This window comes from Nothobranchius furzeri, chromosome 14 (genome assembly GCF_043380555.1).
Source record: "Nothobranchius furzeri strain GRZ-AD chromosome 14, NfurGRZ-RIMD1, whole genome shotgun sequence".
NCBI classification, from domain to species: domain Eukaryota; kingdom Metazoa; phylum Chordata; class Actinopteri; order Cyprinodontiformes; family Nothobranchiidae; genus Nothobranchius; species Nothobranchius furzeri.
The window spans coordinates 46,019,873-46,091,961 of NC_091754.1; the positions used below are offsets into that span (position 1 = coordinate 46,019,873).

General features: G+C 45.1%; 2 protein-coding genes and 1 long non-coding RNA gene across 11 annotated transcripts in view; all 3 read right to left on the reverse strand.

Moving 5' to 3' along the window:
• Window positions 1–17,531, reverse strand: part of dmd (dystrophin) — a 306,195-nt gene extending 288,664 nt beyond the window's left edge. For 8 of the 9 annotated variants that reach the window (XM_054743058.2, XM_054743055.2, XM_054743052.2 and 5 more), the window contains exon 1: window positions 17,301–17,531. In XM_054743058.2, the coding sequence (XP_054599033.1) occupies window positions 17,301–17,385 (85 nt within the window). In that variant the 5' untranslated portion in view covers window positions 17,386–17,531. Of the gene's footprint in view, window positions 1–2,350; window positions 2,371–17,300 lie in introns of those variants that run through there. The other variant, XM_054743060.2, reaches the window with a different exon arrangement.
• A 9,904-nt stretch (window positions 17,532–27,435) lies between these two features.
• Window positions 27,436–50,239, reverse strand: LOC107380847 (transmembrane protein 47). Its single transcript, XM_015952217.3, has 3 exons — window positions 49,867–50,239; window positions 32,660–32,800; window positions 27,436–27,817 (listed from the first exon to the last, which is right to left on the reverse strand). The coding sequence occupies exons 1-3, from the start codon at window positions 50,093–50,095 to the stop codon at window positions 27,639–27,641; spliced, it is 549 nt and encodes a 182-aa protein (XP_015807703.1). The 5' UTR covers window positions 50,096–50,239; the 3' UTR covers window positions 27,436–27,638.
• Window positions 50,240–59,407: 9,168 nt separating this feature from the next.
• LOC139062657 (uncharacterized) overlaps window positions 59,408–72,089 on the reverse strand; it is a 19,772-nt gene continuing 7,090 nt past the window's right edge. Inside the window, exons 2-3 of the long non-coding RNA XR_011516230.1 lie at window positions 63,322–63,427; window positions 59,408–59,482 (exon numbers count right to left, since the gene is read on the reverse strand). This is a non-coding gene — a long non-coding RNA (uncharacterized lncRNA). The remainder of the gene's footprint in view (window positions 59,483–63,321; window positions 63,428–72,089) is intronic.

Consider the following 72,089-nt stretch of genomic DNA (forward strand, 5'->3'; position numbering starts at 1 on the left):
TGCTTAGCATTAGCCAAACATGACGTTACGAAGAGAGGAATGACACTCGGAATAATAAATGAGTTGACTTGAAAAGATCAAGTCATCCAAATATTTGTATGCACTTTGTTGTTATTTGTCATCAAAACAAAAATGTCCGATGTCTCAAAAAGTCTATCGATAATAAATAAAGCCAAGTCATTTCTTGATTGCAACACACTTCGAGTATTGTTTTGCTCCTTAGTTCTCCCTTATTTTGCTTATGGTGCTGAGGTATGGGGGAATAATTATCAATGCTCCTTACAGCCTCTTTATATATTGCAAAAAAGAGCGGTCCGAATCATAAATAAGGCTGGATTCTTGGAACACACAAAACAACTTTTTTTACAATCAAAATTATTAAAATTACAGGATATAATTAAATATCAAACAGTTCAAATTCTTTTCTAAGCATTTAATAAACTTCTACCAAATAATTTACAAAAGCTAGTTATAATTAAAGAGCTGTCACATAGTCTAAGGAGGGATAAAATATTGAAATTACCACTGGTGCGAACAACACGTAAAAGCTTTTGTGTGTCTGTGTGTGGGATTAAAATATGGAATAACTTAAAGACTGATCACAATGTCAAAATATTCAGATTATTAAAGCACACTACAGAAGAACAGTTTGGTTAAAATACATTACAAATGAGCGATGATGTGAGTAAAGGTGTATGGGAATATATAATTAATGATATTGACAAGAATTGTTAAATAGTCTAGACTACCATTATTATTATTGTTATGATTTTCTTTGGTCAAAAGGTTGTTGAATTTGAGCTTTTTCTACTTACTAACAGTTAAATTATTAGTGAAAAATAGGGGTGGGCTTGAATAAGGTTGGCTTCTGCCCACTCCCTGTCGAACATGCCTACAACAAAGTCAACTTGATTTATTATTGATTTATCTTGTGAGGTTTATTATTGATTTATATCCTGTTGTTAATAGTGATGTTATTGGCATGTTGAAAATAAATAAATGATGATGATGATGATTAACTTTTTATTACATGTAAACAAATAAACTTCCAGCCTGGACCTTAAACATCAATGTTTACTTAGATTTAGACCCAGTTCACAACTACAGTGGTCTAAAAGCACAAAGCTGGCTTCCCTACAGATAAATGCATGGTGACACCATAACGCTGGTGCTCCAAGTCGTCAGAACATCAGGATGCCTACAACACTTCGGCTTTGCAGACGTCCCTCTCACACATGCTGTCGGACTGGATGACTGTACAGGAGGGAGATGGAAAGGCCTTTACTTTCCCTTTCATCACAACACACTTGATTTTTCAACATCAGGCGGAGATGTTATCGTCAGAGTGTGAAATGGATCTTCCATCTCTCATCCCTCAGCAGCCTTACTTAAAAGGCCCGCCTCAGGTGGAGCAGCAGCCGGCGGGCGGCACTGGACCCTCCACCGGCCCACACATGGACAGCTCAGGGGAAAGGGACACGGACGTTTGTCTGCTGCTCACGTTGGGTCTGTGGCCTCTGGGGCTGGCGTCGGAGAGCCTCGGCTGACCCCATGCACACACTCAAAGGGCCAGAGCGAGTCTGTGCTGACACACAGATAACACCCGGTATGGTGGAACCACTGGTCAGCTGAAGCGTGGGCTCTGTTGGGCCCCACGGTTGTTTCTGGGACCTAGCAGACCTTCAGCTTCTGCAGGTGCTGCATCCCTGTTCTAGTGGTTCCAGAACATATTCCACCAGAACCTGTTCCACCAGTTCCAGATCCTGTTCTACTGGTTCCAGAACCTGTTCCACCAGTTCCAGATCCTACTCTTCTGGCTCCAGAACCGGTTCCACCAGTTCCAGATCCTGCTCTACTGGTTCCAGAACTGGTTCCACCAGTTCCAGATCCTACTCTACTGGCTCCAGAACCTGTTCCACCAGTTCCAGATCCTGCTCTACTGGATCCAGAAGATGCTCCACCAAAACCTGTTCCACCAGTTCCAGAACCTGTTCCGGGTCCAGACACAGATCACAGCTCCTTCTGCAGGGGCTTTTAGTTTTATTGAAGTTGACTCAGAACCTCTGAACTCCATCTGGGAGGGGGAGGGGCCTCTAAACTCAGGTAGACTTCACAGGTGAGCTGCTCCTGTCACACATTACCTACAGTCTTCTGAAGACACGCACACGCAGTGCTCGCGCACGCACCCCCGTGTCACTAGCATGTCTCGTGTAGCATCATTAGCCGAGTTCCTGTCCTCAACATCAAAGTCCGCGCGACACTCATCACCTTCCACCAACAGGCGCGTGCAGCGAGTGGCTGGAGCGCGCGCCTCACCTCAACTTGTCTAATTGTGAAAACGCTCTCCTACCTGGAAACGTGCCGTTCCGTTCTACAGGCTCGCTTCGGTTCCCCCGAGCCGAGCCGAGCCGCTCTCCTCCTGAACAGGTGAACAGTGGAGGTAAATCTCCTAAATCCTCCTAAAGCCGCGGGTAACGGAGCAGCTCCTCCTGCCGCCGCACGGATCTGACGCTGCCGGTGAGGTGTTCCAGGGTCCGAGGTTCTCCGGTCCCGGTGCCGGTGACACACCGCTCCAGACTCCTCCCCCTCCGGTTCCTAAAGGCTTCCGTGGTCCAGAGAACAGGAGTCTGCATCCATCCAGCCGCTCCTCCTCCTCCTCCTCCTCCTCCTTTAGCTCCGTCAGAGGAGCAGAGAACCTCAGAGTTGATTCACTCATTCATAAAGACTCATTTTTTCATGAAAAACAAGGTGTTGACTTTATAAACACTGTTGGGTTGTTTTATTGTAGCTATGGAATTACACTCATGTAATCCAGAAGGTTCAAATGGAGGCAGCTGGACTTCTTTAGTTTCTTGGAGACGTTCTCTTCTCCTCCGAGGAGCGTTGTCAGTTCTGACTGGAATATGGGAGTCAGGCTTATAGGCTGTAGCTGTCTGTTGTTGCTTAATGAGCAGAAACTACTCCGAGTGCCCCTCTTTGTCATCTTCAAAGATTTGAAGCTAGATCATAAAACGAGCAAGAAACACATCCATTCATCCAAAACTGGACCACCATGCCCTGGATGACTGTGAACCTTCACCAGCATAACTCCATTCACGTGGCCATCTAAACAGAGTGCATTAAATAATAATGACAGTTATTATTATCACAAAGTGCTAGTCTGAGTTCAGTTGGAGCTGTAAAGATCCAGATGGCTTTTATCAATGGTTCTGAGTAAAATGTGTGACTACACTTAAATCATGAATCCTGCAAAAGACATGGAGATGTTCCCACCAGCCAGCTGCTGGAGTCGGCTGTAAGGCAGGGTGCACAAGAGGAAAGTGTCTTTTTGACTTTCTTAGACTAAAGTCAGTCACAAGTGTTCTGTAAAGTAAAGTCAACCACCTGATCTGAAGCAACATTAAATCAGCTGTGGGGAACAAAGAAAAGAACCTCAGTGTTACCTTTGACATGTCGGTCAAATCCCACGTTAAACAGGTTTGTAGGATTTCCTTCTTCCACCGCGCACCACAGGCGCAAAGGCACCATCATCCCATGTGTGGCAGGAGTCTCAGAAAACTTAGAAGAATCTTCTTTGAGCATCCCAGTAATCTAAAGCCCAGCAACACCCTCAGACATAAACGGGTCCACCCACACAGAAGCCCAGTGGTGTTGTTTGTGCAGTCTAACGTAGAGGACTGTCCAAATCTTCACATCGGGGAAACTAAACAGCGTATCTCACAGGGGCGTGTCCAGGGAGTGGCCTGGGGTAGCACATGCCACCCTTAGAATCTGATTGGCCACCCCAGGTGCCACCCCACTAAGTTCCCGTTTAAATTGACTGTACATTGTCGACAAAAGGCTTGAGTTGTAAACTCCAAAATAGTGTGTGGTTGCATGCACATTTCACCTTGTTTTCTAGCCCAGGTGTGTAGTATTAATATTACTATTAATATTTTTTCATACTCACATACATAGTATTTAGAATCCCACTCAACTCCAGTTGGTGGCAGTAATGCAACAAGAAGTGACTTGCTAACCACCACAAAAGTAGAAGATGAAGAGGAAAAAAAATATGGTGATTGTGTAATGTGAAACTCAAAAATTCACTAGAAAGCAAATAAATAAATAAACGATTTGTGTAAATAAATAAATAAGCATATCCATTGGTGCCACCCATAAATAAACAAGTGCCCCACATGGGCCACCCCATTTTAATAGTCCTGGACACGGCTCTGGTATCTCATTGAAGACTGTAGTCTGTCCACCTTTCCACTGCGACCTAGGTCCTGTACTGGCACAACTCTATCACACAGCATGACACAGATGTTGTGATGGGTTAGGGAAAAACCAAACCCACACCCGTGTGCACAAAATGGATACACAACCACAGCTCTTAACCCAGGACCCTGATTAACTACTATCATGATGAAAAACACAAGTGTTTCATGAGAAGCTTTGGTGCTCGATGGTGAAGAGCAAGGGGAGCTAACTGTGGACTTTCTACACCAGAAAGACCTGACCAGGCCAGGCAAAGCCCAGCTAGATGCTCCATCCAGTTAACACCTAATCAGTCACCTTTGTGGTTTCATCTCAACAGAATAGGATCTGAAGTGGCAGAAGCAGAGCAGCCTCATGGTTTATGACGGATAAACTTCAATAAAGGAAATTCTTCCCACTCGTGTTTCAGCTAGCTGGATGCTTGCTAGGCTGTTGGGTGTCATGATGGATGGGGTTCATTTCAATATGGTTCCAAATTAGTATAGATGACTGCATGATGAAAGGTGGTGTTGTGGAAATAAACCCTCTTCCACAGATTCGGGCTTTGGAAATCAGCAGCAATCATCTCAGAGTTTCTTCTGTTTGGAAAATATGTCAAATTTTCTTTTTCCTTCTTTCTTGGAAGGAAATCCTCGTTTATCTTCTCAGCATCACATCTTCTGAACTATGTGCTGTCTTTAACACACACACACACACACACACACGCATGCGCATACACACACACACACACACTCACTACACACACACATTCACTAAACACACAAACACACACTCTCACTACACACACACACACACTCACTACACACACACACATTCACTACACACACACATACACACACTCTCACTACACACTCACACACACACGCACACACGTGCACACACACACACACACACACACACACACACACATTCACTACACACACACACATACACTCTCACTACACACTCGTACACACACACACATACACACACACCCTAAATACTTAATTATATGTAATAATTAACTTGACATCAAGCAGAAAGGCATCACAAGCCTCCAGCACCAGTTTGTTTACGGAAAGCCTGAACATGATGAAATCTAAAGGAAGGACAATCATCTGGTGGGAGGATCTTCACCGGGGTGATCAGGGCCACCAGATCTCCACTCAGATCTGCTAAATGTTACTTCTCATAAATGCAGCTCATTTCCTGGGTCTGCTCCAGCTAAAGCTATGGTTTCCAGTCTGGGGTTCATGTCGGTGCTGAGGTTGTCAGGTATTTGTCAAAATGACATTTCTAAAATCCTGCACTCGCGTGGTTTAACCCCTGAGCTGCAGAAACCACTGAAGCACACTACCTACATCCCATCACCTACCTTCAATAATTCATGGTGATCAATAGTTTCTGATTAGTGTTCCTGTTACATATGAGAACAATGTCTTTATATCTGACTGTTATTTTATCTTCTTACCTGTTGTTCTTTGGTGTAAAGCTAACTACGTGCTGCTGCCTCTGGGCCAGATCATCGTTGGAGATCAGAATGAGTTCTCCATCCACTCATCTGGTCAAATAAGGCGGGCTTGCCCAAGGACACAACAGCAGCATTCTCTGGAGGTAGCTGGGATTGAACCTACAACTTTCTGATTACTGGACAACCCCTCTACCTGCCGAGCTCCTCCCGCCCAGAGAGAAGGGGAAACAGCCGGCTGCTACCACGTCTACTTGAGGACAAACTACCAGAGTCCCAAAAAGAAAATCACCCTCTGAAGTCAGCATTAATGCTGCTGCAGATACGGATTCAGACGATGTTAACGACTTCAGATGACACCAGAAGGATGAAGCTATTTGTCTGCAGCAGCAGGAAACCCATCTGTCAGGAGAAAAGAGCAGTAGTGTGTAGTTCCAGCTTATCAGCTGTGCTGACAGGATAATGCACTAAGTGGTGTGGAAGAAGCAGGCTGTGTGATAACAAACATCCCTGGGGAGTCAAAAGGTCATGAGAAACACCTGAAAAGTGTTAAGAACAGATTGTTGTTTACAGCAGGGAACGTGGAGAAAAGGTGACTCACAGAAGAACCCACTCCTCCTCCACGGGGCACAAGTGGCTTTCTGGTTATGGACCAGATTTCAGGAGCGCTGTAGTTTCTCCTACTGTTACCAGCGACTCTCATTCAGTGACTGGACAGAATCCAAACTGCAAACAGGTCTGGCGATTAGCTGGTTAGAGGAAACACGTCCAGCTCATGTTAGGCTGGTACAAACTTCCAGAACACCACTCGTACCAGACGTTCGTACGCGAGTATTGGACGCCATGACCCGTTCTCCCATCAGAACTAAGACCATCAGTCCTGTTCCAGCACCATCACACCTGCCAAACCTGACCAGCTCAACTAATTCCTACAACACACTTCCTGATCCCCAGCAGCCGGGAACGCCTGCCAACATGGTGCATACAGCGTGGGACTGGCACATGGTCCGCTAGCTAGCATATGCTTTCATTTACAGCAGACACCGCGTGTCGTTAAACACCACCGTGTCTCACAGCCTCTCTCATTGGCTGGCAGAGCAGCTGGGGAGCCAGGGTGTGTGTGTGTGTGTGTGTGTGTGTGTGTGTGTGTGTGTGTGTGTGTGTGTGTGTGTGTGTGTGTGTGAGAGAGAGAGAGAGAGAGAGAGAGAGAGAGAGAGAGAGAGAGAGAGAGAGAGAGAGAGAGAGAGAGAGAAAGAGAGAGAGAACCAGCTGGCTGAAAATCACCACAATCTGCTGCCCAGTTTTGTTGGCACAAGTCTCTCTCTCTCTCTTTCTCACACACACACACACACACACACACACACACACACACACACACACACACACTAAATACATAACCATATGTAATTATTTACTTCAAATCAAACATAAAGACAATTAACTGTTGAATTTGGTCACAGATACAGAAACTGAGGAGAAAACCAAACATTGAGAGAGCTGCTGATGGGGGAGACGGCTACGGGATGAGACAAGGTTCAAACGTGACAATAAGGATTATCACACTAACAGGAGAAATGGACTGATCTGTGGAATGTCTTCACACACACACACACACACACACTCACACACACACACACACACACACACACACACACACACACACACACTTCTCTGGTCACCAGTGAAGCCGCTGTAGCTTGTCCTCCCTCTTCATGGAGAAGCAAAACCATTTTCAGGTCATTACCTTAATTTATTACAATATTTAATATTCTCTCAATTAAAATTCACTTATCGCCTTTTGGGACTTGAGAAGCAGGCCATTAAGGGGCTGCTCTGGTATGTGTGTGTTTTCTTTGTGAGGAAGCCCATTCCGTCTCCTCCTAAGAAACCTCCACCAGCTCCTCCCAGGCCCTCCCTCCACAGCAAGTTTCCAGGGCTTCCAGCCTAGTTTTTAACACTTATTATTGTGTTGAACCAAAGGGCAACGTCTGATTTTAATAAGCACAATGTCAGTATTTTAAAAGGCTAACATTTGTCATTTTTAGGTTGTTCCTGTGCGTCTCCCTCTTTAAGAGGAGGGGACCGACGGATACATGAACGTTTTTGTATGCTGAACCAACTTGAACCACGGAGATGAGATTTAACATGCCAAGCCCTAGAGATCCAAGGGTCTACCTGCACCGCAGGAACCCCAGGGAGACAGCCGCCAGAGAAGCCCAATTCCCAATGATGAACAGGTACCCAGTACCCAGCAGGTCTCGCCCAACACAGAGCAAAGTGACACACCACCTCAGACCCCACCCAGATGACCAGCTCCCACTCCTAACCTCTGGCCCCGGAGAGCTAACTGAGAACAGAGGTGTGATAAGACCCCTGGTCTTCCTCCATCAGCTCCAACGTGGTGTTGATGTTTAAGTTCATTCTGTGGTGGGGGGGACAGGATTGTCTGGCCTACACCAGCTGACGCCCCCACACAACCCTGCATACCCCCAGAACCCTCAGTGACTAAGTGCAGCTTAAAAATGGAAGTGGGCACCGGCACTTGGGGTGAGGCTGAGAGATCCCTCCCCACCACCACCAGGTGCCGCTGAGTGTGCTCACCTCCAAGGCACTAAGTGTGTATTTGTATGGAGTCATTGGCGGAAGTGTTTAATGTGCAAATTTAAATTGGGGTGCAAGCCGCCATGGGACTGTGGACATGGGAACCATACCCGCACCCCCTGACTTACCCATACCCCAAGGCCCTATGTACATGTTTGTGTGGCGATGTCAAGGAGCAGGATGTCACGTTCCAGCAGGAAAAGCCCGGCTCAACTGGCTCGCCAATGAAGCTAAAAGTGTTGCCATGACCAGTGTGTTCATATAGGTCCATCCTTGTTCACAACACTGATCTGTAACTACTGTAATTTCACTGCTGATTTAAACGCGATGCAGCTAAAAGGAATAATACAAGAAGATAATGGGAGGACATTTCCACACAGTGACGGAGACAGACTATTTATTCAGAAGGTTAGATCTGTCCTTCAGCGTTATTCTGAGGCCCTTCGGCTCCAGGCCTTCATTTATTTATTTATGTAGAAGACTGGATGCTTCGGCTGTGTGACGGGAATGAAAATGCAGCACTGGAGCGGGTAAACTGTAACTGTGTCCGATCCCAGGTGTTTGTCTTGTTTCTTCACGTTGGTACGATGTGAAGAAGAGGAGGGTAATGAGAGAGGTCAATTCAGAAAAGGTACTTAGCAACTCAATTCCCTTGATGTTTGATCAAAGGACAAAACTGGAGTTAAGATCCTCGAAGGCTCTAAAAACTAAAAATCCCTGCATCAATCAGGCGAAAACCTGAAAGGGTTTTTGTCTGGGGGTGAACTCCTCATTCAGGTCAGCACATGGACAGGAAGTCTCAGGGACGATGTCCTCTGCTTTAGTTTTTTAATGTTTTCTCTGTCTGGGTCAACAAGCAACAGCTAATATTTACCTGAAGCCATGGAAATAATATTAATGATACAGAAAAAACTTTAAGTTGATAAATGATTGAGAAATGATCGATTCCCTGAATCCAATTAGGATTATTCTGACTGAACCTCTAAAGAAGATAAAATATTTTAATTAGTCCAGTTAGATTATAAGTTCTTTTTCTGTGTCCTCTCACATCAATCCGGTTTGAGCGTCTGAAGATGTTCAGTATAGTTATGTTTATCATTTTCACAGCATTGCACCTAACAAGCTAATTTGACACCTGAAACACTGAAACTGTCTGAGTCTCCCAGCAAAGCTGTCCTATAGGTGGAGGGTGAGCCGAAGAGGATTCACAAGACCAGGTGGGTTACTGGCACCTGAGGCATCACCCTGAGATTGTGTAGCCTGTGGAGTATTTTGTGGGGGGTGGGGGTGGGGGGCTGACCGTTTCAGTCCCTCGCTGTCAGTCTAGTCGGGGTTCAAAACTCAAGATCCAAGAGGTCAAAGGTCAGAAAGTCACTTGTCCACGAGGGGTAGCCTCTGTGTGTGTGTGTGTGTGTGTGTGCGTGCGTGCGTGCGTGTGTGTGTGTGTGTGTGTGTGTGTGTGATGTAAAAGGCTGTTTAGGACCAAAATGGGATTAAAATAATCTGAAGAAAGAGCAGGAAGAGTGAACGGCAGCAGGAAGTAGAAGTGAGGATTAGCAAGGGGGCCAGTAGATCATACGAGATGGATTCCCAGTGTTGTAACTGCCTGCTGTAATCTATTACATGTCTGTAACTGGAACATGTAACTGTAACTTCTGCTGCCTCTGGGCCAAGACTCTGCGGAAATGAGCTTTCTAATCTCAACGGGACCTTCCTGGTTAAATCAAGAATAAATAACAGAAGGAAGAGGCTCACTGAGCCGATGCTAATACGTCACACGCTTCCTGTTCACAGGAGCTGAATCATGAAGAGAAGATACCTGATACCGGGCTTTTTAAACAGCTTAAAGATTATTGTGACAATCAGAAAAGCTCAGAGAAATGAAGATGTCCTAGTGTGACCCGGTGGATGTTAACTCGTGCATACTGCAGGTGAATCATTTAACACAGGGGTGTCAAATATACGGCCCGCGGGCCGTATCCGGCCCGCAAGCGGGTTAAATCCGGCCCACGAGATGGTTGTGTAAACTTTATTTTCATACTTTTCAATGTAGAGTGAAAATAAACTTATCTTTGTGAGCAAGCGTTCTCTGTAATGAGTATAAATAAAACAAAGCTGTGGTCAAGGCTCACACAAGAACTTGAATCCCATCCTGAAGTTGGCTGCTACTCAGGATGTGACTTCTGATATTGATGTGCTGGTGAAAGCTAAAAGATGTAAAGTAAAATGAGTCAAATATACTTTAAGTGCTGCATGAAAGTGATCTAGCCATGTGATCTGTAAGCTCTTTGAATCAATAAGGAATGTTTATTTATTTATTGATTTTTCTTTCTTTTTTTTCAAATTTTCAAGTACACTTCAGGTGTTGTACTATTTTGGATACACTGTCCTCAGGCTCCAGCCTTGTTTTATATTGATTGTATTAAAACAAAGAAAACAATCTGAAGTTGTTTTAAATTTACCGGTCTGGCCCACTTGAGACTAGATTTCCTTCAATGTGGCCCCTGAGCTAAAATGAGTTTGACACCCCTGATTTAACACCTTTTGTTGCTGACATCCCAACCAGTACAAGACATCACCTTGGTCTCCTAGAGACCAGCATGAGGAGTTCTGCCTGATGCTGAAACCATCTCCTCTCCATGTGAGGAGCAGATCAGGGCGGGTCTAGGACCTCCGTTTTATTCTTACACACCTAAAACACAAACGACTCAGAAACGTTAAAAACTGAATGAAAGCCTGAAAGGAGAGAGCTTCTCTAAGTGCTCACTCCTCCCCTTTTCTTGTGCAGGGCCAGTCTCTTACAAAGAGCAGGCTCTGAGATGTTTCTGTCCATCTGGAGTCAGACCTTTGGCGGAGACACAAGGGAGGTGACATCAAACATGTTGGAGAAGAAGATCTGAACTTTCCTGGACTGGGATGTGTGATGGTTTTCCTGGGATCCTCCTCCATCTCCTTCTTGATCACCATTTGGACCCATTGGTGCTTCTTTCATTCGGAGCCAGACGCGCCCACCCCAGGAGGAGGTGGATCTGTTCCCACACTCATCATCATCACTAGCGCCTCACACATCTGAGGACAGAGGTAAGCCCAGCTAGCTGCTGCCACCTGGTGTCTGTGACGGGTACTACACCAACACAAGGCCAGGTTCTGTGAGGAGCTGTTCCTGTGGACGTTCTGCTGACCAGTCCTGTTCATGTAAACTCCAGAACCTGTTCATCATGCCTGTCCTAAATCTAAACCAATAAGCAACGGAGAACCCACAAAGGTTCCATTCCATTTCTGCAGCAGTGCATGCGGGTTATCCCCTCTGCCATAGATCTATAACATGTAGATAACCATTACGCTGATGAACCTGTGTAGGATCAACAGAACTTCTAGCTCCTACAAATGACTCTCACGCTGGAGCGGGTTTCCTCTAAGAGTCCGAATGGGAGAACGAGGATTTCCAGTGATGGATGATGGGAATCAACTGGAATGCTCAAACAAAAACTCTTAACAGAATCAACTTAAACAGGAAGTGCCTTAAAACCAGAGGTTCTTCCTCGTGTAGAAGATGAGTTATCTGGCTTCAGTGTGTCCTGGGGCCCTTTGTGGCCTTCAGAGTCCTTTTGTTTGGCCCCCCCACTGCAGTTGTGCTCCGGTGGAGTTTGTGAGGTCAGCAGGCTGTCAGTGCTGAGGTCCGTTTAAGAGCACGACGACAATCACAGTTTGGTAGTTTTTTACATTTAAACAACAAAACCACTTTGTCGGCCCACTGGGGTTTTAACGTGATGATTTTCTCCTTCATCTTGGAAAGTTTGGACACCCTTGCCCAAAAATGGCGTACTGGGTTTGTATTTACCCCCAAACCCTAACCCTAAAAACACAAAGGTTTCCATGGCAACACAAAATACCAAACCTAACAGAGTAAGCCGCAGGAGGACAGCAGCGGAACCAGACTGATAGCTGCTGATGAGGAGCAGGTGATGAAGGTAGGGAGCGACTGGAGAGCTGAGAGGAACCTCGGACACATCCTGGCGCTCTTTCTGCTGAGGAGGCTCTCTAAGCGTTAGAATCACACTGGTTTGGGTTCAAGTAGCTTTACCTACAGAGCCCTGCTCTAGTGCCCAAGCATCATGGTTACCCTAACCTCTTAAACCAACTCGCTATGGCCGAGCTCAGGCACAACCAGCACACGTAACCATGGTGCCAGGTCTTACCTGTTCCCAACACTCATCAGACAAGGAGCAAAGTATACTTCCTGAACTGGTCGGGTTAAGGTTAGGGTTAGGGTGGCCCAACATCTCCAGGTATGCCATCATGTGTGTTTCTGGATCATTGAGAAAACCTGAACGTCTACCTTCAGAGGTCTAACGAGGACCTGGTTGGTGTTAGGCAACAGCAGACCATAAAGCAGCCTCGGAGGTTTGGTTCGTTCTTGGTGCTAACCTCTTTATCTTATTCCCGTCTGGCCACTGTTGCTGCGGCAGGCCTGGAAATGACTCCTAGCATGGTTTGATCCCAGCTTCCCTCTGAGTTCTCCTCACAGCAGGAATGCTCATCTGCTTCCCTGGCAGCTCCAACAGCAACACCATCAGTCTCTGTTTACTTTTCACTTGGTTAACTGTCCTATTACCTGGACTGTGGAGGATTTTATTTCTGCTCCTATCCCAATTTTATTTATAACAAGTCTTCTCTGTCTCCACAGCTCTACTCTGGTAATGCTGGTGGAGGTTGAAGAGTTGATCTCATGACGGAAACTCAGCCCCTGACAGAAACGTTCCACCTTTTATGTAAAAGGATACATTTTGATGCCTTTTCTGAACAAATCCAAACTCATCCTCTCTAAGTTTTAGTTTTACCTGATCAAACTAAAAAACTATGAAATCGTAGTTCACCATGAATGTTTCTGTGTGATTTCATACAATCATCATCATCATCATCATCATCATCATCATCATCATCAGGGTTAGTTCCAGCAGCTTGGGTTGTTCTGGAGCATACAGGCGTGTTAACACAACTACACCTGCTAAGACCTTAGAAATGACCATCCACCTGGGAGGGGTTGAAGCTCATTTCTATAGCGACACTATAGACCTACAATCACAGATGATACACAGCGTTTTCTGCAGGTCTAGCTGCAACACAAAGAATAAAGGTGATCATTTTACTCCTCCATGTAAAACAGAAGGCCTCTGATGAGATGTATAAACCTTTTATTGTCTCAGTTATGGTTCAGTTCTGCAATGGTCTCCTAACTGGTCTTCCCAAAACAGCTGTGAAGCAACTGCAGCTTGTTCAGAATGCTGCTGCTAGAGTCTTAACAAGAACCAAGAGAACGGAACACATTACTCCTGTTCTTAGATCCCTACACTGGTTACCAGTAAACTACAGAATAGACTTCAAAGTGCTCCTACTGGTTTATAAATCACTCAATGGCATGGGACCAAAACACATGTCTGATCTCATTCCTGTATCTACACCCAGTAGGGCTCTGACATCCCTTGGAAACATCAGCTGGTAGAACCTCGGGTCAGAAGCAAACATGGTGGAGATGCATTTAGTTACTATGCTGCTCACATATGGAGTCAGCTTCCCCATGACCTCAGATCTGCCCAACCCTAGCGTTGTTTAAAACTGAAACCCTAAAGTACTCATCAGCCTTTACATGGATTGTTTCTTATGCTGCATCGTCTCCTCTGTAATCTGTGATGTAACTTTGTCTTCTCCTTTAGCTCTAAACTGTAATTCTATCTGTGTGTGTTTTAATTTGTGTTTTGTCCTGATAATTGTACATTGAATTGCCTCTGTGTGTAAAATGTGCTCTAGAAGTAAAGCTGCCTTGCCCAACAACAGAAACAAGCAGTCATTAAGGATGGTCTAGTGAAGGTTTTTTATTAGAAATCCTGAGATTAAGATTGTGTTTCCAATAAACCAAAAAACCCGAAATCTGCGGTAATCTGATGCAAGTTTATTCTATCAGATAAACATGAGGTCAAGTGATCTATCTTACACCAAACAATGGCTTCACCTTCAGCCCTGGGAGCCTGCTGGGACCTCGTTACAGTCTGGGTCCCTCAGACTCTGAGCTAGTGGCACCTCCCACCTTCTCCAGACCCATGAATCTGTGTGGACCTGGTGAAGGTCCCTTTGCTGAGTCATGCTAACCCTCTGGAGGCAGGCGTTGCAGATGTGCAACGTTAAAACCTACCTGGTTACTCCACATACGTGTTTCATGAGCATTTCTAAACTCAGAAGTACCCCTGAAGGACTTAGTTGTCTGTCCTTTTATCAAACTTGTTTTGAGCCTGAGAGGGTTAAAGCCTGAGGCATCAGTTCCTCTGGCGCTGCCTGCTGGGTCTACAGAGGAACTAACACCTGGTGTCTGTCAACTTTCAGTTAAAACTGTTTTCTTGCCAAGTTTTGCAAAAGAGATGTTGTCTAGGCAGGTCTTCAGAGTCTGTGTCCAGTTTTACTTTCTGGTTTTATTTACGATCTCCTGCTCGGCCGATGCCAGTAAGTGTCTGAGCATCTCCTGCATGGCTGGATTTAGCCGCCGATGGGAGGAAGTGTTACCCAGTTAGACGGGGGCGTGGCACAAAGAAATACAAGATGTAGATGAGGCGATGAGTGAAAGCAGTCTATCTATGGGGAGAAGTCAAAGAAACTAAGAGATGTAGAAGACATGCAGCCCTCTAAAGTAGGCCATCTGACACCACTCAGGCCAGCTGAGAGCTATTTTCAGAAGGAGACGACCCACCAGCTGCACCGTGGGCTACTGGGCAGCACAAGTGAGGAAGGGAGAGAGACACGCCTTTATTTATTCATTCAGGCTTTTAAGGAGTACACATTTCTTTACTCCAGCTGACAGAAACAGCCAAGAGGAGATTCACCTCTCATGGAGGACTAACCGTCCCTCCTGTCTCTCTTGGTTTGACCTCCTTGTTCCCTCCTAAACAGACTGTTCTGGACCGACCCACGGAAAACACCAAAGGACAAAACCCTGTTAACCAAATGGTGCTGGTGTTGTTTGGTAAACCATCTACAAACATGTTATTCCATAAGACGGAAGGCTGGGAAGGGTCAGGGCTGAAGAGACAAACAGCAGCCTGGAGCCATCCTTCAGGTCAAAGGTAACAAAAATAAATCAGTAATGGAAGGATGGAGACTATCCTTCACACAAAGACTTCTTAGACTTTCTGAAGGTATTTTTCAAGTTTGAGTTGATTTTCTAAGCTTCTGTTTCTTATTTGAAGCTGGAGATCCACCTCTGGTCCAAATCTAGACTTCTTTACAAAGAAGTTGAGATCTAGAGAATTAGCAGCCCACAGCAGGTCCAAAATGTCCATGAAGTTCTGCCAACCTACATGATTCTGTAGCACGTCTTCATTAATCATGATTTCACATTCAGCCTAAGGTTCTCCTCCAGAAGTCAGGGTTCTATGATAAGGTGGACATCTGGGGAACTGGGACTTTCCAATGAGACGTGGTACGTGATTAAAGATGGCCACCAGTCAGAGGAAACCTCAGTAGTCATCACAGACCAAGGCTGGGACTGACAATACTCATTAAACACGGTTCTTCAGACATGCTGATCCACCTGCTTCTGCTCTAAACCTGAAAAGTGCCATCTTTAAAAAACACTGAGGGTTGTCCAGCGGGACCGTTTTTTGCCATGATCCATCTGGAATCATCTCTGATCTCTGAATCTGCAGCAGCAACATGTTAGAAGGAGGTCATGGTTCAAACGTGAGGTGAGAAACTTTCTTACTGTAACATTTATTATGAAGCAGACCAACCAACAGCTGAGACAACCCTGCATCTCCTCTAACCTTCTGTGAACACCTACTCACCCAGCCAACATGCTTTACAGGAACACACTTTCTCCAGATGTTTTCTGGAGTTTCTGATAATGATCTGGTTCTGTTGAGCTGTTAGAGCTTTCTGGGCAGAGGGCTTGTCTAAACCTCACGGTTGATTATTCTTTTTTCATAAATTATTCCAACAGATTTTTATGTTACTCATAAAAATGATGAACAACACGTCAGCGGTCACTAATAACTTCCTGTTAGCGAGGTAGAAATCTGCAGCACAGAGGACATTGTCCTACGTGGTTCAGAGATGCCCTGCCTGTGACACTCCCATGTCTTCCTGTCTGGAAGGCGTGGCTCAAGGCCAACATAGCCCTGTTCCTCCTTCTGCTGTTGGCTTGGAGTGCTTTTAGCATTAAGCTAGGACCAGTGGACCACCCAGCCTCCTGGCTAAGCACACTTCTGCTCACTTCCTTTCAATAAAAACCAAATCACTGGCTCAACTGGATGAGATGGTCAGCAAACATGAGGCAAAATCCCCAAAACCCTCCAGCAGGTTCCCACGGTTCCCAGCAGAAGATGCTGCTTGGGTGTAAGTCAGTAAGCTCCCATCAGGTAAAAATGTCATGACTGAAATCCACCTGACCCTCTAACGTGGACGACAGCTTGGAGCATGAGAACCAACAAACAGAACCGGAAAAGCAACCTGGTCGCAAAGAAGACTCCCATGTGAGGTCAGTAGAACCTCATAAACATCCAAACAAACATGTTTTCTACTGTTTGTGGTTTTAGAAGTTACAAGTCATCCAAAGAAATCAAAACAAGTGTTTAAACTGAACCGGGTCTCTGTGAGTAACAACAAGTCAGCTATGATTAGGTTAACCGTTCCAACCAGCTCCTTCTCCTCAGCTCTTTGATGGAAGCAGCTGGTTTGGGGGGTTTGAGGCCACATCGCTTCTCAGTGAAGTAAAACTTTGTGTGACCTCTGAGTTTCAGTTTGGAACATGGTGATGAGCATCACTGGACAGCTGCCTTTGCTATTTCATTCAACAGCATCTGGGTCAGCACACACACACACACACACACACACACACACACACACACACACACACACACACACACACACACACACACACACACACACACACACACACACACACACACACACACACACACACACACACACAGCTTTGATGTCTTACCAGAGCGACACTTGATGATCTCTCCAAACTCATCTTCCACCGGCTCGTCGCAGTAATCCTCGGGACGCACGCCCTCCGCCATCATTAAAATCTTTGTTCCAGCTGAAGTGGGGAGGTCAACTCCACCAGGACGGAGACGGGCTGGGTGTGAGGGACGAGTCCAGACGGAGCAGTCCTGAGGTGCTCGGACACAAGAACCCAACTAACAGTGGGAGTAAGGCGGAGGACAGGGAGGACCTTCTGTCACTGGGGGGGGGGGGGGGGCAGACGGAGGGAAGCAGGTGGCGGGGTGGGGGGGCCGGATCACCTTTAAATAGAAGGCTGTTATGAAGTGGCTCCTTCTGTGTGGCGGACGCCAAGCGTAAAACCTGACACCCAGAGAGTCTGTGGACGCACTGGGACAAGGATCCAGCCAAGTTAGATTCATCAAGGTGAGGAGGACACCAGTGGGTGGAGGTCATGTGACATGACCTTATGAAACTGGATATTTCAGGGTTACTGTTGCTGAGATGTTTGTTTATTTACATCATGGAGGAAGACAGTTAAAGACAGGAGGAAAACATATAAGGTGCTTTTATTTCCAGATGTTTACCTGCTAAAAGGTAAATGGCCTGTTTATGTAGCACCTTCACGGGTTCTACAGCCGCCCAAGGCACTTTACAACAACCATTCACTGTTCACATACTGTAGTCATTCATGTAGCAGGAGCCATCATCTCAGCTAAACCAAGCTAGATTAACCACTCTGCTATAATCAAATCATCTGACTAATAAATAAAACATTAAAATAATCAGCAACAGTCCTGCTGTGTTTGAGCTGTTTCCATGTTTTCATGTTTTTATTTTTATTGTTTTATTGTTTTAATGTTTTAATATTTTATTGTTTTATTGTTTTAACGTCCCGGCCGTGGAACACTGGACCAGCTCTAAACCCTTACGGGGTCCTAGAGGGTGTGTGGGAGTTCGCCAACCAATCTACATGTGTTTTATGGATTTAGAGAAGGCGTTCGACCTCGTCCCTCAGGGGACCCTGAGGGGGTTACTCTGAGAGTATGGGGTACCAGGCCCTCTGATACGGGCTGTTAGGTCCCTGTATGACTGATGTCAGAGCTTGGTCCGCATTGCCGGCAGTAGGTCGGGCTCGTTCCCAGTGAGAGTTGGACTCTGTTGGTTCTGTTCATAACCTTCACGGACAGGATCTCTAAATGCAGCCAAGGTGTTGAGGGCATCTGTTTTGGTGGCCTGAGGATCAGGTATCTGCTTTTTGCAGATGATGTGATCCTGTTGGCTTCATCAGAACGTGATCTCTGGCTCTCGCTGGAGCGGTTCACAGCCGAGTGTGAAGCACCTGTGATGAGAATCAGCTCCTCTAAATCTGAGACAATGGTCTTGAGTCAGAAAAGGGTAGAACGCCTTCTCCGGGTCAGGGATGAGGTTCTGCTCCAAGTAGAGGAGTTTAAGTATCTCGGGGTCTTGTTCACGAGTGAGGGAAAACTGGAGCGTGAGATCGATAGGTGGATTGGTGCTGCGTCTGCAGTGATGCGGGCGTTGTACCGGTCTGTCATGGTGAAGAGAGAGCTGAGTCAGAAGATGAAGCTCTGGATTTATCGGTCGATCTACGTTCCTACCCTCACCTATGGTCATGAGCGTTGGGTAGTGACCAAAATTATGACATCACAGAAACAAGAGGCTGAAATTAGTTTTCTCCGAAGGGCAGCTGGGCTCTCCCTTAGATATAGGGTGAGAAGCTCGATCATTCGGGGGGGCTTGGAGTAGACCCGCTGCTCCTCCACGTCCAGAGGAGCCAGTTGAGGTGGCTCGAGCATCTGGTCAGAATGCCTCCTGGACGCCTCCCTGGTGAGGTTTTCCATGCACACCTAACTGGGAGGAGGCCTAAAGGGAGACCCAGGACACGTTGGAGGGACTATGTCTCTTAGTTGGATGAGAACCACTTTGGGATTCTCCCGGAGGAGCTGGCCCAAGTAGCTGGGGAGAAGGAAGTCTGGGCCTTTCGAGTTAGGCTACTGTCTCTGCGACTCAACTCCGGATAAGTGGAAGAAAATGGTTGGATGGATGTTGTGTGTTTATGTTTTATTGTTTTATTGTTTGAATGCTATGATGTACGCAGTGTGCTACCAACGCTGTTTACAGTGGGGACGGTGTGCTGCTGACCTCGTCTTAGGACTTTGTGGATCGGTGGGTTGAGTACCTACTCAGTCTCACCATGTCTTCCAGTGACGAGTCTGGGAATTTTAGGTTGGACTCTCCAGCGTGAGATCAACAGGTGAATTGGTGAGTCTGCAGTGAAGCGGGCATTGTACCGGTCTGTCGTGGTGAAGAGAGAGCTGAGCCAGGAGGCACAAACACATGATTGTCTACCTTAGATGAGAATCAGCAGATCGATGGACAGCCTCTAGTCTAGGCTCTATCCCTAACCCCTACACCTAAATACTTCAGATACAACACAGGCTGCTGTCCAGCAGGGCAGGAGCAGCTAATGACCGCACAGCACTTTCTCCTGAAACGTTTTATTTACAGAAGCGTTGGCCAATAACAAAATAATGTTCAAAGTATGAGAGGTTTACAGATCATAGTCCTGAAACATTATCTAAAAATTCTACACACCATTATTCATCTGAAGGTCAGTGTTGTAGAAACATCACCTGATGGTTCCTGGTAGAAGAAAACATTAATAAAAGTTTGATCATCGAACAAACCTGATGTTACTGCTGCTTTAACTGTTTGTCTCTGATGGGAACGTGTTCTTCTCACTCTATTATTAGGTCTGCTGAAAAGCTGAGATCTCCTCTCTGTGTTTGAAGGATGCAGCTGGTTGACTGTTCTGGCTCACCACAGCCAGCATTCTTGTGCCTGAGAGCTTCTATTAATAGATCTGATGATTTGATGGATCCAGCAGCTTCTGGGAGTAACTGTAACGAAGTCCAGTCTGGTGCTGATGGTAACGAGAACATGTGAGTTTGAACGTTATTATTTAGATGTTTAACCATTTAAAAATGTGTACAGATAGAAACAGCAGTAAAATGTCTTCTGAACCACCAAGCTCTAATAAGGTGATCTAATACCTGAGTTAGCCTTGGAGTTCCTCAGGGATTAGTCATTGGTCCAGTATTCTTTACATCATCGATAGTTCCAGTGGGTCAAATTATTAGAAACAACAGAACACATTTTCCTTGCTATCCATGAATAAATGTGGTCCAACCCAGCTGGCTTTCTGTTTCTCTGCCCTCTCAGACCGAAATTGGTGTTTGAACCTCGTAGTCCAGAACAAAAAAAAGGGGCAAACCAGCTGGTTTCAGAAGCACACCTTAGCTTACTTGGGCTAATCTTGTGATAGAATAGAATAGAATAGAATAGAATAGCAGAATAACAGCATCAAGAGCCCAGACAAACACATGTGCTTCCAGATGCTGGGTAATGTTCTACTTTAGACTGTGATAATACATTCTACTTTATTCTTTAGAAACTGTTTTATTTCTCTGATGTGGCTTAAATGCTGCTTGATATCTTTATTCTGCTGTAAAGACTGTTGTCCAACTACAATGTCCATAGGAAATATTAAATATGTTGAATAAAAACTAAACTATTGGCTATAATTTCTATAACAACTATTTATTAATGTGTTTAAGTGTACTTTACCAGAATGCATTGTGGTTAGGCAGCATCCCTGAAACAACAGGTTTGGTCACTTACACCTTACGAGCAACAGAGGGCAGCAGAATCACATTTTAAATAGATTTTTAAACATTTTCTAAATGCTTTTTTATATTTTTACATTTTTTTGTTTTTGTGAAGCGCCTCGTGATTTTTATCTTGAGAGGCGCTACAGAAATGATATTTTCTTCTTCTTCTTTCTCTTCTTCAGCAGGAGCCTCACCCTAACCCTAAACCTAACCCTTTAAAGGTGTCAGGAAACCCGTCTGAAGAGTTCATCGTGGTTATGATCTCATCTCAAAAACATCTAAAAATGACGTGTGAACTGGATCTAAAAGATGTGGTGGGCCTCAGTGAGGAGAAGACTTCCTCATGAGTCTCAGCTTCCACCAGTGTGCTCTGGTAAGGGAACACACTGGGATCTCATGTTGTCTATACCATCCTTCTGAGGTGGTCTGCAAACTCCTCACAGCGGTTTTGGGGATTCTGTAACGCATCAGGGGATTGTTGAAAACTTTATTGATGGTGGAAAACAGGATTTTGGGCTCTTTATTTTCTGAGATAACTTTGGGAAAGTGTGCGTTCCTTGGATTCTTGACTGCATTAAGACTTTAGAGCTTCTGTGATTTTGGCTGGGCTCCACTTTCTCTCCTCCACCCTGCAGGTCCTCTTCTGTCTGTGGAGAGCTCGGTGTGTCCATGGGTATGCTACTACAGACCATCTTTCTAAGGGTTAAAATCGTTGACAATAAACTCACAGGGCAGGTAGAGGAGGTGTCTTTTCTAAGATTCAACAAAACCTGCAGCCACTTCAGGGGTTAGATGACGTTTGCTCACGGTTTCCACAGAGGTCTCCTGCTGGGTGAAAGCAGAGATATGAAAAACACAATAAGGGTCGGAGACCGCCAAGTCAACCACACGAGTGGACAGGTCATGTAGGACCAAGTCTAGGGTGTGCCCTCTATGTGGCATGTTGGCTAGAATCCATATGAGAATATTTAAAACGCTTGTTGATGAAGGGTCTACAGGTTTATCTACATTAAAGTCGCCTGCTAAAGCGATGCCTTCATAGGAGTTTTGTAAATTTGATAATCAATCAATCAATCAATCAAATTTTATTTGTATAGCACCTTCTACAACATTATCCGAAGCCCAAGGTGCTGAACAACATCATTAAAAGAAAAACATTCTCAATACATGGGCATAAAAGCACGATAAAAACATAAAATCATAAAATAGCAAGCAAACAGCATTACAGATAAGAGATATTGGAATAAGACCAATCGATTAAAAAAAACAAATGTCAGACAAAATAAAATCAAGCATCCGGTATAAAAAGAAGAATAGTTAAAACCATAATGTTAGGGCAATTCAAGTGACCCTAGCGCTGAAACGCAATCAGATAAAAATGAGTCTTTAAACGAGACTTAAAAACTTGAAGGGATGGAGCCTGTCTAATGCTCAGTGGCAATTCGTTCCACAGAGTTGGAGCCAAAATAGAAAAAGCACGACTACCCCTCGATCGAAACTTCGACCGGGGGACCACCAGAAGTTCCTGCTCGGCTGAGCGAAGAGCCCGAGATGGAGCATACCTGTTCAAAAGCGCAATAATATACGAGGGGGCACTGCCCTGGAGGGCCTTATAAATGAGAGTTAAGATTTTAAACTGAGCTCGATATTTTACCGGGAGCCAGTGCAGAGCAGCCAGCACTGGGGTAATGTGCTCTCGACATCTAGTGCCTGTCAGGAACCTAGCCACAGAGTTCTGCACAAACTGGAGCCGTGCAACCGTGCACTGGGCCAGACCAGCATACAGAGCGTTGCAGTAGTCCAGCCGGGACAGGACGAAGGCATGCAACACAGACTCCAGATGAGCTCTGGACAGCAGAGGCCTGATCCTGGATAGTCTTTTCAGGTTAAAGAAACAGGACCTCACCACTGTATTTACATGAGTGTCAAGATTAAGTGCTGAGTCGATTTTAATCCCCAAATTACTGACCATTTTCTTTTCATAGGGTGTCAATGGGCCAAGGTCAATAACAGCACCAGAGCCATTTCTTCTGCCAGGACTAAGTATTATAACTTCCGTTTTGCTCTCATTTAGGTGTAAAAAATTAGAAGCCATCCAGCATTTTATGTCCTTCAAGCAATCCAGTAAAGGAGAAACAGATCTATCCTCCCCACGTTGAAGAGGGAGATAGATCTGGCAGTCATCAGCAAAGAAATGAAATTTCATATTATGCTGGCGAGGGAGGACTCCAAGAGGAAGCAAATAAACTGCAAATAGGAGAGGAGCAAGGACAGATCCCTGTGGCACACCCCAACGAAGTTTCACGCTGGGTGACGTTACCTCACCCATCTGAACACTAAATGTCCTGTCTTGAAGATAAGAGCGAAGCCATTGGAGGGCCTGCCCAGTTATCCCCACCCAATGCTGTAGTCGGTCCAGAAGGACTTTGTGGTCAACTGTATCAAAAGCTGCAGATAAGTCAAGCAATAGCAGAACAACATCATTGTCCATGTCACAGGCTAAAAACGTGTCATTAAAAACCATTAAAAGAGCAGATTCAGTGCTGTGACCTTTCCTGAACCCTGACTGAAAGGTTACCCATAAATCATTTGTGTCCAAAAAGGCAACCAATTGTGAATACACGACCTTCTCCAGCAGTTTGGAAAGAAAAGGGAGTTTTGAGATGGGCCTGTAATTAGCTAAGGTTGTCACATCCAGCCCCAGTTTTTTTAACATGGGATGAATAACAGCCTTCTTAAACGAGGACGGAACCATACCAGAAGTAAGACTGCCATTTATGATTGCCAACAGCAAAGGGCCTATCACTGGAAAGAGTTCTTTATAAATTCTAGGGGGCAGCACATCACAAGGAGAGCCAGAAGGTTTGAGCTGAGCGACCAGTTTTTCCAAGTCTGATAATGTAACAGTCTCAAATGTTTCCAGTGTAGCCTGGAGCGGCTCTGGGAGTAGAGAGTCAGATGGTGAGTTTGTAATGGCAGCTCAAATAGATGTAACCTTATCAACAAAAAAGTGAAGAAAGTCATTACAAGTCCCAACTGTGGGAGGCAAAGCGCTAGAATCAGAGAACTCAAGTAGCGAATTTACTACGGAGAAAAGAGTGCGTGGATCATGAGAATTTTTTTCCACGATATCAGCAAAGAACTTCACCCTTGCTTCCTTAAGAGTTTGCTGGTAGCTAAACAAAGATTCTCTGAATATCTCACGAGAGACTTGGAGTCTGTCTTTCTTCCATTTCCTTTCTGCCCTCCTACAGGATTGCCTGCAGGCCCGAACATCATCAGAGAGCCATGGTTCTGGCCTAGGCCTCTTCTTTCTAATCCTAAGAGGTGCAATTTTATCCAAAATGTTTTTACAAATACTGTCAAATTGGAGTGTAAGCTCCTCTGCATTAAGTGACATTGTGTGTAGCTCACTTCCTTCTGCACATAGGAGCTCACCAAGCTCAATAACCTTTGCTGCATTTAAAACACGACGGAATCTCACATGAGAGGAAGCCACAGCAGGCATGAAGGGCAAGTTAAAATCACATAAAATGGGCGAGTGATCAGAAAAAAACGGGCTCAGTATCTCTACACCAGCAACAGAGAGACCAATAGACATCACTAAATCCAAGGTGTGTCCCTGCGCATGAGTAGGACCCAGGACCCACTGTGACAGATTAAGGGAGCCCAACAGATGTAAAAAGTCTTTGGCGAATGGCTTATCAGGGCAACACACATGAATATTAAAATCACCAAGAATCAAAACATGATCATACTTTAGCATGTTTACAGACAGGAGGTCAGAGAAGTCCTTTAAAAAGTCCACATCAAATTTAGGAGGACGATATATCAACGCCACGAGCAACAGAGGAGGTGGGCCAAGTTCAAACAGGCACATTTCAAAGCTGGAAGGAGGATTTGATGGAATAAGCTGTTTACAGTTGAAGTGAGATTTATACACGACAACCAGTCCACCGCCTCTGCCAGAAGACCTCGGGACATTAAAACAGCTACAACCCACTGGTAGTAGTTCCAGTAAAGCACTCGAATCTAAAGGATTACCTGGATGACCGAGAAACTTCACCAGCGTGTAAGTTCTATAAACTGTGACACACTAAATCTGAAAACCCGCTGCTAAAGGTGCTAAAGTGGAACGGGTTTGGACGCCTGCTGGAGGCAGCCTCGCCTGTATCAGTGAGCCCCGGGGCATCTCCACCAGGGGGTGAATGTGTGTGACTGGGTGAGGTACCGTAGGGGTTCTAGGAGGCGCTATATCAAATACAGACCGTTAACCATTGAACAGCCGGTGTGAAGTGGCTCCGGGGTGTTGATGGTTGTGGGGACACCGGACCTGTACTCGATGTGAACGAGGCTTGACTGAGGGTTGGGATCAGACACGGCGGGCTAGTTAGAACAACAGACACAGTGAGTTCAGTGCTTTAATGTTCTAGTGTACAGAGACAAACACTGGCAGGTGAGATCTCTACAATGGCATCTAAAACATGCCGATACACATGCACATACACATCCCTGCAGGCGGCGTCTCTGCAGGTAAACAAGCCGAGCTTCTGCAGCCCATCAGATACCAGCAGCTACAGGAGCCACCGTGGTCCAGAAACCCAACATGGCATCAGGACAAGGACCTTTATCTGCTGGCTCAGGTGTTTCCTCCATTAATGTGTTAAGCCTGGTTTATACTTCTCTCTGAGCTCCACAATGGAGAGACGCCCACGGAGTGTCGGAAAGATTTTCACACACCAACTTGTGTTCAGGCAGCAGAGCGTTGCACAACAATTCCCCGCCAGGACAGCAGAGGGCGTAGCGCTGTTCTGTGGTGTCCTGCCACCATAACTCGTGTATCCGGTACACGATGGTGTATTTACTAAAGTGTTTATATGTTTCAGAAACTTTTTAACACAGACAAATCTGTCCTTCATCCTCCTCCACCTCTTCATGCGGTCGCCACCTCCAAACCCACGTTTCCCGACATTTCCGTCCACGTTTGCTCCGTATTTTGTACTCATACAGTCGCGGGGGAATAAACGTTCATATTGTCTGACTTTTTCTGCGATGCGTTCTTCTATCTGTTCTGGTCCAATGCTAATTATCTGTGTACTTTTCACCGGAGCCACAGCGGTGCTGGTGACGAATGTACAGGAAGTGGCGTCCTGACCAATCACAAGCTTGCGGCCTCCATCCCTTTCCATAGATATTGTTTTGGGCATGTCTCCGTCACCCTTTGAGCCCGTCGGAGAGCCCTTGTGCCGACGGCGTTGCGTGTCTCCGCGCTGACGTATAAACCAGGCTTTAGATGTTTAGGAACCAGGATGTTGTGACCAGAATTGGAACATGGAGATGAGATTCTGATGTGTTTTACTGAAGACAGAATTTAGTTATTACATGTCAAACTGCTTCTCTGGGGCTGGACCAAAGTTCATGGATTCTTCTGCTCTGATGGTAACAGGTCTGACGAGCAAAGGTCAGGTCGGGTCAGCTCAGTGTAGAACAAAACATGTCAGACTGAAACAGGAAGTAAGTGGTAAAAAGGAACGCCAGCTTGCTAGCCCTTAGAGTTTGGTCTGCAACCTGCGGCTCTGGAGCCACAAGGGGCCCCTTGGACCTTTTACAATGGCTCCTATTGAGTTCTAAATATAGAGATAATCAATAAAAGTGATGGTGTGAGCAGATTTAGAGGCTTGACATGTTTCTATTTAAAATGAAATGTAGCTGGACAACCGATTTCACCACAGAGACTTGAGCAGCGGGTCGTCTGACCTTCTGGGACTCTAGAAGAGACCTGAACTCAAGTAAAAACACATTCCTGTAACATTGTATGTAATGAAGCTATATTCAGACACGGACCTGGGGAGCAGCATAAACGGGTCTCTGGAAGCATGTGACAGTTCTGTTGTTAGGGTGGCTGGGGAGCCCAGCTCCGACTTTTGGATGACGGCTTCACCGTGAATACAAGACAAACCGAAGAGGCTGCTTCAACAGTTCTCTGTGGTGTGTGTGTGTGTGTGTGTGTGTGTGTGTTGTTTCTGGACTATGGAAACCTTCACCCCTCTGAGGCCCAGACGTCCTCCTTCAGCAGACATCATGAAGACAATCATGTCCCCAGAGACGTGTCCTTCACTCAGACTAAACCCAAACAGAGACGGAGACAAACTCCACGGACCGTTGGGGTCGTCCTGTCTCACACATCCGACCGTGGGTAATCAATCATGACTGCTGCATGTGCGCTCCCTGTGGGTTGCCGTGGTAACAGACAAGTGGGTCGATAAGAGAATATTGAGTGGGTGTCTTTATGCCGTCCCTCCCCTCACCTTCCCTTAGGATGGATTTGTCTTGTGAGGAGTTACGAGGCGGAACGGCAGCATCTGATCCGTTTCCTCGTCCTTCTGAAAGTTTAGGCAAAAATAGAAAAAGAACAACAACCTAAGACACAACTGAGATGATCCACGGATGGACATGAAGACGTCAGCTGCATGTGTAAAATAACACCAACCCCCCCAGTCTGGTTTCTGGTGAACAGAGCCAACAGCTGGACGTGTCACATGATGCAAGATGTTTCCAGCGGTTCTCCATCGGTGTCTCTACCAGTCCTAGGGTTATGTTTCCCAGCACCACCAGTTTGTGGCTGGTTCAGACCAGAATCAGTAGTACTCCTCATAGTTCCTGGGGTTGAGACAGTAGAGGACACCCCCACCAAAGGCAAAGATGGTTCCGCCCCAGGCCAGGCCGTAGCCCCAGTTGAACTCGTGGTAGATCCTCAGGTTGATGCTCTCGATGAACTTGATGGGGTAGAGGACCAAGCTGCAGGCCTGGAGGACAACTGGAGAACATGGACATGGTCACCACATGGCATAAAGTCTAGAAATCAACAAAAACATAAAGTTGTTCTAAAGTGGCCGTCCTGCCAGAAGCTCCAGCAGTTTCAACACATCTGCTGTTCCTGAACAGCCTCAGATAGGAGAAATGTAGATAGGTTCTGACTGGATGGAAGTGCTAACTGCTAGTCAAGATTAAAAAAACTATTAATGATCCTGGTTTACCCATCTGATTCAGTCCTCCCAGGGTTAGCTCGTTTTGTCACTAATTTACTCTTAAAATGAACCTCAACAACTGGAATCCAGGTTTAAGGTAGATTAATGTTAACCAGTTAACCTGTTTGTGATTAGTTTTTAATCCAGTCAAACACAACCCTTGGGTTATGGTTAGGGTTATTTTTTCCTGTTTTAAGGCTAAAACACTGTTTTTCCGCGGCAGTCAGTTCGCTGCTTCTGTGCCTGACTGCCTCCCAGCTCCAGACTGTCGGACCACTTCCTTTCAAACACAGAGGTCATCTCTAATGACTCCGGCAGGGCCGTTATGTTTGCTAACGCATAAACAGGAACTGCGTCTTTAGATTTACAGTCGCAGCTTTTCTCAGCTTCAGTGACAATTCAATGACTAAAAGTCAGCAAAAAGTCGTATGATGGAGACAAAATTAGAGCATTAGTGCAATCTTTTTCCACATACACAATAATGAAAAATGAGTGACAGGCCCCGCCCCCTTTTCAATGCTAGAGTTCACCATAGAATCATCATTTAGAGATTAAACAGGAAGCTGGGTTTCTGTTTGAACTGCTGTTTTGGCATATTACAATCACTGATGGTTACCATGGTGACATAACTGGTGTAATCTGTTCTAATCTAACGTAACAGACTATTCTGTTACTTTAGCTGCTGCTGGTTTATAACTCGTGTTAGCTAACATGTAAAGTGATGTGAAAATGAAGCCAGCTCTCTCTGAAGCAGATGTTCATTATTTATGACCCTGCTGATCTAACCACGTTACGACAGAAGCACATCTGCAACACACACACACACACACACACACACACACACACACACAGACATGCGCACACACACACACACATACACAGACAGACACGTACACGCATACACACACACACACACACACACACACACACACACAGAGACACATACACACACACACACACACACACACACGTACACAGACAGACACGTACACACACACACACACACGTACACAGACAGACACGTACACACACACACACACACACACACACACACACACACACACACACACACACAGACATGTACACACAAACACACACACACACATACACACACACACACATACACACACACACACACACACAGACACGTACACACAAACACGCACACACACACACACAGACACGTACACACACATGTCCAACACACACACACACATACACATACACACACACACACACACACACACACACATACACATACACACACACAGACACACACACACACACACACACACACACACACACACACACTCACACATGGTGTAGTGCAGCCTACTGCTTGGTGTCAACAGTCTGCTGGTAGAGCGGCTCTGCTGTGTACAACAGCAGCCCCTCAGTATCAGCGGCGTGGCTGTAGGTCAGCTGTCATTGTTGACGCATCTGATCAAAGTCAGCTCTCCAGCCCTGCTGCAAGACGTCAACAAACAGAAAACCTGGAAAAGGCCAGAAGAGTTTCGACCCTGCAGGAGCACGGAGTGGATCAGGTGGAAGATCACCATGAGCTGCTTTCAGCTCCTATCTGCAGTAATCATCAGTCTGAGCTCCGAGCGGGTGGACGGAGAAATGGGCCAAACCCTGAAGAGATCTATTGATTCAGCCAGTTTCACTGGGACGGGTCTGCTTTTACTAACGGTAAACGCTTCAAAAAGTAAAAAACAAACAAACAAACAAAAACCTGTTTGTGTTCCTTTTCATGACCATGAACATTCAGTGATGGCTGAAGGAAAGACTCAAACGGACTTAAAGCAGTCCGAGTGTGCATGACAGCGAGGTGGATAATGGGTCTCAGTCATCAGGGATGCAGTTTCAGCAGAGGAACAGAATAAATGAGAGGAACAAAAGAAGCAGGCAGCATTTCTGCTCTGCATGCATGAGAACAGCCCCACAAGTTCAGGGCAGGAACAAAAATACACCCAACTCTTCCTGAAGACCTGCTGCTGGCTCCCTGATCAATTCTGTGACTTCTTTGTTTTGTACGCTCATCATTTAACCTGTGAAGCATTTTCTATGTTTGTCCCTCATTAGTGTGAAAAAGCAAAGAGACGTTGTTTTTACTTCCCCAAGCACTCCTTTAACCAGTAAAACAAAGCATCTACCACTGTCAGCAGACCCAGCGTGGTTCTACAGCTTCTTCTGATCCTGCAGCAAGGCCACCTGGACCTGCAGAAGGAACCAGGTCTGACTACTTCTCTGAACATGAAGTGGAAATGTAAAATGTTGCTGGCTGCTGTTTAGGCACCTCCAATGTCACTCTCAGTATTACCTCCTGATGGGGTCCTTGTACCAAGGTGCATTACATACCTTACCTGTGCAATGCTTGTATCAGACGATGCATGTTATGTATTCTTTCACTATGTTGCTTTAAACAGATTGTTTAACATGTTAATGTAATTGTTGATCATATTGATGCATAACCAGCAGATGTCCTTCATAATGACGATTAGAGTGCCATCATCTTCTCGTTTTGTTGTTTCTAAATGATGCTAAACTATGATGGTTTGGTGTGACCATCTTGTTGGATGTTCCTGGTCAATGTTCTAGATCAGAGGTGCAATCAACCGAATGATTGTGAGACATGATTAATATCTTCTGCAGACGCAACAACAAAACAGAAAGGTAGACCGCTTTGAAATGGTTACTAGCTGAAAAAGGGTGACCATAAAAGTCTAGACCTACCAACAGTGGATGAAGGTGCTAATGACAGAGGAAGGGTCAGTGGTGCCTCTAAAGGACTGAAGACTGGACCTTCAAACCGAAGTGAAAGGCTGTGAGGACAGGAAGAGGTTCTGTGTAACAGACACATACCTGGTGCAAGAGCTCCAACTGAACCTCAAGGCAATAACAGCCAGTGGAGTAGGTGTGTTGCATACCCTAACCCCGAGTCTACCTAAACGCTGCTGAAGACCAAGTCTACTTCTTCATGAAAACTAGTTCTGGGATGGAAAGATCTTCAGGATGTTTATTTTTCAGATGGAGAACGCTGATGGTTCCAGAGAGGATCGGTCCTGCTGCTATGGAGACCAGCTGGGACTAACGAAGCTGATGTAACTCGGGAGTAGAGAGGTGGAAACACGAGGTCCTCTGCTTGCTGTAGATGTTCTGTTGCAGATCTCCATCACTGATGCTGAGGCTTTAGCCTTTCGCAGCAGCAATGATACACTCCAGTAGAAATCTGGGTTCAGAGCACCAAACAGAGTTTGGCCTTTTCAGACAGACCTCTGTTCACTTCAGCCTGAGTAAAAACTCTGGCTGTTGCTATGGCAACACACTTGGTTGCCTCATTGTGACTCTTGTTCAGGTTCAGACATCTAATAGGAGTAATGAAAGAGGACTGTTCTACCACGGCAGCGCCCTCATTTGAACCAGGTGTAAAAGTAAAGAAGAAGCAAATCACACTGTCAGCTTTGCCTAATCAGTTAAATTAACTCTGAACAGTCCAGTTTCTGCCTGAGCTACAGTCTCACCTAACCTCTTAGCTCCCTAGAGTCACGGCTCATCCAGTCACGCCGGACGACTCAGGGCTCCCACGCCTACCTCAACCACCTGCTTCTGAACAGTAAAGCCATGCCCCCATTTTCCTTTCAGGCTGGTGTTGGCGTTCCTACATTATGTCACACCCTGTCCTGTCTCCCTGTCTAGTTCAGCTCTGTGTCTCGTTAATTACTCCCACCTGCCTCTTGTTTCCCAATCACCTTAGCTCCCGGTCTTCCTGTATTTAAACCCCGTCTGTTTTGTGTCCTGTGTCGAGTCATTGTTTCATTGTCCTGCGTGTTCATTATTAAATCCTTGTTTTAAATATACCTGACTGCCTGCCTGCCTCCTTCCTCACCTGCGTTTGGATCCTGCCTCCGCTCCACTCACCAGCACATGTGTGACACATTACCTGTGTCAGACGTTTCCCATCGCTAGCACTTCTAAAACTGGGTCAGACAGTGTGAGAACATGACTAATAAGCAAAGTCCCATTAGAAGTCATCACACATCGGCGAATCTCCGCGTTTCACCCAGCAGGAGCGGCGAGCTGCATGGCTGCACTCTGGAACTGTTTGGTGGAAATTGAGATGCTGAATGCTACGAGTGAAAGGGAGGCACAGTTTACTCCCGGCTTCACTAAAGTTATTTCATATCAAAATAAGAAAATAATCAAATTGACTGCCTTGGAGAACTCTGGTGTTAACCCAGTTTTAGTCGCTTCTTCATCTCCTCAGAGGTTTTCTCTGCTTGATGCTGATGAGCTGACCCTTCTCACACAGACTATCATCTTTCCACCACCAGGTGTGTCGTTCCACCTGGGTGTTCTAGAAATGAGAAGCAGCTCGTTGATGGGGATGAATAACTTGTTACAGGTTAAATGCAGTATTTATCCAATAAAAGGCTCCTCCTAGTTCAATCCAAGTGGAGACTTTTGTTTTTTCAGCATTCTGAAATGAAACATTTCTTGTTAAAAATGATGATATTCTTATTATTTCAGCAACAAGTGTCCGCCCATTTCACCCTGAACCATAAAGATAGGGTTTTCAGTGTGTGTGTGTGTGTGTGTGTGTGTGTGTGTGTGTGTGTGTGCGTGCTGACCTGCAGCAAAGAGCATAAGGGCAACGGGAGCGTAGAACCGTCGCCTCGTGCCGATGCACACTGCAACCAGAGCAACCAGGAATGACATCAGTACTAGGGCTCCACCCCCTAGCAACAGAGCTAACGTAACAACCTGCCAGTCTGGAGAGGGAAGGTGGGGGGGGGGGGAGAAAGTAATGACATTTAGTTCAAAAGACCAACAAACAGGTAAGCAGTGTAGGAATGACTGCAACATATCAGATTAACACGGCACATAAAACTCTTGTTAGCAAAAAGAAAAAATTAACAAGCACCTTCCTGCGGTAAGGCGTTTTGCATCACTTCCTGTTTTCAGTGTTGCGCTCCGTGTAGCTGTTCGGTGTTTGTGGCTCACTAACATTGATTACAGTTATTGTAGCACATAAGCATGCTAAAACACATTTTCCCTTGTTCCACCTAGCTTTTAGGGAACCATTTGAGTTTGCATGCAGTTTATTGGGTGTTGAACGGGTTGCTCGTCCAGTTAGCTTAGCCTCAGCACGGCTATGGCTACTTCTGTCTCTGCTTCTCTGTCTCCTATCTCTTGCTCTCTGTGTCAGATGTTTAGTTACTCCTCTACCTCCTTTAGTGATAATGGTACGTGTAATAAAAGTAGCATTTTGTATAGAGGCAAGGGGGTCGGAATTGGAGGCCCGGCTGAACAGCGCCGTAGCTACTTAACTAGCGTGGCGCTAATCAAGATGTTTGACCAAACTGGCCCATGCATTGTAGATTTTATTAATTTATCCCTACAATTTGGCTCTGTACCATCTGTTTTCAAACATGCAGTTATTGAACCTGTCCTTAAAAAAAACAAGTTTGGACTCATCTCAGCCTAAAAATTATAGACCCATTTCTAAATGACCCTTTATCTCTAAAATATTGTAAAAGGTTGTGGCAGATCAACTGATTATTTTTCTGTACCTACACAACTGTTTTGATAAATTCCAGTCTGGTTTTCGTAAAAAGCATTCAACAGAAACAGCTTTGCTTAAAGTTTCCAGTGATATCATGATGGCTGCAGAAAACGGCGAATTAACAGTGTTAGTATTATTAGATCTTTCTGCAGCTTTTCACACTGTTGATCACAGCACCTTAATTAAAAGACTTGGTGACTCACTGGGGATCTCTGGAACTGTTCTAAACTGGTTTAGATCGTACCTTTCTAACAGAAGTTGCAGTGTCTGTAGAAACCAAATCATGTCAGATTCTACCCATCTGTTCTGTGGGGTACCCCAAGGCTCTGTTTTGGGTCCACAGTTGTTTCTACTGTACATACACCCTCTTGGACAGATAATTGATTCTTTTCATAATGTCTCTTATCACCTATATGCAGAGGATATTCAGCTGTACTGCTCCTTTAAGGATTCTGAGATCTATAAACTGTCTGAATTACCAGAGTCTATCAGCTATCACCAGCTGGCTAGAAGATAACTTCCTTCAGTTAAACTCTGAAAAGACTGAATGTCTGATCATTGCCCCTGAGAGAATGGTTCCCCTGATTAGTCTAAAACTTGGTCATTTATCCTCTGCTGTCAAGACAAACTTAAGGAATTTGGGTGTTTTTGACCAATCAATGTCTCTTGAAGGCCACTCAAAAACGTTGGTCCTAAACTGTTTTTATCACTTAATATCTCCAAACTGTGAAGGTTGGTGTCAAAGCATCAAATTGAAATGGTTCTCCAGGCCTTTATCTCCTCCCGTCTAGATTTCTGCAACACACTTTTCACATGTTTTAACAAAAAAGCCCTTGATCACCTTCAGTTGGTCCAGAACTCTGCAGCGAGGCTCCTAACTGGAGCAAACAGAAGAGCACACATCACTCCTATTCTAATGTCTCTGCACTGGTTACCCATTAACTTTAGAATCCTGACTATAACGTTCAATGCTCTACATGGTCAAGCTACTCCCTATATTACTGAACTGTTAAAGTCTTATGCTCCAATCCGAGCCCTCAGGTCACCCCACCAGAACCTTCTAGAAGTTCCAAAGACCAGATATAAAAGTCGAGGTGATCGCTCCTTCCAGACTATTGCACCCTGACTTTGGAATGATCTTCCTTTATCCTTACGTAGCATTGACAGTCTGGACACTTTTAAAAAACAGGACTGTCTGGAGGTTTCTTCCTGTTAAAAGGGAGTTTTCCTCTCCACTGTCGCTGCATGCTTGCTTAGTATGAGGATTGCTGTAAAGACTCTGACACTAGTCAGTGACTCGATGCAACCTGCTGGGTTCCTTACATAGGAAACGTTTTACTGATTGGCTTAATGACCAGGGGTCTCATTTATCAAACATTGCGTAGAATCCTTACTAAAACCGTACTTAAGCACAGCAAAAAAAAAGTACTTACGCCAAGTAGGTTTGTGATCTATCAAACATGGAGTACGCACAGCTGCACGCAATCTCCGCTTCATAAATCAGAAAGTATCTAGAAAGGTTCTCAGCTGCTTTTTAGTCACATCCTGCCCTCACCATGCCCACTTACTCAGAGAAAGCTTTATTGCCATTAATAGTCAATGCAAAGTGATTTATGGATCTCATGCATATATGTTGCAGTGTTCCGCCAATGACATGGTGACCGTAGATCAAGACAGATCAAGGAAGCGCTATTTCACAGATGCAGAAATTGAGGTACTTGTGGGTGAGGTGGAGAAATGAAGGGAAGTACTTTTGCAAAACAAATAATAGAAAATCCATGGTGTGGCACAGCGTTGCTGAAGCTGCCAATGCTGTGAGTTCTTCAGAGAGATCTGTGGCAGATATAAAAAAAATGGCCCCATCAGGATTCGATCCCCAGACTCCGGGGTGAAAGTCACACACGCTAACCAGTCAGCCAAACAGAAATCTTCCTTGTTTAAGTAGCCAGGGCGCATGATCAATTGGGTCACAGTAACAGGACACACACACTGTCACAGACGCATGACATTCTGTCTCAATCTGTCCCCCTGCTGATATTCTGCATTCCGTATTCTGCGCTTCAGGCTGTGTGTGTGTGTGCGCGCGCGTGTGTGTGTGTGCGTGTGGGCGTCTTGTTCTGTGTGAAAACGAAGCAGTACAAGTGATAATTGTACCCTTCTCAGCAGCAGCACTGCAGGTGCTCTCCATGTCCAAAATGTGCGTAAGCCAGGTCCTTAGTCAACTTAAAGTTGAACACATTTTTCCGCTAAGTTTTGTTTCATAAATCCTAAAGTTTGTGCGTAAGCAAGCTTGATAAATGAGACACCTGACCTGTATTGTTTACTGTGTGAAGGTCCTTGAGACGACTCTGGTCCTGATCTGGCGCTTGACAAATAAACTTGAATTGAACTGAACAACATAATTTGTTTATTATGATGACAAAATTAATTATTTAGCTGTGCTGCTCAGTGGTTCATTTTGTTCAATTGATTTTCAACAGGTGACAGATCTGGACTACATTGAGACCAGTTCAAGCTAGTCTCAGACCTTTGACTTGAAGCCCTGAGTCAAGTCCTAAACTCTGAATTCAAACTTTTAATTCCATTACAGTGTAACAATAAATAAATACTTTAAATCAGATTAATTCATTAGTTGTGCTATTTGACAGAACATTTTGTGTCAGATATGGTGTTTGGGTTAGGGCAGGGGTCGGCAACCCGTGGCTCTGGAGCCGCATGCGGCTCTTCCATCCATCTGATGCGGCTCTCTGCTTGTAAAATAATTAATGAATATTTAAATAAAATGCATTTTATTTCACTGCATTCATTTTTATCTGTAACCTATGCCAACACTAAATGTAAAGATTGTCTGTGTAAACCTTAACAGGTCACCTGCTTGTGTGTAATCAGACGTCTCTATAGGAGCTTTCTGAGCTGAAGAGGATGTGAGATTCTGGACTTTTCCTCAGACAGGCTCATGGATGCGTCACCACATTGGAGACAGGAACAAGCGCTATTCAGCCAAAGTTTCATCATCAGGGACATTTTCTTGGTGACAAGTCTCTCTAAGAGACAGGGTTTGGAGAGCACTCGCTTCAGTGGGAGGAATCTTCCCGCATGTCTCTGGTTCTGCGACGCGCTCCAAGCCCCTGATCTACACATCGGCTGAGTAAATCTTCAGCTCGCTGTGCACCTTACGTACGCGCTGACAGCGAGCTGCGCTGAGCTCAGTGTCCAGCTGAGATGTTCTGATGGGAATCTTTTCTTGATTGATGTAGCTACCTATGCGATGTGCGTAATGATAAAAATGTCAGCGCATCTGCAGGCTTGAGGTTTCTCCGTCAAAATAAACAATCAAATTTGGGAAATATCCAGTCATTGTGAACTCTGCCATTTAACCGTTTTGCCTTCTTATGAAGATTGTTGCAAACAGGAACATTAAACAGGATTAACACCAGAGCCATGTGCACTGAGCTGTTATCTCTATCACTGTAAATGAGGGAAAAAAACAAATTGATCGAATCTTTTTCTTATCTTTTCAGCATTGTTTCATTTAAAGTTTCGTTCAGTACAAAGTTTACTTACAACAGTCCAATGAGAGACAGAGCCTGGATTTGTATTCTGAACATGTTTTAAAAGGAGATGTGTGTGTCGCGTCAAAAAGCAACACCTGCTCAGTAAAACCACTAACAGGGCGATAAATATCAAATTATTATAGACACAGATGGGCTACAACTTCTGGATCAATTTTATACAAATGTTTTATTAATTATCTTCTGTTGAAAGATAACTTTGAGGTAAATGAGCGAACGGTATTGGTTGCTGTCACCTGTTGTGATTGGTTAAGGCAGCTCTCAGAGGTTTTAGGGCGGGCCCAAGTGCAAGTGAGTAGGCTCCTCCCACAACATCGTGGTTGCTGCGGCTCCCAGTGCTTTCTTTATTGTGGGAAACGGGTAATGATGGCTCTTTAATGGGAAAAGGTTCCCGACCCCTGGGTTAGGGAAAGTAACAAGCCACCAAATTCAATTCCAAGTTTAATCTCTAGTCTTTTGTGATTTTTTAATCAAGTCCAAAGTCATGAAAACAGCCACTTGAATCCAAGTGTGTTACTAAAGTCCATGCTTTTGATGCGTACACCTGGTTTTGCTTCCTCCCTGGGACCTCTACTGGTATAATGACCAACCTGTTCAGGGCCTCTGGTTTTATGGGGACCAAAGGAAGATCCTTATGCAGGCAGGTGAGTTTAGGTCAGGGTTAAGCTGAACAAATGAACAGAAGCCAATGCAACACGCTGAGAAAGCCAACCAGGTTTGTTGGTACAAATATACAATTATTTATTTATTTAGATGTCCATTCTTCTTTTCTGCTTTTAGAGAAAATGATTTTATTATTTACCAAAGTGAAAATCTTGAGAATGATCTTAGAAAATAAGCAGAACAGCAACTTGGTAGTCTGTTATTTACCACACCCAAGTGTGTTTATCTAGGAATAATAAACAGTCAATCATGAGAAGAGAGGCAGTGCAGAGAAATAATGGAACAGAAGCTACTGGAATATGAAAGTCAACTGGATTAGAAAGTAATGAAATAAAAGTGCAACAAAAAGGAGAAAAGGGCAGTGGGAACATCAGTGGAGAAGGAAAGGTGAGATGATGAGTGATAAAGAGTGATGCATGGTCATAAAAGCAACCTCGTCCTGCAAGGACAGAGAGAAAACGCTCCAAAAGAAGGAAGAGAAAAGGACCAGCACAAGGAGACTGGCGGAGGTGTGGAGAGGGAGTCAGGAACGCTGAAGCAGAACGTGAAGTTTATGAAGAAGGAAGCAGTAAGTGTCCCTGAGCTGACAAACAACCTCGGCTAAAAAGCTTTCCTGGCTAGTTATCAAAAATCTGTCCACATCTATATACAAGGAGCACCTGGGGTCGAAGGACGATGCAGACAGCGAGTCACGTGTTTACACGTCCTCACGGTCACAATAAGAGTGGAAACGTTAGAGTACAAAAGAGCACCTATTCTGCAGAAATTGTCCCTACTGTTTTCCACCATTAGGTCCGCTGAGCAACAATAAAGTCACGGTAACATTCAACTGCATTAAAACACAGAAGAAGAAGAAGAAGAAGTAGAAGAAGGACATAACCACCACATGTCAGTTACACGTTTCTAATGGCAACTGGAGGTTTGGAAAAACATATTTTACAAGTTTTTAATTGATTGTCAGTTATTCATTCATGCTAGCACACTTGCACACACACTTCAGCTAGCTAGCTCTTTTTGTATTTGCATTGACACTAGTCAGTGACTCGATGCAACCTGCTGGGTTCCTTATATAGGAAACCTTTTACTGACAGGCTTAATGACCTGACCTGCATTGAGATGTTTACTGTGTGAAGGTCCATGAGACGACTCTGGTCGTGGTTTGGCGCTTTATAAATAAACTGGACTGAAATAAGGTGAATGTTTTTCAGATGAAAAGCAAAAATCTCCAAGCTGGATTATTCCAGAATTCTTGTTTTTAACCTCTTTAACCTCCTCAAACCTCATCTAAGTTTCCACCTGCATCAGAAGGAGGTGGTGTCTGAGGGAACGCACACTATTACACGTTCTAGATGATGGTTTGTCTAAATTTGTAAATAACCAGTTTTATAAAAGATAATTTACTTCCTGAACTCTTCAGTTAAAGCTCTGACCAGTTAGGCCAACTGGTCAGTAGCATAAGGAACCATCCTTTTCTTTGCAAAACTCCATCAGAGAAACAACTCTTCAGACGTGGCCAGCAGACCCGGGCTGTATCTCACCGGCCAGTTGTGCCAATTCAAAGGAAGCTACGACCTTTGGCATTCATGAAGCCAACTCCTCCCGGCAGCAAGCCTACTAAACTTCCTAGCCAGCTGGACATACCGAGAACTCCCATCACGAGGGCGAACGTAGTCTCTCACCTGGAGTCAGGATGGCTTTATTATTCATTTGATTACTTGTTAAACCTCATTAAACATTCAGCTCATCTTATTTTACATCCCAGTTGTCTAATACACTTAATTAGGTTTCTTTTAACACATTTAACTCAGCTTGTATAATCATTTATTCTACATTATCCTAGTAGTACAAATACAGTAATAAACAGCTTTTTATAAACTATAAAGTGTTGTTTCATCATTCATCGAGCATTAAAGGCTCAATAATAATGAATATCAATATTTTTATGGAATATTACATTTTATTGAATATCTTTCTATTTGAAGCCGCTAAAAGTGTTGTATTGTGAGATGTGGCTGGACCTCACATGTACTGGGTTAGGTAATAACTGATAATGAAATCTTCATTAGCTCATCAGTAGATTTGTTTGCTGTATTTAAATATGAAATAAACAGTTATTTTGATTCATCATTACTGTAAAGCAATCACGTCTTATTAGACTCACTGTGATTGTGGCTCATCTAAATCCTGGTATAAACAGAATGTGATTCTTGTATTAAAGTATGAAGTCCTGTCTTCTGTGAGTCTTGTGACCAGCAGCACAGATTAACAGGAGAGGATTTTGTTGTGACACTCCCCCAGACGGACAAGGATACAGACGGTTATAAGCAGAGCCTGTTTTGGTCTGGAGAAGCACACAGCTCAAGCAAAGTGAAGATGGCTGTGGACAAGGTCTTGACCTTTGGCCTTCCTAAAGGTTGGTTTATGCTTGACGCGTCCGCGAGGTCTGCACTGCTCCGCGCGGCAAAATTGCGTCATTTTAACAACCACGCCTGTCCACCGCGCCTACGCACGGCCCAAAATTTCCACAACGCGCACCTAGGAAATTTTCTAACCACATGGACAGTCGCACGTGGAAAAACATGGCGGATCGGCAAGAACTAGTATGGCAGAGGTTCGTAAATACAGACATTTGTATGATTCAGCTCTCAGAGATCACCGTGATCAACATGTTGTTAATAATTCTTGGAGAGAAATAGCTCGCACTGTCGGAAAAGACGAGGACGCTGTTAAAAATGCTGAAATGCCGTGTTGTAAACAGTAATTTCTACTTCTACTATGGTGTAGTGTTGGATGCATGCCGTAGAGCTCCATGCTGCCCCATTCAGTTTGGGAGAATATTGGCTCACCGCAGAGACAAGCCACATGAACCATAAATGCCGCAAGTTGTGAAGCGTGTTCCATCCGCGAGCCGCATCACCAAGCGGAAAGTGAATGCGTCAAGCATAAACCAAGCTTAACGCTACATAGGTGAGGGATCAGGCACAGAGCAGCCCAAAGAGTCCTTGTGCATGGAAACAGTGTTGCCTCGTCCGGACGCGGCTCACTGGGGCCCCCCTCTGGAGACAGGCCTGGAGGTGGGCCGGCCGGGTTTTTCCCCATGGAGCCCGGCCGGGCTCAGCCCGAAGAGGAAGCATGAGTCCCCCTTCCCACAGGCTCATCACTTGTGGGAGGGGCCAAAGAGGTTGGGCACAGTGTGTGACGGGTGGTGGCCGAGAGCAGGGACCTTGGCGGTCTGATCCTCGGCTACAGAAGCTGGCTCTTGGAACGTGTCAACAATCGAATCCAGAACATAGTCCATGCATTTAGAAAATATCCATCTACCTCTGGGTTAAGTAGGGGCTTGTCATGACACTTTACGAGCCTCTCTGATGTACAGTCTACAGATAAATGACCATATTTAGAAGTCTGGATAGAGCCAGATTTATCCTTCGTTCTATTTTGTTTTACGCCGTCCCTTCTGAACTCCTCATGTATACGAATGCCTTCACGGTACCCACTGACAGCTAGACGTAAGCTCCACTGGCTGATTTTCATTTTTACTCATTGTGATTTTCCATTTTATGTGGAGGTGTTGCTACTTCCTGTCATCCCTGAGTTTTACATCCTGTCTAATGACCGTCTGTCCGCGGTGGGGAGACATGCCTTTTGTGTTAAAGCTCCTAGTGACCGGAATAAGTTACCTACTCATGTGAGACGTAGTTTGGTTATTTCACAGCTGCTTTTATCAACACTTCATTCCTATTTGGGATTGTTTTGCTGCCACTGCCTAAGTTATATTTGGTGCTGATCTGTTTGTTTAGTTTCTTCTACCCATTTGGCTCTTTATTTTATGAAAATGACTGTTTTAGTGTTATTTTCCTATTTTTGTACAAAAGGAAGTCTGTTTGTGTTTACTGGAACCGTCTAAGTTCTAATATTACCTGTAATCCCCTTAGTTACAAATACTGGTGAACCACAGTTTAGCAGGATGTTTGTTTTATTATTTGTTTGTTTGTAATCATAAATTTTGGAGTATTTAATGACTTATTAGCTACTTTGTTGTTGAGTTTGAGGACTCATTCCAAAACGAGAGGTTACAACTCAAGTAGTTTACATCTTCATAAAACACAAGTTAAAGAAATAAACAAACAGGGCTGCCAGAGGTTTACTCCCTCTGTGAGAGTGATGGAAAAGTGACATCCTGTAACGGAAAAGTACCGCGTTCAGGAAGCTCCTAAAAATGCGTCAACACCATCGACATATAAATATTGGACAATGGGTTTCCATAGGCTCCAATAACACAGTTTTGAGGCTAAATGGGAGGTGGCCACCACCGCCATTTTGACCGTGTCACAGGTTCCGTCAAGCCCAGACAATTCCACAAAAGGGAAGAGAGGTGGAGCTGAGGGTGTGGCTGTAAGGCTGGGATCAACTGACGACACCTGGTCGAACTAGCTACAAGTAACCTGAAGCTAGCCCAAAGCTAACTCGGAGGTGGGAGCTAAGCTAACGGAGGTAGCAACCTAGCTACAACCGGAGTTAACTGTGCACAACACCAGAGCTTCTGAGTCAGAGATACGCTGGGCTGACCGCTGGGTAAAACCGGGTGGAACACAGAGGTATCCCGAAAGCTGCTGAAAGCCGGCAGCCCGCGCAGCAGACAGAAGCCGCGATCAGACAGAGATGCGCCAAGCTGCGTTCCCAGCTTAGACATCTCATGGGGCTTAAAGGAGATGTACAGTTGGATGTCATCTGCATAAAGATGGTAGGAGATTCCTTTGAAGGAGCTCAGGATGTGCTGAAGAGGAAGCAGATAGAGGAGGAAGAGCAGAGGCCCCAGCACAGAACCTTGTGGGACACCATGGGTAAGGGAGGTGGTGGGGGACCTAAACTTGGAAACGGCCACTGATAGGTATTTTCTGTATTTGATGTACCTTTTTGAGGCCTAAAGAACGTTGCAGGACATAAGTATTTGTTTAAACGAAAGGTCATCGATCTTCTTTGATCACATTTTAGAGTGGTGAAGAAAGGCCTCTGATCACCCAACTTCCTCAGACGAGATGAAGGTCCAAACAATATGTGTCGATTAAGTTACCGGTCAGCTGAGGAGTTGTGTGTGTATTTTGACTGTGTAGTTCCTCTGTAAATGATTCCTCTGTAAGCCTGCTGTGCTGTTATCTCTGGAATATGGTTTCCTAGGAGAAGATTCTGTAACTCTGAAACTCAAGGAAGGCCCGCCCTCCATCCCATTGTTCAATAAAAATCTCTGTTGAGCTGAGAGGGGTGGGGGAGACGTTGGAAACAGCTCCGGAGGGAGTTGTGCATCGCCTCCTCTCCACTCTTTATGAGACAGTGTAAAATGAACTCCTCTTTGTATTTGGTGTGTTTATTTCAGGTAAAGGGTTATGGAAAATACAAATTGCCCAACAGCCACAGAAAAGGAGCGCTCAGAAAGATAGAGGAGAACCACTCCAGAGCAGTTCCTGATGGGACAACCCAGTCTCTCAGCCTCTCCAGTAGCAGGTGATGGTCAACAGTGTCAAAAGCTGCAGTCAGGTCGAGCAAGACCAGAACAGAACAGTCCCCTGGATCACTGTGAGTCAGAAGGTCATTAGAGACCCTAAGAAGAGCTGTTTCAGTAGAATGAGCTCTACGAAAACCTGACTGTAAGCAATCATAGATGTTATGTTTATCAAGAGCAGCTGTGAGTTGTTTAGCCACAACCTTTTCCCAGATCTTGGAGATGAACGGAAGTTTAGAGATGGGTCTGAAGCTGCTATGGAGAGAGGGGTCGAGACTCGGTTTTTTAAGAAGCGGGTGGATTACAGCATTCTTAAAGTAAGCTGGGACCTGGCCAGAAACCAGAGAAGCATTAATTATAGAGAGCACGCTGGGACCGATGGACTGAAAAGCACTTTTAAACAAAGATGAGGGTAAGATGTCGAGGGGGCATGCAGAGGTCTTCATAGAGTTAACTAGTTTGGTTAACTCAGGCACAGAAACTGGAGCAAAGCTATCTAGGATGATGGGCCTGGTTGGAGTCGGGAGAGGCGGCGATAAGGCTGAAGGAGAGATGCTAGATCTAAACTTACTGACTTTGTCCACAAAGAAAGACAGAAAGTTCTCACAGTCTGTAACAGAGTGGATGGAGGCTGTAGGAGAGGCAGGAGAGACGATGCTGCTGATGGTGGTAAACAGCACCTTGGGGTTCCCTTTGCTCTGGGACACCAGGTTGGAGAAATAGGAAACCCTTGCATCTCTGACTGCAGAGTTAAAGGATGACAGAAGAACCTTTAGGTGCAGCAGATGGACGTGGAGATGGGTTTTCTTCTACAAACGCTCAATTTTTCTGCATTGGCGCTTTAGGCTGCAAAGGCTGTCATTAAACCAGGGAGTAGGGTTCACTGCAGGAACTGATCTGGTTCTGACAGGACAGATGTTGTCCAGAATGGAGAGGCAGTGTTTGTTAAACTGAGAAGTTAAGGAATCTGGGTCGTTATCAGAAGAACAGGGTGGATCAAAAGCAGCAGAAAAATTGCTAGCTGTGCTCTCATTAAGAAAACGAGAACTAACCATACGGCGAGCAGGAGGTGGGGACGCAGAAACTGACAAGTTAAAGAAAATGCAGTGGTGATCTGAAATATAAACGTTCTCAGGACAAACACTGTCAGCATTTATACTCAGGGTTAAAACAAGGTCTAGAGCATGCCCCCTGGTGTGTGTGGGACCAGAAACATGCTGGGTAAAGCTGAAGGAGTCCAAAAGGCTGGAGAAATTCATGGCAAAGTGATCAGTGGGATCATCAACGTGGATGTTAAAGTCACCCACAATCACCAGTCTGGACAGCTTCACAGTGAAGGATAGAAAGTCACTAAACTCCTGAAGGAAAGAACTGTTTGGACCAGGTGGACGATAGACCACAGCACAGTAGAAGGGGTCCTTACGCCCAACTTTAATCAGCTGCATTTCAAAGGAAGCTAAGTGACCAAAGGTTGTAGAGCTACATGGAAGATGGTCTCTGAAAACAATAGCTAGGCCTCCACCACGACCAGAACCCCGGGGCTGGCTAAGAAAAGAATAACCACTCGGGCAAAGTTCAATCAGATCAGAATAATCAGATGTTTGCTGCCAAACTTCAGTCAGAAACTGAAAATCCAGGTTTTTAGAGAGAACTAAATCACTGAGCAGGAAGGACTTATTGTTAACAGAGCGGGTATTTAACAGAGCCATGCTGAGTGAGGTGGAGGAATCAGAAACTACAGAAACAGCTAGAGTTAGTGGATGTAAATTAGCAGGGTTAGATCCACAGTGTTTATAAAAACCACTTATGGAGGGAACAGGAGGAGAAACCACTGAGGAATGAGGATAAACCAACCTTAAAAAACTTGAACGGATGAACCGCGTCGCAACGCGGCCTGGCGGGAATGCGGAAGTGGCGCTCAGGTCACCAAACAAAGGACAAGAAGCTAGAAGATCGCGCCGATGTTTACTAGATAAACCACGCTTTAAGAGAAGTCTTATTCTCACCTGGATTCCTGCTCGTTTACCTCTTTTCCTCTGACGTTTTCCCGGGACCGGATAAACATTGCTGGAGGCGCGCTGGTTGGGATCGTCGTTAGGATGCACCGATCAGGTTTTTTGCTGCCGATCACCGATACCGATATCAAAGAATGCTGATCACCGATACCGATCACGTGGATTGGCCAGAAATTTTCTACATTATAATGAGTGCTACAAACTACATAATCTGGGAATAAAGGAAATGTAACCTAATCTAAAATGGTCTGTAATAAGGTTGTCCTGGTGTGAAAATTTAACCTCACGGTTATTGTGACCGGATAAACATAGCTGGAGGCACGATGGTTGGAATCGTCGTTTGGCTCCGGGCCAGTGCGCCACTCAGATAAACAAACAGGGAGGTACGTCCTCAGTGCATCTTGGGCGATCGTGAATGAACAGAAGGACAAAAGAGTCTGGCGATCATAGGAGATGGTAGCAGTGGCACTACTGAAGAGGATCGCAGACAGGAGCAAGGTGGAAAAGAGGAGGTTAGTGGAGAAAAGTTGGAAAAAGTGGCCGTGACTGCGGCTAAGCCAAGCACAGGCGCCATCTTGTTACCGACCGAAAGCGGAAAAAGAGTGAGGTGAGTTTTCATTAGTCCCTGCAGAAATAAAACACCTGGAGCAGCAACACTCGTCTGTGTGAGCATGGCCTTCAGAAGGAGGAGAAAATGACCAGTAAAATGCTTACAATCATCATGCTAGATGAGCAGCCTCCTGTGATGGATGACACTGGCCTCTGCTCACTGGGAGCTGCTCTGGATGATAAATAAATATAAATCAGTTAAATCTCACAACAAAGTTTATCTTTTTAACTCAGTTTAATGAATGAGCTCTAAAGATAATCTTATCAGATGATCCTACCATGTGTGGTGTGTTATAGGTGCTCTGCTCTAATCATAAATCCAGGCTTTCCAACACGTTGGATTGTCTTGTTCTGAGACTGAGGTCAAACACGCATGCTGCCTGTTGAAAGTGGCATGCCGCCAATCAGAGAGCCAGAACTGAGGAGTGCAGCATGCTTGCCTTTGGCCATGAGTGTTAACATCAAAGTCGTGTTTGATCTTCTGACATTTCCTGACTGAGCAGGCCATGTTGGTGTGAGTCATCATTTCTTGTGTTGAGTGTTGTTTTTGCTGTGTGAAAACACGCTTTAGGACCAAACCGGTTTATCCCTAAGTTTTTTGCCATGTTTGGGGTCTGGGGTTAGCCTGTAGCTAGCATCTTCTGCCAGTATTTTGTTGTTCTGGACCAGTAAGAAGTTGGTGTTAACGTAGTGTTGTGGAAATTTTATGTCTATTATTTCTTGATCATTGATTCAATCAAGTGAATGTAATATGTATTACTCTATGCCTCTTTGCATGCTCACTTATTTAGACACACCCACACAAGCCACTCACACACACATACACTCTTGACTTCCCACACACGCACGCACACACACACACACACACACAACATATATATATATCTCTCTCTCACTCCCATTTCTTTCTTATCTTTTTGGTTAAATAAAGTCTGTGACCAGATGTTCGGGGCATTTTGCCTCGTGCATAAGCCACAGTTATAACTGGTTGACTTGTCTCATTGTCTCCTTTTCTCTTCGACTACAGGAAATGGGTTATTGATAAACATATTGATAAAATCCCTAACACATAGCAACAACTTGGCCCAGTGTTGGTGCTTCAGCCACCAGGCACCACCTTCTGGCGCATTCACATGGGGATTGGCCCGGCCCAGCCCTGGTAGGTTCATCTGGGTATTCGGTGTGATTTCCACGGTCAGCTGACCTGCTCCCCGGCGGTCACCTTACTGCTGAGCCAGCCCAACACACCCACTACCGACTGACTGACTGGCTGAAATTCTCGCCTACCTGTAGGGGGAGCCTCTGACTGGCCGGTTAAATCAGCCAGCAGCGGCTTCCCCTATCAGCGATTCCTTATCAGTTTGGATGCGGTGGAGTAAACATCTCCTCTGACTGCTGCATGGAACCACCGCTCCACAGCGCGAGGACAGACTGCTGTGAGGAGCACAAGGCAGTCTCAGTGAGAGAGAGAGTAGGAAGCTGTGTGCTTCCTGTCAGAGACTCCAAAAGCAACACTGCTAATGGCCGCCTTGTTTACTGACTTAAGGAGGACACCAAGGACTTCTTTCCTCATCTTTTGCCCCTCCCACATGCTCAGAGACATCAGTGTTCCTGACAAGGCTGTGTGAAGAAAATGTGGCTGCACGGGGGCGGGCCGACCCAACCCGGTCTGGGCTCACCCAGATGTGAAAGTGGCTTTGGAGGCCGGGATACCCTGTATCCCAACATTCCTAAGGGTGGTAGAACTGAGCCAGCTGTCTGATAAAGGGGAACGCTTCTTTTCCCTTATCCACCCTGTAGATCAGACTAGAACGTTGATGAGAACCCGAGGTTAAAGATTCTAATTTTCTCTGTTTGGACCCGAACAGTAAACAGAACCAGAAAGATGCAGGAATTACTGAATTCACTTTACAGTTTGCTACAGTAAAACACTCAGTTTGGACATGAAGAACATTAAAAATGTGTAAATTTGATGGCATATTTAGGATTCGCTGTTCCTGGACATATTAATGGTGCGATCACCACAAAGTTGGGTTCAGACATCTAGAAACTCTTTAAAAGGTTTATTTATCAGACCTTGGTATAAAGTGTTAGGTAACCCTAAACAGAAAGTCAACCAGTCTGCCTCAGAGCAGCACGCTACATCACATCCTGGTTCAGCTGCTACAAATAGAACCCACGTCTCTGGAGGGATCTCTGAGATGGAGATGCAGACGGGAGAGGAGGGCATGTTAGAGATGTGACTATGGAGGGGGGTAACAATGAGAAAATTATACCAATGGAAACGTAACAATAGAGGAGCAACGGGGGACTAGGGGAGGGAGAATGAGATAAACACCAAACAACTAAACAATGGCGGAAGCAAGCCGAGAGTGGAGACCGAAGCCTGAGTGGATCGATACGGCTGAGAGGGAAACATGAGACCGACTGAGAAGGAGGCAAATATCCCAGGATGTCTGTCTTGGTGGCTGATCCGACCTGAGAGGCAGCCAGGTCACTGACATCTGCTTCAAGGCAAAATGCCTCCAGTGAGATAATTTCATCTAGAGTTTTCCAAACGTTCCCAACACCAGAACCAGTTTGTGATCTGATGGGTTAGGGGTGGGGGGTGTGGGGTGTGGGGGGTGGGGGGTAAACAAAAGTGTGACATCACTCCAAACCAGAATGAAAAAGATCACCCAATAAAACAAGCCCACATAGATGGACCCGTGAGAAGGGCTTCATGTTTAAGGTGTATTTAAGCACACACACACACACACACACACACACACACACACACACACACACGCACGCACGCACGCACGCACGCACACATGCACACACACACGCGCACACATGAACACGCGCGCACACACACAAAAGACTGAATGTCTGATCGTTGCCCCAAGAGCATGTTTCCCCTGTGTGCATGTATGTGTGTGTGTATGTTTGTGTGTGTGCATGTGTGCGTGCATGTGTGGGAGTGTGCGTGCAAGTGTGTGTGTGCATGCGTGCGTTCATGTGTATGCGTGTGTGTGTGTGTGCGTGTGTGTGTGTGTGTGTGCCAGTAAGAGGCTACATTTTGAGCTGACCTATTTCTGGACATTCTCCTAAGCCCACATAAAAATTTCATGTCTGTGTTGTCCTGTCTCCCTCACACACACACACACACACACACACACACACACACACACACACACACACACACACACACACACACACACACACACACACACACACACACACACACACACACACACACACACGCATGAGTAATGAGGCTCAAGTACACAGCGCCCCAGAGAGTTACTGTTTCTGGACCATAAATAACCTGACAGCTGATCTAATTATTTATTACATCTGGTCTCTGATTGGCTGAAACACCTTTAGATCTGATGACACCTCAAAGGTAGAGATGAGTGACTGTTGTGTTTTTATTAAGCAGAGAAAGGGTAGAACAGGAATCATCACGAATGATATCAGCTGGTCCAAACCCAGTAAGATGATGGAGCAGCTGAACGTTCAGGTAACGCTACGTTTATGATGACTGAGAAATCCACCTGTCTGAGGAGCCCTAACCCTACAGGTAACCTCTGACCTCAGGTAAAAACTCACCAGCAGGAGCCTTTATGTGAAGACACGATGATATTTATTATTGGATCCCTTCACTTTTATTAGAATGATTAATGCTTCAGACCTGTCTAAACACGGGAGTCTCTGTTTATTTATTCATCATCTATCTACAGACCATGATGGGTCACCACCGTGTCTCCACTTGCCTCAGAATCAGGTGGACAGGTAGGCCTACAGCATTTACTCATGTTAGACGTAGAAATAACATAAATAACCTGCTTATTTCCTACAGGTGGAGCTCCATCACCAGTGAAGACACTGAAGTCAGACTGGGACCCAGAACCAGGTGATCCGGACTTACCTGAGCCCAGCGTGCTGCTGCACTGCCAGCTGTCCAGGCTCGCGGGCTTCCAGCAGGACTCCCACAGGGACAGGTGGTATTGGTCGTCGGCAGTGACCCACGCCGGACTCATCACGGAGCCCACGTCCAGGCAGAGTGCCAGGAAGACGCACAGCAGCCCGACCACCTTCAGCGGGGTCAGCGGGGAGGCGCGCGCTGCCTCGTCCGTCTCGGTGACAGCGGAGGACATGGCGGGGGTTCGGAGGGCTCAGAATCCGGCCGGAGAACGCATTTGACGGACAGAAGAGGAGAGGAAGGAGACCGGGTTGGGAGCTGGTGAGGCAGCCGCTCTGGTGCGCGCTGGACGGACGCTGCGCCAGTGGGCACCGCTGCTGCCGTGGCGGACATCTCCAATGCTCGGTGCTGACGTCAGAGGCTCCAAAGGAGCAGCATGAGCAACAAGGTCCTAGAGAGAGAGAGAGAGAGAGAGAGAGAGAGAGAAGGGGGGGGGGGGATGAATCCAAAGCATTTTTATTTAGACGTGAACAGAACTCAAGGTTCCTGTAACATAAACACCAGCTGGTACTGGGCGTAGTCGGGTCAGGAGTCCCTAATGCTAAAACTTTATTTATAATTACATCTGATACAAAGACCTTGTTTATAATAAGCAGCAATGAAGTCCCTCCATGACACCCGCTTCAGATCGGGTCGCTCCGGGTCAGACGACTCCCTCTCATACATCCTCTGAAGGTATTCCCTTCATATGTGACTAAACCACCTGTTTGTGTAAGACAGGTGTATCCAAGGTGAGGCTCAGGGGCCGAATGTGGCCCTAAGTATAATTTCTGATGAACGGAAGCTGACATAGTGATGCGTTCTTACCTTTTATCCTCAGTTTATTACCAACGTGTCTGTCGAGCACAAATAAATCATAAAACCATTAAAGTACGTTTCAATTCAAAAAGAGCATTTTCGTAAACAGCAAGGACTGTTAGCGAGTTATGACAGTCCTGACTATAACTGCCGGCGGTGCTCAGGTGAGTAACGCACTACCTGGTGCACCACAGCTTCAGTCACCTGTAATCTCATTTGGGATTTATTACAAAACACATTTAACCCAAAGTCATTTTAAAGTATATTTTATTATTCATGTGTTACGGGTGTGAACATAGTTTATATATATATATGTGTGGCTTAAGGCAGCTTACGAGCAGGAAGTAGCAGGTCCTGACGGGATCAGACCCAAACTCGTGTGTGTGTGTCTTCTCCATCCCCAGTGAGTCATGGTGGATGGCTGCTTATACTGAGCCAGGATCCTCTGGTGGTTTCTTCCTGTTAAAAGGGAGTTTTCCTCTTCACTGTCGCTGCATGCTTGCTTAGTATGAGGATTGCTGTAAAGACTCTGACACTAATCAGTGACTTGATGCAATCTGCTGGGTTCCTTATATAGGAAACTTAATGACCTGTAATGTTTACTGTGTGAAGGTCCTTGAGACGACTCTGGTCCTGACTTGGTGCTTTATTAATAAACTGAATTGAACTGAACCAGAACCCTCCTGTTGAAGGACAAGCACCCATGCATAGGTCTATATGTGAGCGACTGATGGATGGGCGGAGATGGCCTTGTTTACATTCAGAGAGGACAATATAAAGGGCTGATTGAGGGAAAAAATGAAGGAAGTCGAGGAGCAAAGATGAGGTGGTGAAAGGCTGGTGGTGTCATGGAGACATGAACTGTTGGTTCAGATGGGCAGCTGGGTACTGAAGCTCTTCGTTATACCGACCTTCTGAATGACCTCACCAAAGCAAACATTACAGACAACAGACTGTAATAAAAGGACAAACTAATCCATCCATCCATCTTCTGAACCTGCTTGTCCACGCAGGGTTGCAGGGGGGTGCCTATGTCCAGGCGGGGTACACCCTGGACAGATTGCCAGTCCATCGCAGGAAAAACGAAACCGATTATTCTTTATTGTACTAAATGACTTCCCGCTACAGCGTGTTTTAGATCTCAGACATCTTGTTCAGGCTCTGAGGATGCCTACACCTCCTGCCTGACGGACGAAGGGTCCTGGTCCATTTAGATGTTCTTCTCAGATTTAACATCTGCTGGTGTGACAGAGTTAAAGAGAAACAATCACAGACGTCAGGATCTTTAAAGGTGTTTTAACATTTATTTCATAAAAACTTAAAGGTGTTTATGTTGATGTATCCAACAGAGCCACATTCAGGTGTGTGTTACCTGTTGAAAACTCACCTGTTCAAGCTGGCTTTGGTGGGACCTTCATCACCACCCTCTCCTTATTCTGTTATTATTCCGCTCCGAACCGTTCTCTGAATGTTGTTTCAGCTGTCATCAACGATATAAATATTACAGATACAAAATACGTCATTGATGCTATAGCTCACCTAGTAAGATGTCTCTCGTGCGGAAGACCCGGGTTTGATTTCGGGTGTGAACATAGTTTATTTAGAATTTATTTTTTACATTAATGGTATATTTTTTACAGTAAGATGCCCAAATGTTTATTTGAGACTCGCCGAACGGCATTGAATTCACAGATAAAAAAGATGTGGGTTCAACTTTCATTTTGGAACAATTTTTCAAGCAAGGGAAGGGAATGATCTGAGCGTGCAGGAGGACTGACCCATCTTAAACCTTTGTCGGCTGTGCTGAAGAGAAAGGTACAGAACCAAAGTATTTAATTAATTAGCTGCGCATTCTCCTGTCCTCTGGGCCACACACACACACACACACACACACACACACACACACACACACACACACACACACACACACACACACACACACACACGGGACTGTCTCAGCTGTTATTTTCGTTAAGGAGTGTGCACGTACAGCATGCGCGCCTCGTGCACGAGTCTACTATTGAAGCTGCCGTTACGCTTTTGGCCTGAGGGGGCAATCGCAAGCATGAAAATTCAAAACTCCCTAAAGTCCCTTTAAGAACAAGAGGTAGGGTCTAAGGTTATGAAGTGGAAGTAGGGTCTAAGGGGTCTAGGGTCTAACTTTTCTCATTTTCTGAGAAGTTCCTCCCTCTTCCATCCTTGCTGTGCTTGGGCTGGTGCGGTGTTCAGCAATGAGCTTGTTTCCTTGTGAACGCTGTAGCGTACCAAAAGGCCAAGTATTTCATCAAAGATGACCAGGCCAGACTCCTTCATACGGGTGAATCTGACACTGCGGTGCTGATGAGGAGACGAACTTCACTAATCCTGCGTACTTCATGATTCCTCAAGGCTGCGAGACACAGGACTTCTTCTACTCTCTGAATAAAGTCCATCTCCCCTGACATAAATGACTTCAAAACTTCATATAATCCTATTTTCGTGAATGAACAACGTGTTTACATCCAAAGTGTTTGAATAATGAGGCCTATACTTTATATTAATGCACGATGGTTAAAAAGAATATTTTTCCTGTCATGATTCATTTCAGATCTTAAATGACACCAGATTAGTATTTGTTGATTTTAATGTTAAATCTATCAGTATATACACACCTTATAATGTTATTATTAATGTTTAACATGTGTGCTTCACACTAAGAAATAACCTCTCTAAGTTTCCGAGGGAAAAGGGATCTTCTGAGGTATTTTGGTAACGCCTTTTAAAACTTGTCAACAGTTAATAAAAACAGAGATCACTTCCTGATCTAGTCAGTTGTCCGCCGTCTCCCGGCTCTGCAACGCTGGCGAGTGTATCAGATGCTAAATAGCTTCCTGCCGTCACCTGCAGCAGACGGGTCGTACTCGGAGCTGATCTACGGGTTACCCAGGGCTACCCAGAGGTCCACTCTACCGGCAATGTCCATACCGACCTCTTGACCCCCTGGATCCCCCTGGATCGCACAAGTACATTCAACACAAAGGAACCATAGATCTTCACACTGGCTTAGGATGGTTTTCTGAATAATCTCTAGCTTAATAAACCATACAGTCAAACTGATTTTACAACCCAGACATCACAGGATCTCTCAGATACTTAAGGTTTTACTACAAATGTCAAACTCACATTCCATCATTTCATTCATACTCTGTCATGTATAATCATTAGTTTAGAAAACAGATTTACATTCATTTTTATAACTATCCTCCACTCTGTCTGAATTATAATGAAGTGTGTGTGTTTCCTGAATAGTCCAAACAACCTAAGGTAATATTAAATCAAACATTTAAAGACCAATCAGATTGATAATTCATATTTATATAGAATATCACATCTTATTGATCATTTAATAAATGCAGCTAATGGATACGTCCAGGTCTGAGTTGCTGCACTCAGCTTTACATTGACTTAGCTAAGTCAGACCGAGAGTTAGGACTGGCTTAAGTTAGGACCAGCTGATGCACGCCGCTCCAGCTCACAGACCCAGAAGCATCTGACCATGACTGGAACATGACTGTGCTCATTTTCCAGGAGGTAGATCTGTAAATTTCTTTAAAGTTTGCTACACATAAATCTGGTGAAAACGGGAGCAGATGGCTTGCTACTCAGCTGGAACCGTTTGTTCCTTCAGGCCACAAACTAATAAACAGAAATACTTGGATTTGCATATCAGCCTGCAGTGCTGCTTTATTTTTAATGCAACCTTCCTTTGGTGGAATTATACAGCCTTTGTCGTTATTAATGTAAGGGACGGGGCTGTTGGTTGGTTTTCACTGTGACTGATGTCTCTACACGGCTCCCACTATCTGGATGTTAGAACGATTCCTCACAGCTGCCTAACGCTGCCCTTGGGCTGGGACATGATCGCCTCTGTTTGGACTCAAATCAAGGTTGGAAATGCACAAGATATCTCCTGCAAACTTTGTTTTCTTCTGAATGTGTAATGGTGGCTTTTTATTACTGAGCTTCATTAACATATTTCATTTCCTGCTGCTAAGCATCCTCCAGCTCTCGGTCTGTCTCCGCCGACAGAGACGAGACGAGACGCAGGTGCTGGCTCAGGATAACGTCATGAGAAATGAGAACAAAACACACAACAATACCTGCTAATCAGTCAGACAGATACTTGTACACCACCACCAGTCAGGGGCGGGGCTTTAGGGACTGCAGGAGCCACACAAACACAAAGAACACAGTCTTATGTGTCCTTCAGACACAAAAACTGCTCCTTTAGACACTCAGAGGAACAGACGGTGATGGTTTCTCCAGCATCTTGTCTCCCATGACTCCTCATGTGACACCGCTGGTTCTTCAGGAGGCCGCAAGGAAGATGAAAGCATGCCAGCATGACGTTATCCTGAGCCTGCTCTCTCTCTCCACACGTCTTCTGTCGTTTCACCAGAGGGATGAGTGATGGATCACGCAGCAATAATTAGATACGATTTGTAAGTGGTTACTTTTAACAAATGGTCAATAGAACATAAACGTGTTCAATAAAATGTAATGTTCCATAAATATATGGATTATCAGTATGATTGGTCCTTTAATGTTGGATTGATGATGAAACTAGGCACTCTGGTTAATCCAGGGAAACAACACTTTATAATAATTTGACACAGAGACAAAAATATAATTTTTAAAATCTATTTATTACTATATTTCTACTGCTAATGATGACGTAGGGATGAATGGTGATGTAAGGTAATAACAGCTGAGACAATGAATGAACTTTGATGAAACGTGATCTAAAATGTTATTAAGGGTCTAAGTGTGTTAGAAAGATATGTGTGGGTGAAGAGCCTACCTTACCAGTGTAGAGCAAGTTCTCAGGAGATCCCGTCAGCGAGCAAAGCCAATGACTGGACTTCTGATGTATCCGAGGGTCGTAGGTCCCCTCTGAAGACGCACGACTCGTCGAAGGAGCAGGGTCGGGCTAGCCGTGGGGCGTTTCTGTTTGAGCTACAAAAATGCCTGGGGGGGGGTTACTGTAGCATGTCAGCAACCAATCAGAATGGGCATCAAAATGTGTAATTTTCACTGCTGCTTAAGTTTAAGATGCATTAACAGAGTCCTCAGATCTCCCCTTTTTGAGACACTTAGGCTTATTTCACTGAATATGTGAAGTAAATGTGAATTTAACATTATTTTTTAAATCTGATAATAACATGTGTCATAACTGATAACTAATTCTTATTACATCATCAAGTAGACTCATTTGGTGTATTTAAGATCTGAAATAAGGCATTTCAAGAATTAACATTTATGTTGATCCATTACTGTAAAGCAGTCAAGACATTGTTAAATCACTCTAGAGCAGGGGTGTTGAAGTCAAATTCACACTGGGCCGAAATGAAAAACTGGTACGAAGTCGCGGGGCAAACACAATTTTTTTTTGAAAAGTGACGGCAAATGTGCACATTTTGATTTATCTACAGATATGAACGGTTGAACCTTTTCATTTGGAAACAAACTTATTTTTGCAGCAACATTGAATGTTGAATAACCACATTAGACACGAGCAAATTGATTCTAAATAAAGCACAAATCAATGGTATTCCTTACTTATGTCTAATTTGGCTTCCAAGCATTGAGGCTACCTTATAACTTACTTAGTGGAAAGCTGAAGAATAAAAAACAGCCTTTTATATAGCACCTCTCGAGATAAAATCACAAGAAGTTTCACAAAAACAAAAAAAAAAAGCTCATAAAACATTAAAAATGATTTAAAAATCAAATATTGTGATTAAAAATGGAAGGAAAGAGAAAGAGGGAAATCAGTGGATCCCAAGAAAGGTGGAGTTGGTAGAAAGAGCAGAACAAGGAGAAGATGAAGGTCCCACCAAACCTGACCAGGTGAGTTTAAAGGAGACCACTGAGTCCACTGATCTCAGGCTCAGGGGGAGAGAGGTCCAGAGTCTGGGGGCCACAACAGCAAATGATCTGTCACCTTTGGTCTTTAGCCTGGCGCTGCACAACCAGTAGGCTTTGATCACTGGACCTCAGGGACCTGCTGGGGGTGTAGGGACTAAGAAGATCACCAATGTAAGATGGTGCTTGTCCATGTAAGGCCCTATAGACCAGAACCAGGATCTTGAAATGAACTCTGAAGTTGACTGGCAGCCAGTGAAGCTGGAGGAGAAGTGGGGTGATGTGGGTGTATTTGGAGGACTTGGTCAGAAGCCGAGCACAGGCATTCTGAACCACCTGTAGACGGTTCAGGGAGGTTCTGCTCAGACACGTGAAAAGAGAGTTACAGTAGTCTAAGCGTGATGAGATGAACGTGTGGAGAACTGTCTCAAGTTCACAGCGGGACAGGATGGGACTCAGCATTGTTCCTGAGATGGAAGAAGGAAGAGCGAACAAGAGAACTGACATGAGAATCCAGGGTGAGAGCTGGGTCAAAGGTCATACCAAGATTCCTGGCAGAAGGTTTGGTGTGAGAAGCAAGCTGACCAAGAGAGTCTCTGAGTTTGGGAACCAGCTTGTCTGGGGCACAGATGAGGATCTCAGTCTTATCTTCATTCTGCTGAAGAAAGTTCCCAGCCATCCAGGTTTTGATAGAGTCTAAGCAGGAGTGTAACAGCTGCAGCTTAGACATCTCATGGGGCTTAAAGGAGATGTACAGTTGGATGTCATCTGCGTAAAGATGGTAGGAGATTCCTTTGAAGGAGCTCAGGATGTGCTGAAGAGGAAGCAGATAGAGGAGGAAGAGTAGGGTGTGTGTTCAGGGTTACAAGTAGAAAGTTTTTGCTGAATTCATTTGTAAGTGTGAAAACATTATGAAGTGAGAAAATCATGGTAATCGTTTAAAAATCGAAACCAAGGACCCTGAATCAAAAATTAATCAAGATGTATCTAAGATAGCACACCACTAACAGAGACAGAAGGATTCAGACCTGCTACCACAAGTGCTACCTACTACTCCACCATACACACTATGAAAGCTACAATTGAGCTACCAAATCTTGTTTTTCTGCCACAGCGTGCGAATGCTGAGTATCTGTAATGCAAGTCTACACGCGTCCTGAAATGTAATTGTTACCAGGGTCTGAAGCTCCAATTGCTTTCCTGATGAACACCAACATGGAGCGTGCTTTCCCATCCCATGAAACCTCTTTAAAAGCAGTGAAGCTCCTGAGCTGTGCTACTGTGTGGAGGTCAGTATGCCAGCTTTCTTCTGCTTAGCTTGATGTCTCAGCACCATAATAAACCTGGCTTCAGTGTGATCTCGTTTCTGCACAGAACATTGCAGACACACCCCACCATCATTACAGCTGGGTGGCTCATCTGTTGCTGCGGCAACGCACCCTCAGAGGGGTAGGGGATGGCTGTCCTCAGCAGCTAATCTACAGATGGAAATCAACTGCAGTAACCTGCTCAGTAATGCACACACACACACACATGCACAAATGCATACATGCATGCACGCACACACATAAATGCATGCATGCACACACACACACACGCACAAACGCATGCATGCACACACGCACACACACACAAACACACACAAACATAAACGCATGCATGCACACACACACGCACACACGCACACACAGTCTTAATGAGTGCTATGAGTTCTGATGCAGAAGGAAAGGTCCTCATCACTAACCTGACCCACCACCAATACACACATAACCCTAAATAAAGCTCCATCCCATGAGGTCCAGGTCTCTGGAACTACTGGTCCTGAAAAGGTACTTACAGGTGCCTTACAGGTAAAAGGAGAAGATCTATGGGTAATGTGGAGAGGACGATGCAACACGCCAGACCCAACAGTTCAGAAAAGCTGAAGGCCTCTATCAGAGCAAAATGGGCTCTCTTAACACCTGAGCAGCGCCACGGACTGATGGAGTCCACGCCACGCCGCTGCAGTAATCCAGGCCAAAGGAGCCCCGACTACATAAGTGTTGTACACACTCAGTTTACAGTTGGCCAGCATTTCTAAAGTTCCTTCTTTTGCATTGGTCTCAACTGATATTCTAATATGTGAGATACTGAATTAGGGATTTTCATTAGTTGTCAGTTATAATATCATTAAATAAATAAACAAACATCTAAAATATATCAGCCTGTGTGTGACGGATGAGTCTAATCTACAGGTTTCACCATTTTTAATGGAATTACTGAAATAAATCTACGTTGTTGTGATATTCTCATTTTAGGACCAGCACCAGGCAAGGTCCTCCAGAGGTAAGAATCACCTGGCCTCACACACAACCTGTTATGTCTGTATTTAAAATACACTTTCATCTCATACACTCCTCCTACCATTCGTTTTATCTGCTGCCCCTCCATCACCTGTTACTCACCCCCATCTCCCCTCTTCTATCCCATCATTGTTCCTCTCTTCATTCTTAACCCAGCAGGCTGCTGATGGTGCTTCATGGACTCATAACTGAGCATAACCACCTTGTGAATAATTCTGCAGGCCCAAGGTGAATAAAGGACGGCGGAGTCTGTGGCCACTGGGAAAGGTGGATGGGCATGCATGCTAATGCACACACTCACACCCTCGTTGACCTGAACATGGTTCTGCAGGTACCAGCCCACAATGTCTGGAGGCTTTGTCTGTTATGGGTCCTAAGAAGTTCTGTAGATGACACTGGTGAGCTGATCTGCAAATGGACAGAACCCAGAGGGACAGGTGGTGGTCCATTGACTGCTACAAATTGTCCCTCAAAAGATGGCTGGAGAAGTCAAAGACCATGATCCAGTGCTCCACAGCCTGCCAGATGGGTCAGCAGGTAGATGGCATCATCCACCCCGATTCCAGGATGACCGGCAAACGAGAGAACACAATGAAGAATTCATCAGAGGATGAAGATGAGTAAGGACCAGCCTCTCTGGGGCCTGTAGCTGCTGAAGGTGAGAAACATCACTAACAGGTCCATGTGGACATCATCTCCTCTAGGTTAATCATTACAGCAACCCAGAGTCACAAAGACCTGCTGTATAAAGATGTTAATGGTGTGTGTGTGTGTGTGTGTGTGTGTGTGTGTGTACTTACTACCTATTGAGGACCATTTTCACCATCTTAGGGTTAGGGTTAGGCAGAATACAGTCACAAAATCAAATGGCAGTCAACGGATGGTCCTCACTATGGCACAGATACAAGTGTGTGTGTTTACTACAGCACACATACACCTCCAGCGTTATGTGAGCGTAAGACTAACTTTGCAAAGTTTGAATTCAAGCTTTCAGCAGGAAGACTAGAAAAACTATCAATGACGTTTTAATTTATTTTTGCTGCTAAATGAGAGAAACAGCTGATTGGAGCTGTTAGCATTTAGTAACAATCATGTAGGAAATGAGCCTGCAAGGAAGGAAAATGTCATTAGAGTTCCTCTTTATAGGAAAACCACTAAAGTACGCCTGATTCAGGAGGCACACAACACTCCACTAACCCAGGCTACACCATACTAACACCAACCAGCCAAGTGATAGGACTCAAAACTGGGTCCTGGTTTCTAAGGGTCTGCCATGGTCCCACTGTCCTCAGACCTGGACTACAGCCAGTCCATCAGTCAACAGCTTGGTTTCATCCTTTGTAGTTGTAACCTGATGGCATCCAGGGCTGTCATAGTCTGAGGTGGGTGGCACACCTAACTCCTCTCTGATTACAGGTGAGTGGTTGGCGTTGGGCATTGTTTGATTTTGAACAATTCCAATTCCAATTCCTTGTTTTGATTCCAGTTCCTATCGATTCCCGATTCCGATTCTTTCAAGACATTCCATGTTTTACATGAGCCAGCTAACCACAGGTCCTACTTGATGAAATAATCTTAACTTCAACATGAATTTTATTTCTATGAACAACAACATCACCTTCATTTAGAAAAAAACATGTTTTGGAGAAGAAAAGAAAAAGACTTGCAGCACAACCAGTGTGTTTGTTTCTGACCACAACCAAAGTCAGGAAGAAGCCTCTGAGATGAGAGGCTATACAGGTGCTGGCCAGTAAATTAGAATATCATCAAAAGGTTGAAAATATTTCAGTAATTCCATTCAAAACGTGAAACTTGTACATTATATTCATGCAATGCACACAGACCAATGTATTTCCGATGTTTATTACGTTTAATTTTGATATTTATAGGTGACAACCAATGAAAACATCAAATCTGGTATCTCAGAAAATTAGAATATTCTAAAGGCCAATGAAAAAATGTTTGTTTCTCTAATGTTGGCCAACTGAAAAGAATGAACATGAAAAGAATGTGCATGTATAGCACTCAATACTTAGTCGGGGCTCCTTTTGCCTCAATAACTGCAGTAATGCGGCGTGGCATGGACTCGATCAGTCTGTGGCACTGCTCAGGTGTTATGAGAGCCCAGGTTGCTCTGATAGTCGTCTTCAGCTCCTCTGCATTGTTGGGTCTAGCGTATTGCATCCTCCGCTTCACAATACCCCATAGATTTTCTATGGGGTTAAGGTCAGGCGAGTTTGCTGGCCAATCAAGGACAGGGATACCATGGTCCTTGAACCAGGTGCTGGTGGTTTTGGCACTGTGTGCAGGTGCCAAGTCCTGTTGAAAGGTGAAGTCTGCATCCCCATAAAGTTGGTCAGCAGCAGGAAGCATGAAGTGCTCTAAAACTTCCTGGTAGACGGCTGCATTGACCCTGGACCTCAGGAAACAGAGTGGGCCAACACCGGCAGATGACATGGCACCCCACACCATCACTGACGGTGGAAACTTTACACTGGACCTCATGCAACGTGGATTCTGTGCTTCTCCGCTCTTCCTCCAGACTCTGGGTCCTTGATTTCCAAAGGAAATGCAGAACTTGCTTTCATCAGAAAACATAACTTTGGACCACTCAGCATCAGTCCAGTCCTTTTTGTCCTTGGCCCAGGCGAGACGCTTCTTGCGCTGTTTCTTGTTCAAGAGTGGCTTGACACACGGAATGCGACACCTGAATCCCATGTCTTTCATGAGTCTCCTCGTGGTGGTTCTTGAAGCGCTGACTCCAGCTGCAGTCCACTCTTTGTGGATCTCCCCCACATTTTTGAATGGGTTTGTCGTCACAATTCTCTGCAGGGTGCGGTTATCCCTAGAGCTTGTACACTTTTTTCTACCATATTTTTTCCGTCCCTTCGCCTGTCTGTTAATGTGCTTGGACACAGAGCTCTGCGAACAGCCAGCTTCTTTAGCAATCACCTTTTGTGTCTTGCCCTCCTTGTGCAAGGTGTCAATGATTGTCTTTTGGACAGCTGTTAAGTCAGAAGTCTTCCCCATGATTGTGGTGCCTTCAAAACAAGACTGAGGGACCTTTTAAAGGCCTTTGCAGGTGTTTTGAGTAAATCAGCTGATTAGAGTGGCAGCAGGTGTCTTCTATATTCAGCCTTTTCAGAATATTCTAATTTTTTGAGATACCAAATTTGGAGTTTTCATTAGTTGTCACTTATGAATATCAAATTTAAATGTAATGAACATTGGAAATACATTGGTCTGTGTGCATTGCATGAATATAATGTACAAGTTTCACGTTTTGAATGGAATTACTGAAATATTTTCAACCTTTTGATGATATTCTAATTTACTGGCCAGCACCTGTATGTCTCCCAACACATCCAGAAACGTCCAGCTGTTTTCAGCTAAAACTCTCAGGATGATCATGTCCAGGATGACTGAGAACTACACCTCCATGCTGCAGCAGCATTCAGTCAGAACAGGAAGTGAAGCTTAAATGTAGCTGCTGTCAGTAACAATCTAACAGATTTTAAACATTAAAACTCTCAACAGAAATAGTTCAAAAAGGAAATTAAAATGTTCACAGCTCTGTGTGTGATTTATTATTAGTATTATTGTTGCAGAAGCTGGTGTGGTCCACAGAGAAGCTGCTCTAACATGATGACTTTAATTATTCTACAGGTTATCTGGGTTTCCCCCAGAAAATAAGACGGCTGGCTTGGGGGGGGGGGGGGGGGGGGGGGGTGCACACGTTCCGCTGCTGTTTCTCACCAGTATCGCTTTATAAGCCTGGTGGCCCACCAGGCTTATAAAGCGCTGGGGAAACCCTGCGTTATTGTTCAGCCTTCTGACGCTGATGCTCAAACACACGAGTGTTGGTGAGCAGCTGCGTCTGACTGCTGACGCTCCGTGTGTGTTTTTATTTCTGCATTGAGACAAACTCACCTCACACCATCCAGAGTTTGTTCTTTAAAGCTTCTATTAAATCCACCGTGTTGACGTATTTTAACACGTTTCCTCTACGCTGCAGGAGGTAAAGTTTAAGTTACGGAGTAAAAGTTGGGCAGACGCGTTTGTTTATATTTGGCCGCTGCACGCCGGGGGGTGGACGACTCGGTGCTGCACACAGACAGCTGGTGTGATCAGCTCTGAAAAGCATTTATCACAATTTGCAGATCATGTTTATTTTTCAGAGATTGGCTGCGGATTCCTCTTCCGTCGGCATACTAGGAATCGAAAAAAAATACTTTGAGGGATTCTACTAACAGTTGGAATCGGTTCCAATCAATGTTCGATGCTTGATGCCCAACCCTAAGCTCAGCTGATCCGGATCATCCATCAGACGGCCAAGCTACTCAAAGTGTTTACTCACTTTGGCATAGCCACGGCATGCTGCATGAACGCTTCAGTCTTTGATCTCCTGTGTTTCCATTCTCATGCTTCTTTTGTCCGGCCTGTAGGTTCTTCTCCATCTTCACCTGACACCCAAACAAGACAAGGGCAAGGTGTGGGTCACAGAAGCCCTACACTATCACAGTACAACAGCAGACAATAAGGCAAAAGCACAAAAGCTTGACTAGTGGCACAACGCCAGCCAGGGCTCCAATTACAGCGGAGCTAAAGGGAGCCCGGCCCACCAAAAGGGTGGTGGGCTCCCCTCGAAGTCCTCAACTCACACACCCAGGGGAGCCCAAAAAAAGATCCTGTTTCTAGTTATGTTACATTTTTCTCCGGCGGTTCTGATCGTTGTTGCGCTCTGGGAAGCTCCGTCAGCCACAGTAACGTTCGCAAAGTGTCGCCATGCATCCCAGCAAAATTCAATTAACACACGATTGTTTACGTCAGCTCATATCATCTTATGCTTCTGTTCATTTGTGCCTGAGGCGCTGCAGAGCGCATCACCTGTCTTGTGCTCTGCTGCCACGCCGGCGCCGCACCGGCACAGCCTGCATTCCTCTACTATTGCATTAGGTAGATCCCTTTGATCTGCTCAGTTCAAAAGTAACTCAGGAGGTGAAAATATAGGAAGCCAGGCAGCCGTTTTTCTGTAAGACTGAGAGAAGATGCAGGAAGACAGAAAAATAGTAAAATGAAAACAATAAAATGTAACATTAGTAATGTGTCCAATCACTGAGTGAAATGACGGCTTTGAAGCGTTGGAGCAGGTCCCCTCCCAACACGAAAGGAAACGCTTCAACGTTAGTCACAAACACTGAATGGCTCACGAACATGTCTCCCACTGCGAAGTTGATGGACACCATGTTTGACAAGGGTACTTGGTCTGAAGAGATCGGATGGATGTCCATAGCGCAGGGCGTGAGTCCTAAGATGCGACCCTGTGCAGCTGCAGCCATGCGGACCTGCTCCCAGAGAGAGCTGGACATGATGGTATAATCTGAACCGGAGTCCAGGACACCCTCACAGTCCAGGGTCACCGGAATGTGAGGTTTATCCGTAGGACCATGATGGACGATACTGCAGAGAGCCCTAGCTAGGTTGGCTAGGTCTGGTTGCAGGTTCAGTGGGTGCTAGAGTACTAGCACTGACAGAAGCAACCACAGCAGGTCTCACTGAGACCTCAGGTGTCTGTGAATGCACCGTTGTGGCAGGTGACCTCTCTGCAGGACCTGCTTCCACAACCGAGCCACAGGCAGGTTGAGGAGGTTCTACCGCAAAGATGCAAAGAATCGACTCATGTTTCGTCGAATCTTTCAACAGGTCAAGAAGTGCTGCTCCCAGGGCGTGAATTTTTTCTGAAGATCGACTCCCAGAATCAGTTCTCGGCCTTGGGGCAGGACTGTAGTCCTTGCGAGGGTTACGCGGTGAATTTTGGCCAGAAGAAGTGCGTCTCTCGCTTGGGCGAGGCAACTCTCTCCTGTAGGAGCCTAGCAAACCCCCTTTTCCTTTGAAAAAAACATGATGTTTATCGCGGCCTGGTCATGGTGACTTAGGGTCCCCTCCACGAACTGGTGGAGGGGTCCGGGGTCTGTTTGGATTTTGAGGCTTGTTATTTGGAAAGCCTTTTGGCTTGGGGTTGTTATTAGGTTTCTGGGCCTGTTGTTTGGGTCCAGCTTTTTGGTTTTTATTTTTATGAGTTCTGGATGCAGTACCCTCGAGTTGCAGCGAGGACGGTTTTGCCTCCACCGCCAGAACTGATGGACTGTTTGAACTCTTACTGAATTTTCCGAAGCGTGTAAAGGCACAACTCGGCATTCTTCTGAGCTCATCCATGGGTGTGGTTTTAAGGTCTACGGTACCCATCTATGGGCTATACTGGGCATGTAGATTCTCAAGGAATGGTCCCTTAAAACCTTTTTCTTCTTCCATCCCGTCCTTGCATTCCGTACCAAAGTAGGCGTTGAAGAGGCGTTGATAGAAGTCCTGTGGGTCTTCAGTACGACTCTGTTTGAGTGACAGCGCTAACTGTATGCCAGCCTCCTGTGAATTATAAGTGTACTCTTTCCAAATCGCGGCTTCCAGCTTGTTGTAATCATTTGCGATCAAATTACGCTTGCGATCAATAAGCGAACCCACGGCATCGGAGGTCAATCTTATCAGAAAGATCTTGTCCTCCAGGGTCATTCCCGGACATCGCTGAAAGTGATGTTGGAGGTCACTCAGATATGTGTCAACCTTGTACGAATTACCTGGTTGAGGGCTAAATTTCTTGACGCTCCGAGACATCCTGTAGATGTCAGATACGGGCACAGGTGCGATCGGTTGGGCTGGCTGCGGAGCTGTCACACCCATTGCAGCAGCACCAGCCGGTGCTGCAGGAGGGTATTGTTGCTGTGCAACCAGAAGGTGTGTAAGAGCATCAGTGACATATGTATGGCCTGGCGGGTATGGATGAGCTGGAGGCGGGAACAGATGAGCTGAAGGCGGGTAAAAGTGGCCTTGCTGAGGAGCCAGGTAGTCAGGATGAGGGGCTGGAGGTGGAACAAACTGGCTTGGCTGAGAAGCCGGAGGTGGTGGAGGTAGTAAATGTCCCCTCCCAGCTGTAGCAGGTGCACTCCCACCAGCCGCACTCGCAGCCGGTGGAACAGCTTCTGCAACAGCTGGAGGTGGAGGAGGTTATGGAGAACGAGGAGAAGATTGCTGGAGTGATTTCTGTTTTTCTCTTCTGAGTGCAGAAATGTGTGATTGTAAATAATCCAGGTCATCCTCTCGGTGTTCTACCTGAGATTTAAGTGCAGTGACATCATATTTTAAATCATATTTCTCACCTTCCAAGATGGTAATTTTCTCTTCCAGCAGACTCTTGTCATCTAACAATTTTGAAATCTCTGTCTGAGCTGCTGTCAGCTGGTACTGGGTTTCTGTCAGTTGTTGCCGAGCATCGCTCAGCTTCTCCTCAGAGTCAGAACCACCTGCTTCACCTTTTGACTGTTCAAGAAGGGCACACATTGTACCTTGTGTGTCCATATGCGCACTTACCTCTCTGTCCCACAGATGGACTAACAATACAGCAAACTCCACCAGGTAGTCTGTTCGGGCAGCCGATTTAACCTGTTTACCTGTCCTGGGCAGTTTTTCAGTATGGGTTAGTAATAACTTCATCAGCTCATTAGCTGGACAGTTCTGCAAACCTTCAGCATAGCTGTCTTCCCAGTGAGGGAAGGTCTAATTTCTCTCCTTCTGACATGTTTTTAAAATCAAAAATTGACTTTTCACCAAAGTGAATGTAATGAACAGAAAAGTCTGCCAGATAGGGGCAGAGCGCCGATGGTGGGTACGGGCGGGGGTGCTGATGTCACCATGTGTCCGCCCGGCACTCTCAAAATGGCGGTGAGTCGATGACGTCACCGGGAAGTTTTTAACACAAAAGTGAATAAAAACACCGCTTAACCTACTCGAACGAGTTTGGCGTGTTACCCTTAGGCGTAGCAGATTTAGAGACGTAGAAACGCTGCGTCAAACGGCTTGACAGGTTGTCGGGACGGGTATACCGACTGTCTTACCGGGTCCACTAGTTAGCACTCGTTATGCTAAGCTAGCACAGCCTGGCGCTACCAGGCTTTGACGGTCCACTCCTGCCGGAATTGGACCAGTCCGAGTAACTCAAACGCTTGTGCGTTTTCTCGTTATATTTTGGACTCTAGCGTATGCAGTTCGTGTTTGCAGCGACTCTCTTCCGTGTTAAAGCTTAGTTATTAGCGGCTTGTGCTAATAAGCTCAACCGGGTTGATAGCCGGTGATCAACGGCTATCGAGGGAAGCGGACTTCCAGCGGGGATATTTCTATATCTCCATAACCAGCCTCATTCAGAAGGGATATCAAGAGTAAAGGGTAAAATCATCACGTCTTTACTCATGACCAAGCTTTCTGATGCTGAGTGGGCGTGTTCTGAGGGTTTTGTTAAAACTAAAAATCCGGCAAGAAAAGTTCAGTTCTTTGAACCATAACAGGAGAAAAGGGACGGCCGCCCGATTCTCTACTAAGCTGTTCTGTCACGCTGATAGAATTGCTCTGAATAAATGCAACGATAACTAGCTGACGCAAAACTCCTTCAGAGTTATTGATTTTGAGACGCAAATAGTTTCACCAGTCGAATGACCCACGGAGACATCTCAGGACCGATTTGGTCGCACTAAGGTCCTTCTACCAACCTCATGCCTGGAGGACATCTCCACCTGACATCTCAGATCCAGAAGAGGGTCTACTGAGCTGGGTGAGGTATACACTTCTGACAGATTGCGTCTGTATGTTGTTTCCTCTAAGAAACGACTTGGTTAGCTGCAATACATCATTTCCTACCCAGAACACGCTTCTCTCTCTGAAAGAAACCTTCTGAGAACATTCACGCATCCAAAACTCGCATTTTCAATCTAGCTTCCATTCAGTCACAGGTTTGCTTTAAAACAAGTTTTAATATCAAATTGTCTGTTCAAAAATTGTCATTTCAAATTGTCATTTTTAAAAGTGTTAGTAATAAATTCTTAACTTTAAAAACCTGACTCTTTCCTTTGAAATTAACCACAGAATGGTGTGTATTTCTGTTTATTGAAAAAGCAAAGATTCCTTTAAACTTCTGATTAAATAAATAAACTTTTGCTATTAAATTTAATTATCTTAAATTAAACATTAATCTTCGGATTAAAAATAGACCAAGCTCATTGGCATATGAACTTCTATCGAATATATAATATCCCAGATATTTATATATAACAGAAGCTTCATTGTTAACTCGTTTGGATCTTTTCTCAGAATCTAACAAAGCTGATAGCAAACGTGTTGATTCTAGTATGTAGTTAAACACGCTACACTACATACTTTGTAATACTGTGAAATGATAGTCTAGAGGAGGCTATCGTAATACATTACATCATCCAGCAGATGGCAGTGTCTTGCAGCACTTAGGTGAGGCCTGAGTAGCGAGCCATTTATGTAACACAATGTGTAGGAAAGCCCCGTTGCTTCATGGCGCTTCATTTTTCCCATCACTAGTGGCAGGATGAGGAACAGGATCAGGATCAGGATCAGGATCGAATACAGACGATACACTTGAACAAAAGGAAACAACCAGGAACTATGAACATGACCGGGTTTAAATACTGCTGAGGAGGTGAGTGAAGACAGGGAACAGGTGTGATGATTACTGACACAATGACCTACAGGTGTGACTGGTAAACACGGAAACACAAAGACAAGAGAACAGAACTATGAGAAATGATGACAAAACTAAAACACAAGAAGGCTGTACAACACCAGATAAGAGACTATAACCAAATGATGAAAGGATGCATGAGGAGCAGAACTAAACTAGACTGAACACACTGGAAGGGACAGAGAGGACAAGGACACCTAGGAGGGAGAAATGTGGAATAAACTGGGGAGACAAGGAACACAGGACATGTCAGCTTTGGTTTGTTTTTCAGCATTTTCCACGTCCACCACCTCGGAGGAGCTTTGTTAAACTCTGGTCAGGTGACGAGCTGCAGCTCCTAAACAGGGACATTTTACTGGGAAAGTACAGACGTTTAGCACAGAAAAAGACATTTCGTACTATGAGCACATGTGGTGGTGTGGTGATTAACCCTCTGGAAGCCAGAGTTTGAGTCTGAGGCCTAGTCCACACGTAGCCGTTTTTTTTTTAAAACGAATATCCGCCCCTCCAAAAACTTGCATCCACACCACCTCGTTTAAAAAAAACTCCGTCCACACGTACCCGGATAAATACGTTGTTAAGGACATGCCAGACCTGTAGGCGGCAGTACTTCCCCCGTTCTTAACCTCGTCCTTCGTCTGTGGTCTTCCGCAAGGAGCAGTAATTCCGCTTGCAAAAACAAACAAGCAAAAAGCGCTTGGACAATTGATGGATCGGGTAGTGACAGAGCGCAGCTCTGAAGGCTTCCATGCTGTCGGCTAGTGTAAACACAGGTCGCACACGTGATGTCAGCATTTTTTTGTCGCGGAAAGTGACGTTGCGGACCTTAAAACTCCAGTTTTGTCTGTCCACACGCAGACACCCAAAACGGAGAAAACGCAGATCTTCACTTTGGCCGGAGTTTTTAAAAAGACCAGTTTTCGTGTGGATGACAGGCCAAAACGTAGAAAAATATCTACGTTTTGGCAGATCCCCGGCTACGTGTGGACAGGGCCTGAGTCTTATAAGTTTCTCGTTTCTAACAGAAACTACTGCTTTCAGCCTTTTACCAGCTGATCTCCTTCTCTAGAGTGCTGTTGGGACCTTTGGTCCTCACATGAGAGGTTTGAACATCAGATTTACTCATTTACCTGCCATTTTTTATAGCTGAAAGTTTTATTCTAGTTTTTTATTATATTTTATTCTATTTTATATCTTATTATTCATGTTATATGTAGCACATTAGTACCGAAGCAAGTTCCTAGTTTGTGAATTGTTTGTTCACTGACAATGGCAATAAACCTATTCTGATTCTGATTTAGATTGGCACTTCCTACAGTTTAAATGGTCTGAACTCAGAGAAGCATAGTGTCATCCAGTTTGGTTGAACAGAGCAACATCCAATCTGTGAAAAGAAAACTGCTGTTATCTGTTTCAGCTGATGATTTACATTAATATGAAATATGACAGTGCTGCTGATTAGACTGGCAGGGGTGCCTCCAGAAAATTTTGATAGGGGTGGCCAGAGGGGCCAAAGACATTTTTGGGGTGGCACACCAAATTGGCCCTTGTGGGAGAATTTAGCTTGTGGAGATGTGCTGCATTGCACCTTTATTCATTTTTATTAAAATAACAGCACGTATCCAAAACATTTAACTTACATTTTACAAACACAAACACTTTAGAAAAATACATTTCAGTTATTTAGTGTTTCGTCATCTTCCTCCGCTTATCTGGGTCCGGGTAGCGGGGGCAGCATCCCAACTAGGGAGCTCCAGACCGTCCTCTCCCCGGCCACCTCCACCAGCTCCTCCGGTAGGACCCCAAGGCGTTCCCGGACCAGATTGGAGATGCAACCTCTTTAACGTGTCCTGGGTCGACCCGGGGGGCTCCTGCTGGCAGGACATGCCCGAAACACCTCCCCAGGGAGGCGTCCAGGAAGCATCCTGACCAGATGCCCAAACCACCACAACTGACTCCTTTCGATCTGGAGGAGCAGCGGTTCTACTCCGAGTCCCTCCCGAATGTCCGAGCTCCTCACCCTATCTCTAAGGCTGAGCCCGGCCACCCTACGGAGGAAACTCATTTCAGCCGCTTGTATTCGCGATCTCGTTCTTTCGGTCATTACCCAAAGCTCATGACCATAGGTGAGGATTGGGAAGTAGATGGACCGGTAAATCGAGAGCCTGGCTTTCTGGCTCAGCTCCCTCTTCACCAGTGTTGGGAGTAACGCCATTTAAAATAACGGAGTTACTAACAGCGTTCTTTTTTAGGTAACGGAATAATCTAATTAATTACTTTTCCCACTGCTGCAACGCCGTTACCGTTACTGGGGACGGAAGGTTGTGCGTTACTATGTGCTTGTCGAACGTTGAGCAACAGTGTGAGGCTTTCTGACCGCCACACTTCAGCAGCAGCCAGGGAGAGAGAGGTGTCGGTAACGCACTTACAAACACGATGATGATTGGCCGGGTGGGCGGAGACCCTCAGTGTTCTCACTGTCAGCATGCTGTAGACCCAACAGAGCAGTGATGGGAATAACGCTGTTTAAAATAACCGCGTTCATAAAAAAAAATTTCTTCCTGTAACGAGCAAACTAATTAATTACCGTCTTCTTTCATCAAAATGACCGCTTTGCAAATGAGATGCGCTGGAGTGCAGAAACTGTCACGAGTAAACCTTTCCACTGCCGTTCCGCGACGCTGATGCTTCGAGTAGGCATTAGGTCTGTGTTGTTATTAGAAATGAAGCATAAATGTTGCATTTTACACCTAAGAAAGAACAAGGGCAGTAGAAGAGTCATGTTGCCGTTAGCCAATCAGAGGCAACATTTTTGCATCCATGAATATTCCATACTTGTGATCCTGATTTGTTTTTGTTTTTTGTTTTTTTTTGCTACAGTATTTAGAGAAATAAGAGTTTCTACATTTTCATATTTCATTTGGAAAGTTTCTCTATATATTTGCTTTTATTCAGACATTTTATAAAGCCAGAGTCTGTGTAATTTTTGGATCATGGTTCCAGTGGTTGAATAAACCTGTAGGTTGATGAAACAGACAGGAACACATTGGTTTCATAGGAATGAAACAGCTATAAATACATCTTTTACACATCCATTCCTTCATCCTAATTCACTTCAGGATGCATCGTCTGAGCATTTTGATCTGAACAAACAGGATTTAATTAAATGCTTTAATATTCCAGCTTTGAGTTTATGATCCTCTATTCCTTCATTTCTACTAACAGCAGAGATTTAACATGAAGATAATGGAGGAGACTATTAGCTGTGATGGTGAAGTCATTAGTTCTTGAAGGTATTGATTCTGCCGGTGCACGCCTCATTAATGGACTCTACAGATCCACCACAGAAGACTGGAGCTGATAAATGAAATCTTTCCTGACTCAGCGGGATGTCACAATGCTAGACGCAGTTATGGAAGGATGTGTAAGTTACTACTTGGCACCAAGATCAAACTGAAGATCATTTCACTTCTGTAGTTATGATCACATCAACGTTAAGGACCGAATGTTTCTGTCTAGTTTGTTCAACTTGC

What these genes read in the sequence shown, in the direction of transcription:
- LOC107380847 (XM_015952217.3), bottom strand. Translation starts at nt 50,095, where the DNA reads ATGTCCTCCGCTGTCACCGAGACGGACGAGGCAGCGCGCGCCTCCCCG. An exon ending in CAGCAGCACGCTGGGCTCAG is followed by an intron (nt 32,801 to 49,866) that starts GTAAGTCCGGAT and finishes TTCCCTCTCCAG; the next exon opens with ACTGGCAGGTTGTTACGTTA. An exon ending in CCTTATGCTCTTTGCTGCAG is followed by an intron (nt 27,818 to 32,659) that starts GTCAGCACGCAC and finishes CATGTTCTCCAG; the next exon opens with TTGTCCTCCAGGCCTGCAGC.